Here is a 60260-nt window from a genome sequence, read left to right on the forward strand (position 1 = left end):
AGCCTTAGTGTCCTATCTGTACAGTATCACAGGATGTATATATATAGTATAGTGCAGCCTTAGTGTCCTATCTGTACAGTATCACAGGATGTATATATATAGTATAGTGCAGCCTTAGTGTCCTATCTGTACAGTATCACAGGATGTATATATATAGTATAGTGCAGCCTTAGTGTCCTATCTGTACAGTATCACAGGATGTATATATATAGTATAGTGCAGCCTTAGTGTCCTATCTGTACAGTATCACAGGATGTATATATATAGTATAGTGCAGCCTTAGTGTCCTATCTGTACAGTATCACAGGATGTATATATATAGTATAGTGCAGCCTTAGTGTCCTATCTGTACAGTATCACAGGATGTATATATATAGTATAGTGCAGCCTTAGTGTCCTATCTGTACAGTATCACAGGATGTATATATAGTATAGTGCAGCCTTAGTGTCCTATCTGTACAGTATCACAGGATGTATATATATATAGTATAGTGCAGCCTTAGTGTCCTATCTGTACAGTATCACAGGATGTATATATATAGTATAGTGCAGCCTTAGTGTCCTATCTGTACAGTATCACAGGATGTATATATATAGTATAGTGCAGCCTTAGTGTCCTATCTGTACAGTATCACAGGATGTATATATATAGTATAGTGCAGCCTTAGTGTCCTATCTGTACAGTATCACAGGATGTATATATATAGTATAGTGCAGCCTTAGTGTCCTATCTGTACAGTATCACAGGATGTATATATATAGTATAGTGCAGCCTTAGTGTCCTATCTGTACAGTATCACAGGATGTATATATATAGTATAGTGCAGCCTTAGTGTCCTATCTGTACAGTATCACAGGATGTATATATATAGTATAGTGCAGCCTTAGTGTCCTATCTGTACAGTATCACAGGATGTATATATATAGTATAGTGCAGCCTTAGTGTCCTATCTGTACAGTAACAGGATGTATATATATAGTATAGTGCAGCCTTAGTGTCCTATCTGTACAGTATCACAGGATGTATATATATAGTATAGTGCAGCCTTAGTGTCCTATCTGTACAGTATCACAGGATGTATATATATAGTATAGTGCAGCCTTAGTGTCCTATCTGTACAGTATCACAGGATGTATATATATAGTATAGTGCAGCCTTAGTGTCCTATCTGTACAGTATCACAGGATGTATATATAGTATAGTGCAGCCTTAGTGTCCTATCTGTACAGTATCACAGGATGTATATATATAGTATAGTGCAGCCTTAGTGTCCTATCTGTACAGTATCACAGGATGTATATATATATAGTATAGTGCAGCCTTAGTGTCCTATCTGTACAGTATCACAGGATGTATATATATAGTATAGTGCAGCCTTAGTGTCCTATCTGTACAGTATCACAGGATGTATATATAGTATAGTGCAGCCTTAGTGTCCTATCTGTACAGTATCACAGGATGTATATATAGTATAGTGCAGCCTTAGTGTCCTATCTGTACAGTATCACAGGATGTATATATATAGTATAGTGCAGCCTTAGTGTCCTATCTGTACAGTATCACAGGATGTATATATAGTATAGTGCAGCCTTAGTGTCCTATCTGTACAGTATCACAGGATGTATATATATAGTATAGTGCAGCCTTAGTGTCCTATCTGTACAGTATCACAGGATGTATATATAGTATAGTGCAGCCTTAGTGTCCTATCTGTACAGTATCACAGGATGTATATATATAGTATAGTGCAGCCTTAGTGTCCTATCTGTACAGTATCACAGGATATATATATATATAGTATAGTGCAGCCTTAGTGTCCTATCTGTACAGTATCACAGGATGTATATATATAGTATAGTGCAGCCTTAGTGTCCTATCTGTACAGTATCACAGGATGTATATATATAGTATAGTGCAGCCTTAGTGTCCTATCTGTACAGTATCACAGGATGTATATATATAGTATAGTGCAGCCTTAGTGTCCTATCTGTACAGTATCACAGGATGTATATATATAGTATAGTGCAGCCTTAGTGTCCTATCTGTACAGTATCACAGGATGTATATATATAGTATAGTGCAGCCTTAGTGTCCTATCTGTACAGTATCACAGGATGTATATATATAGTATAGTGCAGCCTTAGTGTCCTATCTGTACAGTATCACAGGATGTATATATATAGTATAGTGCAGCCTTAGTGTCCTATCTGTACAGTATCACAGGATATATATATATATAGTATAGTGCAGCCTTAGTGTCCTATCTGTACAGTATCACAGGATGTATATATATAGTATAGTGCAGCCTTAGTGTCCTATCTGTACAGTATCACAGGATGTATATATATAGTATAGTGCAGCCTTAGTGTCCTATCTGTACAGTATCACAGGATATATATATAGTATAGTGCAGCCTTAGTGTCCTATCTGTACAGTATCACAGGATGTATATATAGTATAGTGCAGCCTTAGTGTCCTATCTGTACAGTATCACAGGATGTATATATATATAGTATAGTGCAGCCTTAGTGTCCTATCTGTACAGTATCACAGGATGTATATATATAGTATAGTGCAGCCTTAGTGTCCTATCTGTACAGTATCACAGGATGTATATATATAGTATAGTGCAGCCTTAGTGTCCTATCTGTACAGTATCACAGGATGTATATATATAGTATAGTGCAGCCTTAGTGTCCTATCTGTACAGTATCACAGGATGTATATATAGTATAGTGCAGCCTTAGTGTCCTATCTGTACAGTATCACAGGATGTATATATATAGTATAGTGCAGCCTTAGTGTCCTATCTGTACAGTATCACAGGATGTATATATATAGTATAGTGCAGCCTTAGTGTCCTATCTGTACAGTATCACAGGATGTATATATATAGTATAGTGCAGCCTTAGTGTCCTATCTGTACAGTATCACAGGATGTATATATATAGTATAGTGCAGCCTTAGTGTCCTATCTGTACAGTATCACAGGATGTATATATATAGTATAGTGCAGCCTTAGTGTCCTATCTGTACAGTATCACAGGATGTATATATATAGTATAGTGCAGCCTTAGTGTCCTATCTGTACAGTATCACAGGATGTATATATATAGTATAGTGCAGCCTTAGTGTCCTATCTGTACAGTATCACAGGATGTATATATAGTATAGTGCAGCCTTAGTGTCCTATCTGTACAGTATCACAGGATGTATATATATAGTATAGTGCAGCCTTAGTGTCCTATCTGTACAGTATCACAGGATGTATATATATAGTATAGTGCAGCCTTAGTGTCCTATCTGTACAGTGTCACAGGATGTATATATATAGTATAGTGCAGCCTTAGTGTCCTATCTGTACAGTATCACAGGATGTATATATATAGTATAGTGCAGCCTTAGTGTCCTATCTGTACAGTATCACAGGATGGATATATAGTATAGTGCAGCCTTAGTGTCCTATCTGTACAGTATCACAGGATGTATATATAGTATAGTGCAGCCTTAGTGTCCTATCTGTACAGTATCACAGGATGTATATATAGTATAGTGCAGCCTTAGTGTCCTATCTGTACAGTATCACAGGATGTATATATATAGTATAGTGCAGCCTTAGTGTCCTATCTGTACAGTATCACAGGATGTATATATATAGTATAGTGCAGCCTTAGTGTCCTATCTGTACAGTATCACAGGATGTATATATATAGTATAGTGCAGCCTTAGTGTCCTATCTGTACAGTATCACAGGATGTATATATATATAGTATAGTGCAGCCTTAGTGTCCTATCTGTACAGTATCACAGGATGTATATATATATATAGTATAGTGCAGCCTTAGTGTCCTATCTGTACAGTATCACAGGATGTATATATATAGTATAGTGCAGCCTTAGTGTCCTATCTGTACAGTATCACAGGATGTATATATAGTATAGTGCAGCCTTAGTGTCCTATCTGTACAGTATCACAGGATGTATATATAGTATAGTGCAGCCTTAGTGTCCTATCTGTACAGTATCACAGGATGTATATATATATAGTATAGTGCAGCCTTAGTGTCCTATCTGTACAGTATCACAGGATGTATATATATAGTATAGTGCAGCCTTAGTGTCCTATCTGTACAGTATCACAGGATGTATATATAGTATAGTGCAGCCTTAGTGTCCTATCTGTACAGTATCACAGGATGTATATATATAGTATAGTGCAGCCTTAGTGTCCTATCTGTACAGTATCACAGGATGTATATATATAGTATAGTGCAGCCTTAGTGTCCTATCTGTACAGTATCACAGGACGTATATATATAGTATAGTGCAGCCTTAGTGTCCTATCTGTACAGTATCACAGGATGTATATATATAGTATAGTGCAGCCTTAGTGTCCTATCTGTACAGTATCACAGGATGTATATATATATAGTATAGTGCAGCCTTAGTGTCCTATCTGTACAGTATCACAGGATGTATATATATATAGTATAGTGCAGCCTTAGTGTCCTATCTGTACAGTATCACAGGATGTATATATAGTATAGTGCAGCCTTAGTGTCCTATCTGTACAGTATCACAGGATGTATATATATAGTATAGTGCAGCCTTAGTGTCCTATCTGTACAGTATCACAGGATGTATATACACACACATATATACTTACAGTCCATCCTGACGCTCATGGACACATAGGAGGAGGTGACGGTTTCCTGACTGTTCCAGCCGCCCTTGCCGCTCCGCACCCAGGGGGTCACCACGCAATAATGGCTGCCGGCATCTTCCTCCTCGCAGCTATAAATGCGCATCCTGTACTCCATGTCGCTGACTCGCTCCAGGGCCACGTCGCTGCTGCTGTTCCTCTGATTGTGCCGGACCTGGGCAGAGCGATCCGCTGCCACCAGGAACACAGAGGAGCCTCCCGGCCTCTGCACGTACCAGGAGACCTCAAAGGCCACGTCTTCTGCGGAGAGGGGGAGGGGGACAGGTGAGCACACATCAGTTAGTCCCATTACCTATTACATTACAGTCCTGGCATCTGGGAGATGGGCGATCGGAATAATGGACAGGACACAAAGGCGATTACTAGTTTATGTAGAAATCAGGTAAATGGTTCAGAACAGGACAATAACCAGCCTCTATAAGGTAGGGATCGTCTATATCTTATGTACATTATGTGAGACATCGGCCATAGGGAGCAGTGTATGTAGAACAGGACAATAACCAGCCTCTATAAGGTAGGGATCGTCTATATCTTATGCACATTATGTGACACATCGGCCATAGGGAGCAGTGTATGTAGAACAGGACAATAACCAGCCTCTATAAGGTAGGGATCGTCTATATCTTATGCACATTATGTGACACATCGGCCATAGGGAGCAGTGTATGTAGAACAGGACAATAACCAGCCTCTATAAGGTAGGGATCGTCTATATCTTATGTACATTATGTGACACATTGTGTATAGGGAGCAGTGTATGTAGAACAGGACAATAACCAGCCTCTGTAAGGTAGGGATCGTCTATATCTTATGTACACTATGTGCAAGTGCAGCGGGCGACTTACCAGGATCCACGGCCGGACCATCAATGGTAATGATGCACCAGAATTCTGACCTCTCGCCACGGTAAACGCTGGCACTGTCCGATCGCGCAGTGACATTAAACACTGGTCCTGATTGGAGAGAAGCGGATAAAGGGTTATGTCCTAACGTTCACCTCCTATCCCCCCCAGATAGGCTGAAGGACAGGTTACACTGTACCATAAATCTGGTGCGAGTTAATGGTATGAAAGTTTGGGGTCACCCGTAACCCTGCTAGTGAGAGATCGCCACACCCCACTGTCCCTGCACTATATTCCATGGCGCCATAGCGGCGGGTGATAAAGTAGCGCTGGACGCAGCTATAACCTTACAGCAGGTTACAGGTGGGTGACGGGGACAGAGGAAAAGCATGGCAGGGAGGTGGCTGCATCCCCTGTGGCACGGAGAGGGTGCCACTCGCTGCTGTCAGTGCTAGGAGACTGCGGGCAACATGGGGGAACCTGGTTAGTGAGTTTGGCGGGACCACCGATCATTACGGCACTTCCGTTACTTCCCTGCAGCTGCGCAGCTTACAGATAGAGAGCGAGCCGCGGGGCAGGATTTATAGTAATATGTGGGGATAAAAGCCATCATTATTATTAATATAAGTATTTACAGTAACCACCGGCAAATACTGATGTGCTGGGCTGTGGGACCAGTGTTTTCTGCACGTGCCGCCTATTTGCCCAAAGGATGATGGGAACGCTGGCATGGATATTACAGAGCCAGGCTCTGTGCCGCACGTTCTATTCCTGCCGGGCAGCGATTATCCCCCGTCCCCAGTATGGATAGGAGCAGCATGTAGCTACCGTAACTTAGGTATAATAATAATAGAGTTACGGTAGTGTGTAATAGGGGAAATTTATATGGCGCGCAGCTGTTGACGATGAACAATAATGAAATAATACAGACAGAGACCGACAACATGAAGATATAATAATGAGGATATCGTTGTATTATATAACAATGCAGGGACAGTATAAGTAACGTATGTATGTATATTAGAAAAGAGGAGAATTCAGAGTAATGGAAACTCGATATATATTGTGCCAATATATAAACATATAGCGAGCGATGTGTATGTAAGCGTATACCGTATTTGTGTATAACTGGGTCCTTGTGTATATGACTATAAGCCCCACGCCTGCCGCAGTAATGATCAGGGACACCAACGCTGGGTAAGACGCTTCCGAGCAGCTAATGGCATTACTTATTATATAGTCATAGTATTTCCCTTGTTATTAGTCCGTCTTTTACATGAACATTCGGTTTATATGACTGATCATATATAAATGCCCCCCCTCCCCCCCGCTATAGTGAGAAGCTCCCCCACCTGACGTCTGGAACTCCAGCTGCACCGCATTAGACGTCCGATTCTGCGCCATTCTCCAAGCCCCGCCTCCTCCTTGTGTCCAGGCCGAGACCGTACATTGGTACGTCCCTACATCCTGGTTCTGTGCTTGGTACAGCCTGAAGAGATAAGCTCCTTCCTTGCCCTTCTCCAGCACGGCGTTGCTGGCACTGGTCGGCTTGCGGCGAGTGACTCCGTCGCGGCCCAGCGTGAGGACAGTGGTGGGGCCGGCGGTGTGCTGTGGGGGTCGCTGTGTCACCTGCACTGAGTAATGCGGGGCCGGGATGTTCTGAGCCTGCACCGTGCACATCATCTCGAAGGTCCCGCCTGCCACGGACACCATCCTTATCAGCCTGGCGTTAACGACGAGGGCGGGAGCTGCACAAAGAGGACGACACGAAGATACCGACATTCACACCAGCCACAGAGCTTACAGAAAGCGTTTTATAATACAGTATGGCGGAAAGCGCAGCGCTCTAGCTTACACACATTACGGAGCACTGACAGGGTGGTCACTGGCTGGTTTGTCCTCTGCAGCGTTACATAGAATGCAGACATGAGCAACTGTAATAAGCACACTCCACTTTCCTCTACAGACAATACATCGCATTATAAAAGTAATTATTAGGATGTATCTAACCAATGAATGAACCACCCCACCCGTCCCACTCCACGGCTATCGCTGGGGGCATCCAACACCAATTGCAACGCATACCTGGGGGCGATTCTCTTACAGAAATGCCGCATAGTATCTAAAACGTGTTAAAAACATTTTTATGTGCACCTAAAATGGTTAAGCGTTAAGGCAGCGTTGGGCAAGATGCAAATTAGACGGCAGAAGTCTATGTAGACCCCCAAACACCAATTCACCATCATGGTGTTTAGGCATGGCTTCACCATGCTGTGGACATAGAAAAGAATATAAATGACCCCATATCTTGGAGCATAATGTTTTACACAAAACAAGTTCTTCTCACCAACCTTCCATCAGCCAGAAGACATTGATAGGTTTGGAGCTTATTTCGGCGGCCGGTACCCAGCTGTCATTGCGCTGACGTTTCCACGCTGTAACCACGCAGTGATACTTTCCCCTGTCCTCCTCGGACGTCCACTGGATTCGCAGAACAAAGGTTTTGGGACCCCGGCGGGAGAGGAATAGCTCCCCCCTCTCCAGTTGCTGCTGGTGGTGCTCGCCCACAAGTAGGCTCCAATCATGGCTGAGGGAGCCCAGAAACAGAGAAGTGGTGTCCGGTGCCTGCGATGGACTGAAGTACCAGGAGACAGAGAAGCGGGAGTTTCCGGACATGCTGACATCACACAGTAGCTCAGTGGGCTCCTCGGACATCTGGGGCGTAACAGACGCGGTCAGAGACACAGAAAGGTCCGGTACTGTGAATTAAGCAAATCTGGCATTAGGGTGGTAGACAGGGAGAAAGCAGTTACAAAGTAGGCAGATACTGTACCAAAATCTGGGAAATAGGAGAAGAGAGGAACCTATCAGGGAGCAGAGATACAGGAATAGAACGGAGCTACTGACCATGGAAGAAGAGAGGAACCTATCAGAGAGCAGAGATACAGGAACAGAGAGGAGCAGCTGACATTGGGAGAAGAGAGGAACCTATCAGGGAGCAGAGATACAGGAACAGAGAGCAGCTACTGACCCTGGAAGAAGAGAGGAACCTATCACAGAGCAGAGATACAGAACAGAGAGGAGCTACTGACCCTGGGAGAAGAGAGGAACCTATCAGGGAGCAGAGATACAGAACAGAGAGCAGCTACTGACATTGGGAGAAGAGAGGAACCTATCAGGGAGCAGAGATACAGAACAGAGAGCAGCTACTGACATTGGGAGAAGAGAGGAACCTATCAGGGAGCAGAGATACAGAACAGAGAGGAGCTACTGACATTGGGAGAAGAGAGGAACCTATCAGGGAGCAGAGATACAGAACAGAGAGGAGCTACTGACATTGGGAGAAGAGAGGAACCTATCAGGGAGCAGAGATACAGAACAGAGAGGAGCTACTGACATTGGGAGAAGAGAGGAACCTATCAGGGAGCAGAGATACAGAACAGAGAGGAGCTACTGACATTGGGAGAAGAGAGGAACCTATCAGGGAGCAGAGATACGAGAACAGAGAGGAGCTACTGACCCTGGGAGAAGAGAGGAACTGACCAGAAAGGTGGATCCATACTATGGGAGAGGGGTGGAGCCCATGGGGGAGCAAAAGAAAAATATAAATTCAGGCAGGACATGGAAAAGTTGGAGACACTATTTCTTGATAGAGAACATTTAGTGAAGATAAAGCAGGTGTCACAGTACTCAAGGCACCCTAACAGTCCAGGTTTTAAGGATACCCAGTTTAAGCACCGGTAACTTAATTAGTACCTCAGTCAGTTTGATTATATGATATCCCTAACACCTGGACTGTTAGGGAAATTTGGGAAACCCTGTATTAATCCATTCTGTAATAACAGAATACACATGTATTAGACCATAGAAACTTCCAAACCTGTAATATCCAAAAACACCTGGAATTTTATTTTTCATTTAAAATGTGACAAGTTTTCTGGTGATCAGGATATTCATGTATCTAGTTACCCCAGACGTGACAAGAGTTTATAGAGAATCAGATTTTATAGAGAAGCAGAGGTCTGTGGCGGTCTGTGAGGGGTTCAGGCACTTATGGAGGTTAGTTATCTAGTAGATTGGTGTCAGTATGATCGTATACAGGTGTTTTTCTGGTGGTCACTCACACTTATAGCTCATCCTCACACTGGTCGGGTTGGACATCTTCTCTGCCACAGGATGCCAGGTCTTATTTGGGAGCAGGGCCCAGGCAGTGGCTTGGCATGTATAGTCACCAGTGTCCCATGCCTGTGGCACTTGTAGTTGACGTGTTATAACATTCTCCTCTGTAGGGTCAGGGTCTGGTCCACTGGGTAACTCTTCTGCATTGGAGCTGAACCAGCGCACGTGGGTTATCAGTGGCACATCAGAGTCTAGCGAGACCAGACAAGTCAGATTAAAGGGGCTTCCCTCCTGGACGTCTATTACAGGCTCTGTGATGGTGACACTCAGATCTTTGGGGAAGAAGAAAAACAATGAGGGTTCCAGTAATGAACAATGCACTAGTCCCCGAGGCCAAACCAGCTCATCCAGTCCTCTGACTCGCTAAGCGCGCCATACAGCTGGCACTCTGGTCTTCTCTGTTAGATCTCTTCCAAATGCCCAACCACCTGAACGTTATACGCTGGTCTCACCACTGACCACCTGGCACCTGAGCCTCGGTTACAACGCTGGGTAAGTGTTCATCAAATCTCATGTGCAGTGAGTGTTACACAGGCTACTATCCATCTATTCCCACCAATCACTGTCCACCCAGTAACCCTATCTCACCAGGTTATAGCCCATCCAGTACCATTACAGCCATCTCACAATGTCCATGCCCATCCAGTCCCGTTACAGCCATCTCACAACGTCCATGCCCATCCAGTCCCGTTACAGCCATCTCACCAGGATATAGCCCATCCAGTCCCGTTACAGCCATCTCACCAGGTTATAGCCCATCCAGTCCCGTTACAGCCATCTCACCAGGACATAGCCCATCCAGTCCCGTTACAGCCATCTCACAATGTCCATGCCCATCCAGTCCCGTTACAGCCATCTCACCAGGTTATAGCCCATCCAGTCCCGTTACAGCCATCTCACCAGGTTATAGCCCAACCAGGCCCGTTACAGCCATCTCACCAGGATATAGCCCATCCAGTCACGTTACAGCCATCTCACAATGTCCATGCCCATCCAGTCCCGTTACAGCCATCTCACCAGGTTATAGCCCATCCAGTCCCGTTACAGCCATCTCACCAGGTTATAGCCCATCCAGTCCCGTTACAGCCATCTCACCAGGTTATAGCCCAACCAGGCCCATTACAGCCATCTCACCAGGTTATAGCCCGTCCAGTCCCATTACAGCCATCTCACAATGTCCATACCCATCCAGTCCCGTTACAGCCATCTCACAATGTCCATGCCCATCCAGTCCCGTTACAGCCATCTCACCAGGTTATAGCCCATCCAGGACCGTTACAGCCATCTCACAATGTCCATGCCCATCCAGTCCCGTTACAGCCATCTCACCAGGTTATAGCCCATCCAGTCCCGTTACAGCCATCTCACCAGGTTATAGCCCAACCAGGCCCATTACAGCCATCTCACCAGGTTATAGCCCGTCCAGTCCCATTACAGTCATCTCACAATGTCCATGCCCATCTAGTCCCGTTACAGCCATCTCACCAGGTTATAGCCCATCCAGTCCCGTTACAGTCATCTCACCAGGATATAGCCCATCCAGTCCCGTTACAGCCATCTCACCAGGTTATAGCCCATCCAGTCCTGTTACAGCCATCTCACCAGGATATAGCCCATCCAGTCCTGTTACAGCCATCTCATCAGGATATAGCCCATCCAGTCCTGTTACAGCCATCTCACCAGGATATAGCCCATCCAGTCCTGTTACAGCCATCTCACCAGGATATAGCCCATCCAGTCCCGTTACAGCCATCTCACCAGGATATAGCCCATCCAGTCCTGTTACAGCCATCTCACCCATCACTGTCCACCTAGTTACTGCCCATCCAGTTCACATCACTGCTCTTCCAGTCTCCTGGAGATCATCATATGGTTTTGGTATCATCTGTACAGTCTAATTGGCACAGTCTGGTCATCCCACGCTGCCTAGCCACATCCCCACGCTGCCTAGCCACATCCCTATGCACAGTTTGCAAATTATTCTGTTTTGCAAAGCCATTAAATTCATCATTTACTTACCAACTGGCCGGACCTCCATATGGGCGACAGCCACCCTTTTCTCCTGGATTATTTCCCAGCCGTCAGGCCCCTGCACCCAGGTACGGGCCACACAGCTGTATTCCCCTGCATCCGATGTCTGAGCGCCATCTACCGTTAGCTGGTACGCATCGGCTCCCATCGTGTCCAGATGTACCTCCCCATTGCTGTAACGGACTGCGTACTCAGGACCGGGCTGGAGACGCCCCAGGTGTGTAAGTGTCAGGACCTCAATAGCAGAGCCCCCATCTTTGCGTTCCCAGGTGAGCGAGAGGTGGGTGTGAGCTGCAGAATCGGCAAATGCTGCCTGACACTGGAGCTGGAATGAGCCGCCATCGGTCACGTTGCGGACATTTGAAAGACGACCCTTCGCGATCCCAAGTCTTAGCGAGTCGGGGATCACTAAATAAGAGAAGAAAAAGGCGTTCGATGAAAGTGCGCAATAGGAGGGGAGCGATAATAAAACAAATTAGAATTCAAACATACATATAGCTGCCTCTATATATAATGCCGATATATGACATAAAAGTCGTCTTATATTAGAGCTGCTCATAACAAAATCACAGACAGGTTAGTACATGGGTCAGTAGCTCGACGGCACTGAAGATAAAGCCCTGACTGGAGTACGGTTTTTACCCACGCAGAGCACACTTCCTGGAAGTAATCCCAATGTAGGACCCCGCAGCCAGTCTCACACGGGTCACATCACGTCTGTCACACGCGGGATCCCCCTATATACCTGTCTGCAGACAATGAGTACAGTGTATGGGGGACAGAGGGACCCCGCAGTCAGTATCACACGGGTCACATCACATCTGTCACACGCGGGATCCCCCTATATACCTGTCTGCAGACAATGAACACTGTGTATGGGGGACAGAGGGACCCCGCAGCCAGTATCACACGGGTCACATCACGTCTGTCACACGCGGGAGGATGCAGGATCCCCCTATATACCTGTCTGCAGACAATGAGCACTGTGTATGGGGGACAGAGGGACCCCGCAGCCAGTATCATACGGATCACATCACGTCTGTCACACGCAGGATCCCCCTATGTACCTGTCTGCTGACAATGAGCACTGTGTATGGGGGACAGAGGGACCCCGAAGCCAGTCTCACACGGGTCACATCACGTCTGTCACACGCGGGAGGATGCAGGATCCCCCTATGTACCGGTCTGCAGACAATGAGCACTGTGTATGGGGGACAGAGGGATCCCGCAGCCAGTATCACACGGGTCAGATCACGTCTGCCACACGCAGGATCCCACTACGTACCGGTCTGCAGACAATGAGCACTGTGTATGGGGGACAGAGAGACCCCGCAGCCAGTATCACACGGGTCACATCACGTCTGTCACACGCGGGAGGATGCAGGATCCCCCTATATACCGGTCTGCAGACAATGAGCACTGTGTATGGGGGACAGAGGGATCCCGCAGCCAGTATCACACGGGTCAGATCACGTCTGCCACACGCGGGAGGAATGCAGGATCCCCCTATATACCTGTCTGCAGACAATGAGCACTGTGTATGGGGGACAGAGGGACCCCGAAGCCAGTCTCACACGGGTCACATCACGTCTGCCACACGCGGGAGGATGCAGGATCCCCCTATATACCTGTCTGCAGACAATGAGCACTGTGTATGGGGGACAGAGGGATCCCGCAGCCAGTATCACACGGGTCACATCATGTCTGTCACACGCGGGAGGATGCAGGATCCCCCTATATACCTGTCTGCAGACAATGAGCACTGTGTATGGGGGACAGAGGGATCCCGCAGCCAGTATCACACGGGTCACATCATGTCTGTCACACGCGGGAGGATGCAGGATCCCCCTATATACCTGTCTGCAGACAATGAGCACTGTGTATGGGGGACAGAGGGATCCCGCAGCCAGTCTCACACGGGTCAGATCACGTTTGCCACACGCGGGAGGATGCAGGATCCCCCTATATACCTGTCTGCAAACAATGAGCACTGTGTATGGGGGACAGAGGGATCCCGCAGCCAGTCTCACACGGGTCACATCACGTCTGTCACACGCGGGATCCCCCTATATACCTGTCTGCAGACAATGAGCACTGTGTATGGGGGACAGAGGGACCCCGCAGCCAGTCTCACACGGGTCACATCACGTCTGTCACACGCAGGATCCCCCTATGTACCTGTCTGCTGACAATGAGCACTGTGTATGGGGGACAGAGGGATCCCGCAGCCAGTATCACACGGGTCACATCATGTCTGTCACACGCGGGAGGATGCAGGATCCCCCTATATACCAGTCTGCAGACAATGAGCACTGTGTATGGGGGACAGAGGGATCCCGCAGCCAGTCTCACACGGGTCACATCACGTCTGTCACACGCGGGAGGATGCAGGATCCCCCTATATACCAGTCTGCAGACAATGAGCACTGTGTATGGGGGACAGAGGGATCCCGCAGCCAGTCTCACACGGGTCACATCACGTCTGTCACACGCAGGATCCCCCTATGTACCTGTCTGCTGACAATGAGCACTGTGTATGGGGGGGACAGAGGGACCCCGCAGCCAGTATCACACGGGTCACATCACGTCTGCCACACGCGGGATCCCCCTATATACCTGTCTGCAGACAATGAGCACTGTGTATGGGGGGACAGAGGGACCCGGCAGCCAGTATCACACGGGTCACATAGGGGGATCCCCTACAGCAGAGACGTACAGCAGAGGGATGGCAGAGACTACACAGACGTACAGCAGAGGGATGGCAGAGACTACACAGACGTATAGCAGAGGGATGGCAGAGACTACACAGACATATAGCAGAGGGAGCAGAGACTACACAGACGTACAGCAGAGGGATGGCAGAGACTACACAGACGTATAGCAGAGGGAGCAGAGACTACACAGACGTATAGCAGAGGGAGCAGAGACTACACAGACGTATAGCAGAGGGAGCAGAGACTACACAGACGTATAGCAGAGGGAGCAGAGACTACACAGACGTACAGCAGAGGGAGCAGAGACTACACAGACGTACAGCAGAGGGAGCAGAGACTACACAGACGTACAGCAGAGGGATGGCAGAGACTACACAGACGTATAGCAGAGGGATGGCAGAGACTACACAGACGTACAGCAGAGGGAGCAGAGACTACACAGACGTACAGCAGAGGGATGGCAGACTACACAGACATATAGCAGAGGGATGGCAGAGACTACACAGATGTAAAGCAGAGGGATGGCAAAGACTACACAGACGTACAGCAGAGGGAGCAGAGACTACACAGACGTACAGCAGAGACTACACAGACGTACAGCAGAGGGAGCAGAGACTACACAGACGTACAGCAGAGGGAGCAGAGACTACACAGACGTACAGCAGAGGGAGCAGAGACTACACAGACGTACAGCAGAGGGAGCAGAGACTACACAGACGTACAGCAGAGGGAGCAGAGACTACACAGACGTACAGCAGAGGGAGCAGAGACTACACAGACGTACAGCAGAGGGAGCAGAGACTACACAGACTTATAGCAGAGGGAGCAGAGACTACACAGATGTACAGCAGAGGGAGCAGAGACTACACAGACGTACAGCAGAGGGAGCAGAGACTACACAAACGTATAGCAGAGGGAGCAGAGACTACACAGACGTACAGCAGAGGGAGCAGAGACTACACAGACGTACAGCAGAGGGAGCAGAGACTACACAGACTGCGGTGCTACAGGAAAGTTGCTCCCCGCTGAGGTCTGCGGTGCTGCAGTAGACGGGCAGCACTGAGAACAGTCAGCATCCTATGTGGCCTGTAGAGGGTACAATCCACGCTTAGCTGCCAGCCAGCAACACAGGTGCCAAGAGCAGAAGTGACACACAACAAGCAAAGTGTCACGGGTACAAAACCACATCTGCCGCCGCCACCCATCGCGTAATGTGGGTCTGCTGCAGAGACTGGTGGTGGGAGAGGACAGAGGGGGAGAGGAGCTGGGGATGGGGGGGGGAGAGAGGACAGAGGGGGAGAGGAGCTGGGGATGGGGGGGGGAGAGAGGACAGAGGGGGAGAGGAGCTGGGGATGGGGGGGGGAGAGAGGACAGAGGGGGAGAGGAGCTGGGGATGGGGGGGGGAGAGAGGACAGAGGGGGAGAGGAGCTGGGGATGGGGGGGGGAGAGAGGACAGAGGGGGAGAGGAGCTGGGGATGGGGGGGGGAGAGAGGACAGAGGGGGAGAGGAGCTGGGGATGGGGGGGGGAGAGAGGACAGAGGGGGAGAGGAGCTGGGGATGGGGGGGGGGAGAGAGGACAGAGGGGGAGAGGAGCTGGGGATGGGGGGGGAGAGAGGACAGAGGGGGAGAGGAGCTGGGGATGGGGGGGGAGAGAGGACAGAGGGGGAGAGGAGCTGGGGATGGGGGGGGAGAGAGGACAGAGGGGGAGAGGAGCTGGGGATGGGGGGGAGAGAGGACAGAGGGGGAGAGGAGCTGGGGATGGGGGGGGAGAGAGGACAGAGGGGGAGAGGAGCTGGGGATGGGGGGGGAGAGAGGACAGAGGGGGAGAGGACAGAGGGGGAGAGGACAGAGGGGGAGAGGACAGAGGGGGAGAGGACAGAGGGGGAGAGGAGCTGGGGACAGAGGGGGAGAGGAGCTGGGGACAGAGGGGGAGAGGAGCTGGGGACAGAGGGGGAGAGGACAGAGGGGGAGAGGACAGAGGGGGAGAGGACAGAGGGGGAGAGGACAGAGGGGGAGAGGACAGAGGGGGAGAGGACAGAGGGGGAGAGGACAGAGGGGGAGAGGACAGAGGGGGAGAGGACAGAGGGGGAGAGGACAGAGGGGGAGAGGACAGAGGGGGAGAGGACAGAGGGGGAGAGGACAGAGGGGGAGAGGACAGAGGGGGAGAGGACAGAGGGGGAGAGGACAGAGGGGGAGAGGACAGAGGGGGAGAGGACAGAGGGGGAGAGGACAGAGGGGGAGAGGACAGAGGGGGAGAGGACAGAGGGGGAGAGGAGCTGGGGACGGGGGGGAGAGAGGACAGAGGGTGAGAGGAGCTGGGGACGGGGGAGAGGACAGAGGGTGAGAGGAGCTGGGGACGGGGGAGAGGACAGAGGGTGAGAGGAGCTGGGGATGGGGGGAGAGGACAGAGGGTGAGAGGAGCTGGGGATGGGGGAGAGGACAGAGTGTGGGAGGTCAGGGCAGCAGAGAGAGTACAGCCTAGTGTTATCAGCATACAGGTGGTATTGGAGGCCAAACGAGCTGAGGAGGACTCCTGAGAGCAGAGCTATATATAGGGAGAAGAAAAAGTGACCAAGGACTGATCCTTGGGGAACACCGAAAGGAAGGGGGGAGAGGAGGTGAGATGGAGGCAGACGAAGAGACAGAGAAAGAGCCACTCAAAAAGCAATATAAAGTCCTATTATATCAACAGCAACAAAAGCATGAAAATGAAATAGAAGATTGGGGTTCCCCTGATGGTCAAGTGATCCATACTATGTATTGGGAACTGGTCTCACTGGGGGCTCCAGCTTAAAGATAATGAAAAGAACTGGACTGCAGTACCCAGCTGTGCCACAAGGAGGGGCAAGAGTACCTTGCACAGACCGGACTGAGGATGCAGAAGAGTGAACAGGACACAGAGAGAAGAGTAACCGGCTTCTAATGCAAACACCCTATAGAGGCCCAAGAGCTCTCTACCCCCGACAGTCAGGGCTGCAGGATCCGCATGGGCATCGCCGCACTCGTGGCGCTCAGTGACAGTGTAGGTGTCAGCTGTGCGCTATATCGGGTATATAACAACCCCACAGTACCTGTGCTATTACAGAACATTACAGGATCAATCCCATTACACAAGTCACCTTACCAGACACACGGTGCTAACACCTATATACAGTATATCTCTCTCTCTCACTAGTCGTGATCTATAAGTGTATCAGATGTACAGAGAGACACCGCCAGGTGAACCCCATAAATACCTTTCAGCTTTAGGTGGGCATCATAGTTCCCGCTGAAGGTGGCGTCGGTGCTGGGCGTGGAGCAGGTATAGTTGCCCTCATCGGTGGTCTTCAGCTGGGTGATGTGCAGGAGAACGGCGTTGTTGCTCACTCTATGCAGCTTGATGCCCCCAGATCTCACCCTCCCAGAGAACGAGGTATGCGTGAAAGCGTCGTCCCAGGTACTGAGTACCCCTACGGCGGGCCCGGACCCCGAGGAAAATGTCCAATCAAAGTTCTGTTCTGTGGGGCCCTCATAGTCGGTGACGTTGCAGGAGAGGGAGACATCTGTCCCTTCCACTCGCAGAAGAGGACTGGAGGGGACACTGACTGTCCGACACCACACGGCATCTGTAGGAAGACAGCAGAAAAGGTTACAGAACGATGGAACATGCAGGAGTAACCGCAAACACTATTATCATACAGCAGGAGCACTCTTATGGGGGAGGGGGGGGTTGGGGCTCCTGTTGCTCGGAAGACCCTTCCTTAAAATTAGTGTATACCTTCCCTGCCATACAGGAACTGCTGGGATTGCACTGGGCTGTTAGCAGATCCGCACATGTAAGAGGGCGAGAACTGTCAGTGTGTCTGTCCTGTCTCCATGTCCTCCAGTCCTGTCAGTGTGTTGCCCCAAGTACTGCCCCAACTACTATATACCATTCCCCCTCCCTAGCACCAGTACTGCCCCCAGTTCTACCTGCAACTAAACCCTTCCTTGCCCTCAGTACTACCTCAACTGCTATCTACCCTTACCCGTCCCTAGCCCCAGCACTGCCGTAACAGCCGCCTACCCCCAGCACTGCCACAAATGCCGCCTGCCCTTAGCCCATCCATTGCCTGCCTCAACCCCCAGCTGTACCCCCAAATGCTGCCTGCCTCAAGCAAATTCCAATCTGCCACCTGCCCCCGGCACTGCCCTAACTGCTGCCTGCTCTCACCCCCCTGCCTGCCCTAACTGCCTGCTCTCACCCCCCTCCCTGCCCTAACTGCCTGCTCTCACCCCCCTCCCTGCCCTAACTGCTGCCTGCTCTCCCCCCTCCCTGCCCTAACTGCCTGCTCTCACCCCCCTCCCTGCCCTAACTGCTGCCTGCTCTCACCCCCCTCCCTGCCCTAACTGCTGCCTGCTCTCCCCCATCCCTGCCCTAACTGCTGCCTGCTCTCACCCCCCTCCCTGCCCTAACTGCTGCCTGCTCTCACCCCCCTCCCTGCCCTAACTGCTGCCTGCTCTCCCCCATCCCTGCCCTAACTGCTGCCTGCTCTCCCCCATCCCTGCCCTAACTGCTGCCTGCTCTCACCCCCTCCCTGCCCTACCTGCTCTCGCCCCATTCCCTGCCCTAACTGCTGCCTGCCCCAACTGCTTCCCTAACTACTGCCTGCTCTCAGCCCCTCCCTGCCCTAACTGCTGCCCGCTCTCGCCCCCCTCCCTGCTTTAACTGCTGCCTGCTCTCACCCCCCTGCCTGCCCTAACTGCTGCCTGCTCTCACACCCCTGCCTGCCCCCGGCACTGCCCTAACTGCTGCGCTCTCACCCCACTGCCTGCCCCCAGCACTGCCCTAACTGCTGCGCTCTCACCCCCCTGCCTGCCCTAACTGCTGCCTGCTCTCACTCCCTGCCTGCCCCCAGCACTGCCCTAACTGCTGCCTGCCCTAACTGCTGCCTGCTCTCACCCCCTGCCTGTCCTAACTGCTGCACTCTCACCCCCCTGCCTGCCCCCAGCACTGCCTAAATGCTGCGCTCTCACCCCCCTGCCTGCCCCCAGCACTGCCCTAACTACTGCCTGCTCTCACCCCCCTGCCTGCCCTAACTGCTGCCTGCTCTCACCCCCCTGCCTGCCCCCAGCACTGCCCTAACTGCTGCGCTCTCACCCCCCTGCCTGCCCTAACTGCTCTCATCCCGCCTGCCCCCGACACTGTCCTAACTGCTGCCTGCTCTCACCCCCCTGCCTGCCCTAACTGCTGCCTGCTCTCACCCCCCTGCCTGCCCCCAGCACTGCCCTAACTGCTGTGCTCTCACCCCCCTGCCTGCCCCCAGCACTGCCCTAACTGCTGCCTGCTCTCACCCCCCTGCCTGCCCTAACTGCTGCCTGCTCTCACCCCCCTGCCTGCCCTAACTGCTGCCTGCTCTCACCCCCCTGCCTGCCCTAACTGCTGCCTGCTCTCACCCCCCTGCCTGCCCTAACTGCTGCCTGCTCTCACCCCCCTGCCTGCCCTAACTGCTGCCTGCTCTCACCCCCCTGCCTGCCCTAACTTCTGCCTGCTCTCACCCCCCTGCCTGCACCCAGCACTGCCCTAACTGCTGCCTGCTTTCAGCCCCCTGCCTGCCCCAAGAACTGCCCTAACTGCTGCCTGCTCTCACCCCCCTCCCTGCCCTAACTGCTGCCTGCTCTCAGCCCCCTGCCTGCCCCAAGAACTGCCCTAACTGCTGCCTGCTCTCACCCCCTCCCTGCCCTCTCTCTCTCTCTGTACTACACCGGCACAGCGTCCCCCTCTGTACTACACCGGCACAGCGTCCCCCTCTGTACTACACCGGCACAGCGTCCCCCTCTGTACTACACCGGCACAGCGTCCCCCTCTGTACTACACCGGCACAGCGTCCCCCTCTGTACTACACCGGCACAGCGTCCCCCTCTGTACTACACCGGCACAGCGTCCCCCTCTGTACTACACCGGCACAGCGTCCCCCTCTGTACTACACCGGCACAGCGTCCCCCTCTGTACTACACCGGCACAGCGTCCCCCTCTGTACTACACCGGCACAGCGTCCCCCTCTGTACTACACCGGCACAGCGTCCCCCTCTGTACTACACCGGCACAGCGTCCCCCTCTGTACTACACCGGCACAGCGTCCCCCTCTGTACTACACCGGCACAGCGTCCCCCTCTGTACTACACCGGCACAGCGTCCCCCTCTGTACTACACCGGCACAGCGTCCCCCTCTGTACTACACCGGCACAGCGTCCCCCTCTGTACTACACCGGCACAGCGTCCCCCTCTGTACTACACCGGCACAGCGTCCCCCTCTGTACTACACCGGCACAGCGTCCCCCTCTGTACTACACCGGCACAGCGTCCCCCTCTGTACTACACCGGCACAGCGTCCCCCTCTGTACTACACCGGCACAGCGTCCCGCCTCGCTCTCCCTCTGTACTACACCGGCACAGCGTCAGCGCCTCGCTCTCCCTCTGTACTACACCGGCACAGCGTCAGCGCCTCGCTCTCCCTCTGTACTACACCGGCACAGCGTCAGCGCCTCGCTCTCCCTCTGTACTACACCGGCACAGCGTCAGCGCCTCGCTCTCCCTCTGTACTACACCGGCACAGCGTCAGCGCCTCGCTCTCCCTCTGTACTACACCGGCACAGCGTCAGCGCCTCGCTCTCCCTCTGTACTACACCGGCACAGCGTCAGCGCCTCGCTCTCCCTCTGTACTACACCGGCACAGCGTCAGCGCCTCGCTCTCCCTCTGTACTACACCGGCACAGCGTCAGCGCCTCGCTCTCCCTCTGTAATACACCGGCACAGCGTCAGCGCCTCGCTCTCCCTCTGTAATACACCGGCACAGCGTCAGCGCCTCGCTCTCCCTCTGTAATACACCGGCACAGCGTCAGCGCCTCGCTCTCCCTCTGTAATACACCGGCACAGCGTCAGCGCCTCGCTCTCCCTCTGTAATACACCGGCACAGCGTCAGCGCCTCGCTCTCCCTCTGTAATACACCGGCACAGCGTCAGCGCCTCGCTCTCCCTCTGTAATACACCGGCACAGCGTCAGCGCCTCGCTCTCCCTCTGTAATACACCGGCACAGCGTCAGCGCCTCGCTCTCCCTCTGTAATACACCGGCACAGCGTCAGCGCCTCGCTCTCCCTCTGTAATACACCGGCACAGCGTCAGCGCCTCGCTCTCCCTCTGTAATACACCGGCACAGCGTCAGCGCCTCGCTCTCCCTCTGTAATACACCGGCACAGCGTCAGCGCCTCGCTCTCCCTCTGTAATACACCGGCACAGCGTCAGCGCCTCGCTCTCCCTCTGTAATACACCGGCACAGCGTCAGCGCCTCGCTCTCCCTCTGTAATACACCGGCACAGCGTCAGCGCCTCGCTCTCCCTCTGTAATACACCGGCACAGCGTCAGCGCCTCGCTCTCCCTCTGTAATACACCGGCACAGCGTCAGCGCCTCGCTCTCCCTCTGTAATACACCGGCACAGCGTCAGCGCCTCGCTCTCCCTCTGTAATACACCGGCACAGCGTCAGCGCCTCGCTCTCCCTCTGTAATACACCGGCACAGCGTCAGCGCCTCGCTCTCCCTCTGTAATACACCGGCACAGCGTCAGCGCCTCGCTCTCCCTCTGTAATACACCGGCACAGCGTCAGCGCCTCGCTCTCCCTCTGTAATACACCGGCACAGCGTCAGCGCCTCGCTCTCCCTCTGTAATACACCGGCACAGCGTCAGCGCCTCGCTCTCCCTCTGTAATACACCGGCACAGCGTCAGCGCCTCGCTCTCCCTCTGTAATACACCGGCACAGCGTCAGCGCCTCGCTCTCCCTCTGTAATACACCGGCACAGCGTCAGCGCCTCGCTCTCCCTCTGTAATACACCGGCACAGCGTCAGCGCCTCGCTCTCCCTCTGTAATACACCGGCACAGCGTCAGCGCCTCGCTCTCCCTCTGTAATACACCGGCACAGCGTCAGCGCCTCGCTCTCCCTCTGTAATACACCGGCACAGCGTCAGCGCCTCGCTCTCCCTCTGTAATACACCGGCACAGCGTCAGCGCCTCGCTCTCCCTCTGTAATACACCGGCACAGCGTCAGCGCCTCGCTCTCCCTCTGTAATACACCGGCACAGCGTCAGCGCCTCGCTCTCCCTCTGTAATACACCGGCACAGCGTCAGCGCCTCGCTCTCCCTCTGTAATACACCGGCACAGCGTCAGCGCCTCGCTCTCCCTCTGTAATACACCGGCACAGCGTCAGCGCCTCGCTCTCCCTCTGTAATACACCGGCACAGCGTCAGCGCCTCGCTCTCCCTCTGTAATACACCGGCACAGCGTCAGCGCCTCGCTCTCCCTCTGTAATACACCGGCACAGCGTCAGCGCCTCGCTCTCCCTCTGTAATACACCGGCACAGCGTCAGCGCCTCGCTCTCCCTCTGTAATACACCGGCACAGCGTCAGCGCCTCGCTCTCCCTCTGTAATACACCGGCACAGCGTCAGCGCCTCGCTCTCCCTCTGTAATACACCGGCACAGCGTCAGCGCCTCGCTCTCCCTCTGTAATACACCGGCACAGCGTCAGCGCCTCGCTCTCCCTCTGTAATACACCGGCACAGCGTCAGCGCCTCGCTCTCCCTCTGTAATACACCGGCACAGCGTCAGCGCCTCGCTCTCCCTCTGTAATACACCGGCACAGCGTCAGCGCCTCGCTCTCCCTCTGTAATACACCGGCACAGCGTCAGCGCCTCGCTCTCCCTCTGTAATACACCGGCACAGCGTCAGCGCCTCGCTCTCCCTCTGTAATACACCGGCACAGCGTCAGCGCCTCGCTCTCCCTCTGTAATACACCGGCACAGCGTCAGCGCCTCGCTCTCCCTCTGTAATACACCGGCACAGCGTCAGCGCCTCGCTCTCCCTCTGTAATACACCGGCACAGCGTCAGCGCCTCGCTCTCCCTCTGTAATACACCGGCACAGCGTCAGCGCCTCGCTCTCCCTCTGTAATACACCGGCACAGCGTCAGCGCCTCGCTCTCCCTCTGTAATACACCGGCACAGCGTCAGCGCCTCGCTCTCCCTCTGTAATACACCGGCACAGCGTCAGCGCCTCGCTCTCCCTCTGTAATACACCGGCACAGCGTCAGCGCCTCGCTCTCCCTCTGTAATACACCGGCACAGCGTCAGCGCCTCGCTCTCCCTCTGTAATACACCGGCACAGCGTCAGCGCCTCGCTCTCCCTCTGTAATACACCGGCACAGCGTCAGCGCCTCGCTCTCCCTCTGTAATACACCGGCACAGCGTCAGCGCCTCGCTCTCCCTCTGTAATACACCGGCACAGCGTCCCCCTCTGTAATACACCGGCACAGCGTCCCCCTCTGTAATACACCGGCACAGCGTCCCCCTCTGTAATACACCGGCACAGCGTCCCCCTCTGTAATACACCGGCACAGCGTCCCCCTCTGTAATACACCGGCACAGCGTCCCCCTCTGTAATACACCGGCACAGCGTCCCCCTCTGTAATACACCGGCACAGCGTCCCCCTCTGTAATACACCGGCACAGCGTCCCCCTCTGTAATACACCGGCACAGCGTCCCCCTCTGTAATACACCGGCACAGCGTCCCCCTCTGTAATACACCGGCACAGCGTCCCCCTCTGTAATACACCGGCACAGCGTCCCCCTCTGTAATACACCGGCACAGCGTCCCCCTCTGTAATACACCGGCACAGCGTCCCCCTCTGTAATACACCGGCACAGCGTCCCCCTCTGTAATACACCGGCACAGCGTCCCCCTCTGTAATACACCGGCACAGCGTCCCCCTCTGTAATACACCGGCACAGCGTCCCCCTCTGTAATACACCGGCACAGCGTCCCCCTCTGTAATACACCGGCACAGCGTCCCCCTCTGTAATACACCGGCACAGCGTCCCCCTCTGTAATACACCGGCACAGCGTCCCCCTCTGTAATACACCGGCACAGCGTCCCCCTCTGTAATACACCGGCACAGCGTCCCCCTCTGTAATACACCGGCACAGCGTCCCCCTCTGTAATACACCGGCACAGCGTCCCCCTCTGTAATACACCGGCACAGCGTCCCCCTCTGTAATACACCGGCACAGCGTCCCCCTCTGTAATACACCGGCACAGCGTCCCCCTCTGTAATACACCGGCACAGCGTCCCCCTCTGTAATACACCGGCACAGCGTCCCCCTCTGTAATACACCGGCACAGCGTCCCCCTCTGTAATACACCGGCACAGCGTCCCCCTCTGTAATACACCGGCACAGCGTCCCCCTCTGTAATACACCGGCACAGCGTCCCCCTCTGTAATACACCGGCACAGCGTCCCCCTCTGTAATACACCGGCACAGCGTCCCCCTCTGTAATACACCGGCACAGCGTCCCCCTCTGTAATACACCGGCACAGCGTCCCCCTCTGTAATACACCGGCACAGCGTCCCCCTCTGTAATACACCGGCACAGCGTCCCCCTCTGTAATACACCGGCACAGCGTCCCCCTCTGTAATACACCGGCACAGCGTCCCCCTCTGTAATACACCGGCACAGCGTCCCCCTCTGTAATACACCGGCACAGCGTCCCCCTCTGTAATACACCGGCACAGCGTCCCCCTCTGTAATACACCGGCACAGCGTCCCCCTCTGTAATACACCGGCACAGCGTCCCCCTCTGTAATACACCGGCACAGCGTCCCCCTCTGTAATACACCGGCACAGCGTCCCCCTCTGTAATACACCGGCACAGCGTCCCCCTCTGTAATACACCGGCACAGCGTCCCCCTCTGTAATACACCGGCACAGCGTCCCCCTCTGTAATACACCGGCACAGCGTCCCCCTCTGTAATACACCGGCACAGCGTCCCCCTCTGTAATACACCGGCACAGCGTCCCCCTCTGTAATACACCGGCACAGCGTCCCCCTCTGTAATACACCGGCACAGCGTCCCCCTCTGTAATACACCGGCACAGCGTCCCCCTCTGTAATACACCGGCACAGCGTCCCCCTCTGTAATACACCGGCACAGCGTCCCCCTCTGTAATACACCGGCACAGCGTCCCCCTCTGTAATACACCGGCACAGCGTCCCCCTCTGTAATACACCGGCACAGCGTCCCCCTCTGTAATACACCGGCACAGCGTCCCCCTCTGTAATACACCGGCACAGCGTCCCCCTCTGTAATACACCGGCACAGCGTCCCCCTCTGTAATACACCGGCACAGCGTCCCCCTCTGTAATACACCGGCACAGCGTCCCCCTCTGTAATACACCGGCACAGCGTCCCCCTCTGTAATACACCGGCACAGCGTCCCCCTCTGTAATACACCGGCACAGCGTCCCCCTCTGTAATACACCGGCACAGCGTCCCCCTCTGTAATACACCGGCACAGCGTCCCCCTCTGTAATACACCGGCACAGCGTCCCCCTCTGTAATACACCGGCACAGCGTCCCCCTCTGTAATACACCGGCACAGCGTCCCCCTCTGTAATACACCGGCACAGCGTCCCCCTCTGTAATACACCGGCACAGCGTCCCCCTCTGTAATACACCGGCACAGCGTCCCCCTCTGTAATACACCGGCACAGCGTCCCCCTCTGTAATACACCGGCACAGCGTCCCCCTCTGTAATACACCGGCACAGCGTCCCCCTCTGTAATACACCGGCACAGCGTCCCCCTCTGTAATACACCGGCACAGCGTCCCCCTCTGTAATACACCGGCACAGCGTCCCCCTCTGTAATACACCGGCACAGCGTCCCCCTCTGTAATACACCGGCACAGCGTCCCCCTCTGTAATACACCGGCACAGCGTCCCCCTCTGTACTACACCGGCACAGCGTCCCCCTCTGTACTACACCGGCACAGCGTCCCCCTCTGTACTACACCGGCACAGCGTCCCCCTCTGTACTACACCGGCACAGCGTCCCCCTCTGTACTACACCGGCACAGCGTCCCTCTCTGTAATACACCGGCACAGCGTCCCCCTCTGTACTACACCGGCACAGCGTCCCCCTCTGTACTACAGCGTCAGCGCCTCGCTCTCTGTAATACATCGGCACAGCGTCAGCGCCTCTCTCTCTGTAATACACCGGCACAGCGTCAGCGCCTCTCTCTCTGTAATACGCGGCACAGCGTCAGCGCCTCTCTCTCTCTGTAATACACCGGCACAGCGTCAGCGCCTCTCTCTCTCTGTAATACACCGGCACAGCGTCAGCGCCTCTCTCTCTGTAATACATCGGCACAGCGTCAGCGCCTCTCTCTCTGTAATACACCGGCACAGCGTCAGCGCCTCTCTCTCTGTAATACGCGGCACAGCGTCAGCGCCTCTCTCTCTCTGTAATACACCGGCACAGCGTCAGCGCCTCTCTCTCTCTGTAATACACCGGCACAGCGTCAGCGCCTCTCTCTCTCTGTAATACACCGGCACAGCGTCAGCGCCTCTCTCTCTCTGTAATACACCGGCACAGCGTCAGCGCCTCTCTCTCTCTGTAATACACCGGCACAGCGTCAGCGCCTCTCTCTCTCTGTAATACACCGGCACAGCGTCAGCGCCTCTCTCTCTCTGTAATACACCGGCACAGCGTCAGCGCCTCTCTCTCTCTGTAATACATCGGCACAGCGTCAGCGCCTCTCTCTCTCTGTAATACATCGGCACAGCGTCAGCGCCTCTCTCTCTCTGTAATACATCGGCACAGCGTCAGCGCCTCGCTCTCTGTAATACACCGGCACAGCGTCAGCGCCTCGCTCTCTGTAATACACCGGCACAGCGTCCCTCTCTGTAACACATCGGCACAGCGTCAGCGCCTCGCTCTCTCTGTAACACATCGGCACAGCGTCAGCGCCTCGCTCTCTCTGTAACACATCGGCACAGCGTCAGCGCCTCGCTCTCTGTAATACACCGGCACAGCGTCAGCGCCTCTCTCTCTCTGTAATACACCGGCACAGCGTCAGCGCCTCTCTCTCTCTGTAATACACCGGCACAGCGTCAGCGCCTCTCTCTCTCTGTAATACACCGGCACAGCGTCAGCGCCTCTCTCTCTCTGTAATACACCGGCACAGCGTCAGCGCCTCTCTCTCTCTGTAATACATCGGCACAGCGTCAGCGCCTCTCTCTCTCTGTAATACATCGGCACAGCATCAGCGCCTCTCTCTCTCTGTAATACATCGGCACAGCATCAGCGCCTCGCTCTCTGTAATACACCGGCACAGCGTCCCTCTCTGTAATACATCGGCACAGCGTCAGCGCCTCGCTCTCTCTGTAATACACCGGCACAGCGTCAGCGCCTCGCTCTCTCTGTAATACATCGGCACAGCGTCAGCGCCTCGCTCTCTCTGTAATACATCGGCACAGCGTCAGCGCCTCTCTCTCTCTGTAATACATCGGCACAGCGTCAGCGCCTCTCTCTCTGTAATACACCGGCAGAGCGTCTCTCCCTCTGTAATACACCAGCCCTGTCCTTATACACAGGCAGCTCTGGTAGTGCAGATCTCCATATTAATTCCTGACTGCTGGCAGGTCAGGTATCTGCGGAGGGTGACTGACAGGCGGTAAAATTAGATGAGGGAAGGATGGTGCAGCGCAGGTTAATCTTATAAAAGACTGCAGAACATCACGCCTTGTCTCTTACAGCACTGTGCAGCCTAATCACACACTGCAGAGCATCACGCCCTGTCTCTTACAGCTCTGTGCAGGCTAATCCCACACTGCAGAGTATCACTCCGTCTTACTGTACTGTGCAACTTAATCCCACACACTGCAGAGCATCGCTCCCTTCTTTGCAATCTCTAACAGGAGCACTGAGATCTCCCTGACCTACAAACCAGAGCGCGTTCTCTGCAGTAACTTGGGAGGAGGAGGAGGGGGGGGGGCGCAGAGCTGTGTGAGGACAATTACACATCACTTAGGATATGGCAGCGAGTTAGTGATGATCCGCAGCGCAGCCTGGGCAGGATTACCCCAATTACTGACTCGCAGAGCCCGCTGGCCTGAATGCCAGGACAAGATGCCACAGTAACCGGAGGCAGTACAGTGTACACCCTGCCCCGCGGGCACAAATGCCCCATGCGCCCAGCCTGACCATAGTCTCCGTCATCCATATAAGTTGTCACATGATGGAACAGTGTGTTAGGGGGTCACAATGTGATCATGTACATTAATGCTGGGCGTCCCTCCGTCTGTCCGTTATGTTACAGTGTTATTTTATGACTGTTCCGGATTGGGAAGCTTAATGGTAATAACCACCACGCACTGACAATGGGGGAAACCACAGCGGTCCTGGTCCCACGTAATGAGACCCACATCAGTCCTGCAGCCCCTTCCCAACACCCCACAGAGACCGCGCTGAGCCAGGTGGTGAATGATGGGATCACTGCTAGGTGTAACGGTCCTTTAGATTGTAAGCTCTTACGAGCAGGGTCCTCCCCCTCGTGCTTTTCCTTCCCTCACTTTCATCTCCTCACAGCCCCAGACCTGTGTGTTCTGCCGGCGTGCTGCTTATTGTGGTCTCATGGCGGCTGCTGCAGCGATGGTTATACCGCGTCCTGCCGTGTTCTGTACGGTCACTTCTGCTGTTCATAGGCCCCTATTTATTAATGATTGCCAGTACCGCCCATGATCGCATTGCAAGATACAATCACAGCGCTGGGATGTATTATCCGGCACATGCAGGGAGTGGGGGAGGAGCCAGACCCTGCGACGTGCCGGAGAGCTGACGTACATATGCAGTCCTGCTTACTGCGCGTATAGCGACCAATGCCGGGGGAGGGTTCAGGGAGGAACCCTCCGCAGGCCAATTATGCGGTGTGTAGCCATAGGCTACAGCGGTTAGCGCCATCTTCAGATGGCGTTAGCTGCGGGGGCCAATATCCGGAATGCATCGCACTCGCGATATTGGTAAATCTGGCGGCATCGCATCCCCTATAGAAAGCTATGTCAGCGGGAATGGAAGGGTCACAGCAGGTATCGGAGATCGGAGATACGTGCTGAGGTCCCTCCTTAACGCATCCGGGGCATAGTAAATATTTGCTTTAACCCCCGAACGGGTGTTTTCGGGGATATAGTCGCAAATATAGAATGATACATGGGCTCCATAGTGTTCCTGTACTCTGAGGCGCTGCAGACCCCTTGGGGCGCCATATAAAGGATAATAATGATTTATTGTCCTGCATGTGACACTGTGACAGAGCTCTCCTCATACAGACCATCCCTATAGCTGACGGACACTGGCACTCATTCAGACCCGGTCGCAAGCGCTGAACGCTCGAAACCGGGTCGATGTTTAGAAATTCTCGCGCACCGAAACACACTGCAAAAGTGCCAGATGTCGAAGTTGATAGACAGCTCGGCCCGTTTTGTAGGCGGGGCGGGGGGGGTGATTTCACAAACGGAGGCGTTCCTTAAGGAACACATGCCGTTTTGTGGGCGGCCGCACTGACAGCAGAGATGTCAGTGGGGAGCTTCCTGCTCGACAAGAGCAGGAAGCTCCCTGGGGCTTGTGGTTGCTGAGACCCAACCTTAGGGTCTCGCCGCATGCCCCGATGGTCTTGACCATCGCGACCATCAACCTGGTCGGTCGCTAAAGCTGTGGGTGGTAACCCACAGCGTAGCTAGCGACCAGGAGGCCGCACTTAAAAATACCAGCGGCCGCCCTCATTCAGAACGAGCGCTCGCTTCTTGCGACCGCCTCTGAATGAGGGCCACTGTCCTTTCCTGGTTCCCATCCTCCTTATCTAATCTCTTCCTCTCTGTATCCATCCCTCCTCCTCCTCCTCTACCAGAGTATCACAGGGTTCAGCCCTAGGCCCCCTTCTCCTGCGCTCTCTCCTGCCCTCCGTCCCCCTGTGTGGCTGCATCATATCCCCAATACAGGTTGCGCTTCCCATATCCAAATATTCCAAAATACAGAATAATTTTGGAATGACAGATAATGAAACCTTTGATTTTTGATGGTTCAACACAAACTTTGTCTAAGGCACAAATTATTAAAAATAATGTATAAAATGACCTGCAGGCTGTGTGTATAAGGTGTATATAACACATAAATGCATTCTGTGTTTAGATTTGGGTCCCATTCCCAAGATATTTCATTATGATATGCAAATATTCCAAAATACGGAATATTCCGTTATCCAAAATACCCCTGGTCCCAAGCATTTTGGATATGGGAGACTCAACCTGTACGCACTTTTCCCATTGTAACCTGGCTGGAGCAATATGCAACAGGCAGATCGGTGGCACAATGGTCAGCATGCTGCCTCACAGCACTGAGGCCTTGGGTTTTATTCCCACCAAGACCCTATCTGTGTGGAGCTTGTACCTTCTCCCAGTGTTTACATGGGCTTCCTTCTGGTGCTGCAGTTTCTACCCACCCCCCAAAAACACAGGGACTGATGTGAATAAGCCCTCCTGTATCACTCTATACCATGTAAGCAGTGCCCGCTAATGCCCAGCCCTGTATTACTACTGCGTTTCCGTCCTATTGCACCGCGCAGTGTACGGGGCTGTTATAGAAAGAACGCTGGAAATGTTCTATTATACGGATCACTCGCAGAATACATTCACGGTATCACTGAGATGTCATTGGGGGCTCGGGCACCGGGGGACGCTGTTCGGAGGTTATTCCCCCATATACAGATGGACAATACAACCAGTGCCCGCCTGGGCCCCATGGGAGTAGTAGTGTATTCCCCTGAACCCTCCCCCCGCCAGTCACTCAGAGGTGTATACACGGAGAGGCACGAGGTGTTACATTAATGGCTGACATTCCCGTAGCCACGATAACTATTACACTAGGAGGTCACAACTGATGTTATAACACGAGACCGATGACCTCACCAGTGCATGTGATGTCACCAGCAGCCAATCGCTTGTGTTCCTCAGATAACAGACGTTCTATTCATAGAATGGGCCCCATCCGGCCTGAGGCAGAGAATCCTGGAATACTTGGAATAAATCGGTTAACCCTTCGGAGCCACATTACCAGACGACCATTGGCAGTAAACGCCGTTGACACCAGAATGCCAACATGGACAGAGCAATGAACATGTCAACATCGATTTTTGACGATTTTAGGGTCAGGGCTAGGCTGCGGTTAGGTGTTGTGTTATGCCGACATTCTGAGCATCATAGCGCACCCGCAAGAGCGACAATAGATATTTCATGGACTCTCTCATTTATCGCCATAGCCAGGCGCAGTGGGAACGGCATTATAAGGAAACCAAGGGCTGGATTATGTATCACACGCAATGCCGGTGACCACGGGGGTGAGCGATATTCTGCTACTGCGAGTTTATCCCTAAAACCCTGTACCAGTGTATACGACTGAGACGCACAGTATCACCCAGTAACACATAATACAGAGCAGGGGGTCTGTCACCCATCACCCCTGACCATCTGCCGGCCCCCATATACCTGCCCACATCACCTGTACCTGTAACACTGATACCAGTATCACCCAGTAACACATAATACAGAGCAGCACATAATATTACTGCAGGGGGTCTGTCACCCATCACCCCTGACCATCTGCCGGCTCCCATATGCCTGCCCCCATCACCTGTACCTGTAACACTGATACCAGTATCACCCAGTAACACAATACAGAGCAGCACATAATATTACTGCAGGGGGTCTGTCACCTATCACCCCTGACCATCTGCCGGCTCCCATATACCTGCCCCCATCACCTGTACCTGTAACACTGATACCAGTATCACCCAGTAACACAATACAGAGCAGCACATAATATTACTGCTGGGGGGTCTGTCACCTATCACCCCTGACCATCTGCCGGCTCCCATATACCTGCCCCCATCACCTGTACCTGTAACACTGATACCAGTATCACCCAGTAACACATAATACAGAGCAGCACATAATATTACTGCTGGGGGGTCTGTCACCCATCACCCCTGACCATCTGCCGGCTCCTATATACCTGCCCACATCACCTGTACCTGTAACACTGATACCAGTATCACCCAGTAACACATAATACAGAGCAGCACATAATATTACTGCAGGGGGTCTGTCACCTATCACCCCTGACCATCTGCCGGCTCCCATATACCTGCCCCCATCACCTGTACCTGTAACACTGATACCAGTATCACCCAGTAACACAATACAGAGCAGCACATAATATTACTGCTGGGGGGTCTGTCACCTATCACCCCTGACCATCTGCCGGCTCCCATATACCTGCCCCCATCACCTGTACCTGTAACACTGATACCAGTATCACCCAGTAACACATAATACAGAGCAGCACATAATATTACTGCTGGGGGGTCTGTCACCCATCACCCCTGACCATCTGCCGGCTCCTATATACCTGCCCACATCACCTGTACCTGTAACACTGATACCAGTATCACCCAGTAACACATAATACAGAGCAGCACATAATATTACTGCTGGGGGGTCTGTCACCCATCACCCCTGACCATCTGCCGGCTCCTATATACCTGCCCACATCACCTGTACCTGTAACACTGATACCAGTATCACCCAGTAACACATAATACAGAGCAGCACATAATATTACTGCTGGGGGGTCTGTCACCTATCACCCCTGACCATCTGCCGGCTCCCATATACCTGCCCCCATCACCTGTACCTGTAACACTGATACCAGTATCACCCAGTAACACATAATACAGAGCAGCACATAATATTACTGCTGGGGGGTCTGTCACCCATCACCCCTGACCATCTGCCGGCTCCTATATACCTGCCCACATCACCTGTACCTGTAACACTGATACCAGTATCACCCAGTAACACATAATACAGAGCAGCACATAATATTACTGCAGGGGGTCTGTCACCCATCACCCCTGACCATCTGCCGGCTCCCATATACCTGCCCCCATCACCTGTACCTGTAACACTGATACCAGTATCACCCAGTAACACATAATACAGAGCAGCACATAATATTACTGCTGGGGGGTCTGTCACCCATCACCCCTGACCATCTGCCGGCTCCCATATACCTGCCCCCATCACCTGTACCTGTAACACTGATACCAGTATCACCCAGTAACACATAATACAGAGCAGCACATAATATTACTGCAGGGGGTCTGTCACCCATCACCCCTGACCATCTGCCGGCTCCCATATACCTGCCCCCATCACCTGTACCTGTAACACTGATACCAGTATCACCCAGTAACACAATACAGAGCAGCACATAATATTACTGCAGGGGGTCTGTCACCTATCACCCCTGACCATCTGCCGGCCCCCATATCACCTGTAGAACCTGAGCTTCCTCATTGATGTAACAAATGGGATTATAGCAGCTCACTTACACTGAGACCCCAGTAACATATAATTACTTCATTATCAGAGGTTCTTCTATGGTCTATAAATGACGTATCTCACCGCGGGGACCTGCGCGGGAGCAAATCCCATCTGTACCCATGAACCGCAGGTGGTGTAAGAATTTATAGGCTCCGCCCTGGCGGAAATAAGCGTCTGGTGCCTGCGCAGAAGTTGCCTAACACTCCGGCACGGTTATACACCTCCGCAGTCACCGGCGGCATATTCCTCACAGGCTGTGCGGCCTATTATCATCCCTGAGCAGAGCCAGAATTATGGCGCCGGATCTCACTGCTCTGGGGGCAGGATGCGGGGCTTAGGGCCCCCTCGTCCCAGGGGCACCTACTATAATCACCCACAGCCAAATGCTTACACAGGGCACCCTCACTATAGGACTGGGTGCAGGCTGGGCTATAAACTGGGACAGCGGCTGGAATGGGCTTATTCTCTCCATTTTGTTACATCATAGGATGAAATTGGATTTATTCAGGAATTTTACCAGTCATCGACCAAACCTTCCCCATCCATCCTGATTGGAGGAATAACAGAAAGGAGGAGGGGACAAGGCTGCAGGGGCCGGATGTACGAAGGCGGCAGACTCCGCTGTGACTACAGATAAGAGGGGCGTGTGCTTCAAGGTGATCAACCATTGGCTGCTTATTTAGGATTAAGCTTTGTTTGCTTTTGACATTATGTTGCTCCAATCAGCTGTGAGAATTACAAAAAACCCCTTAAATAAAAAAAAAAAAAAAAAAGGCAGGTGACTACTTGTTCTGCACTGTATAGAGCCTGTATACAGCATAAGGGGCATCGCTCAGTCTGCCCCCTGCTGGTTAGTGCTTGTACTGCAACTTTATCTCACAGAGGACGTGTAATTGCCTCGTTTAGGCCTCATCATCCTGCTCTAATGTTCTTTGCTCATGTCCCAGACGCTATGTGAGGTGCGAGGTGGCTGCTCCGATGAGAGATCACAGATGGAGGCATGGAGAGAACGGACATGGTCAGACCCACACATCACCATCCCGTAACCCCAAACTGAGGGCCTGCACCCACGAGGCCGCACCGAGCGTCTGATCACACAGGTTCTCTCTCCGGGAATTGTCCCAGCCTGTAATGAGAGGATCCTTTCCCAGGACGGTGACCCCCAGGGTACAGACGGGGAGGCAGAATAAGATCATCCCCTGGTGACAGAAGGTGGAGATCATTAGAAGACTACTCCCATCATCCTCCTCCCGGGAACCTGACTGTTTTATTGGGATGTAACCTCCTCGGCATAGCGATAAGGACGGAACAGGCTGCGGAACGCCAGTAATGCTCTATAAGGGCTGGAGGACTCCGGGAAGGCTGGAAATCGGCGAGCAGATACGAGGTTGCTCCGTGCCTCCTTCCATAGAGGAGCACTACCCTGCACCTCTACTACACCCCTGCTGTCAGAGGCCTGTGTTCTCACACCCATCATCTGCTGTACCATGCAGCTGCCCGCGTCACATGGCCGGGATTACACGGCGAGCCTCGGAGGTTTCCATTACACGGTGCCAGCTTTCCCAGCTCATTGTGTCCTCAGACATGTTTCTGCAGCTCCCAACATGGGAGAAGCTGTCACCCAGCCAGACAGTCACCTCACCCTGCCGAGACATCTGAGAACCTGCCATGCAGGCCACAGCCCTATGGCAATAAATCTTATTTACACAACACAGTTCAAGTGTCTGATCCACAGCTGACAAAGGCTCAGACAATGGGGAAAAGTTATTCTCCACTTTACCAGGTAAAATAACCAAGTTTCAAAGGAAACGATTACACAACAGGAACACACAGCAGCAATTACACAGAGACCGGCACCTACCTGCTCGGGACAGAAAATCCACTTCTGCACCTGCCCAGATAGATTGCAAGCTCTGCAGGGCAGGGATTCATCTGTGTCCAAAGCTTATACTAAAGGTGCCTATCCACTAGATGACAGGCAAAAGACTGCACGATTAGGACATTGTAATGGTGCAGTCGTTTGTCAGTCTGATGTGCCTACGAGCAGTCTTTCAGTGTAGGCACAATCAATCAATCTGCAAACATGCTGATCCTGATTTTATTGTCCGGTTGACCAGCATGTTTGCACGATGATAGATGTCTAAAAATGAGAGATAAGGTAAGAACTTACCCTTGTTATCTCTCTTTCTTCGAAGTCCACAGGGTTGACCTTAGGTATAGATTGGGAACCAAATCCGGGCACTGTGCAGTTAAAGCTTTCAGCTCCCAGGATGCACTGGCTCCACTCTCCGTATAACCCCGTCCCCAAGCCAGAGGCACCTCAGTTTGTAAGTAGCCAAAGGCCAGAGGAGGAAAGAAAGAGAAGACCGGAACACTCAATAACCATACTCAGAGAAGGAGACGGGAAACCGGTGACCAGTAACAGCCCATATGAAGCCAGGTGTGTCAGGGCGGGCGCCCTGTGGACTCTATGGACTTCGAAGAAAGAGAGATAACAAGGGTAAGTTCTTACCATATCGCTCATTATCTTCTTCAGGGTCCATAGGGGGTGAACAGGGTTGACCTTGGGGATGTCCCAAAGCAGTCCTTATAAGGGTGGGGATGCTCCTGTGCTGAGAGGAGAATCCGTCGCCCAAAGGAAACCAATGCATAGATCCTTAGAAAAGGTCTGGACAGAAGATCACGTGGCCACCTAGCAAGACAGAATAGCACCATAGCGATCCGCCCACGAGGGGCCAACAGCTCGAGTAGAATAAGCATCAACAGAAACAGAAAGGCCTATCCTATGGGTAGGCCCCTGAGATAGACATACGAAGCCATCTAGCCAATGTCTGTTTATTGGCCGGCCATCCTTTCCTGTGAAATCCATAGACCACAAATAAGGAGTCCGATTTCCTGAAGGAACTTGAACGAGCCACGTAAATAATGAAAGGCCGGACCACAGTCAATGAGGCCACCCCAGTCGAGAGGACTGGTGACTGAAAGGTCGGTACAATAAGTTCCTGAATAATATGGAACTTAAAAACCACTTTAGGAAGAAACACAGGGCAAGTGCGACTCACAGCCCTGTCCTGGATATTTCACCAAAAGAGGGAGCCCCATGAGAACGTTCCCAATCCCGACACTCTCCTGGCAGATGCAAACGCCATAAGAGTCTAAGCCATAAACCACGTAAGGGCTATCAAAACTAGTGGGTCAAATGGAGGCCCCAGGAGGGCACGAAAAACCACTGCCAAATCCCAAGAAGCCCCTAGGGGGGATAAAGGGAGGCAGAATCCAGAAAACTCCGTGAAGGAGGGTCTGGATACCCAGGAGTGGAGCAATTCCATATCCTAACCATACTGACAGTGTACAGACCCGCACTATCAGGGAGGCCAGGCGGAGGGCGAGACCCCAGCCAGCTGGAAGGAATGTCAGAACCTCTGGAAATCCTAAACACCTGAGGATCGTAGCTAGGGTACGATACCATAAGGATTATGTATGCCACAGTCTGTGGTAGATCCCAGTAAAAGCTGATCTATGTGCTCTACACATCCCGATGATGACAGAGCCAGAGACGCCTGAGGACCACAGCAGGGACGCAGACAAATACAAACCATCCAGGTCCAGGGAAAGGCAAGGACCCTGAGACCACAGGTCCGGAGATATCCCTGTATACAGGTGTGACACCATTATACACGGTACTGTATCACTATATGTGACACCATTATACTCTGTACTGTACCACTATATGTGACACCATTATACACTGTACTATACCGCTATATGCAGCAGTAACACCATTATACACACTACTGTACCACTATATGTGACACCATTATACACGGTACTATACCACTATATGCAGCAGTAACACCATTATACAATGTACTGTACCACTATATACAGGTGTGACACCATTATACACTGTACTGTACCACTATATACAGGTGTGACACCATTATACACTGTACTGTATCACTATATACAGGTGTGACACCATTATATACTGTACTGTATCACTATATGTGACACCATTATACACTGTACTGTACCCACTATATGCAGCAGTAACACCATTATACACTGTACTGTACCACTATATGCAGCAATGACACCATTATACAATGTAACGTACCACTATATGCAGCTGTGACCCCATTATACACTGTACTGTACCACTATATACAGGTGTGAAACCATTATACACTGTACTGTACATCACTATATGCAGCAGTAACACCATTATACACTGTACTGTACCACTATATGTGACACCATTATACACTGTACTAGACCACTATATACAGCTGTGACACCATTATACACTGTAGTGTAGCACTATATACAGGTGTGACACCATTATACACTATACTGTACCCACTATATGTGACACCATTATACACTGTACTGTACCCACTATATGCAGCAGTAACACCATTATACACTGTACTGTACCACTATATGTGACACCATTATACACTGTACTAGACCACTATATACAGCTGTGACACCATTATACACTGTAGTGTAGCACTATATACAGGTGTGACACCATTATACACTATACTGTACCCACTATATGTGACACCATTATACACTGTACTGTACCCACTATATGCAGCAGTAACACCATTATACTCTGTACTGTACCACTATATGTGACACCATTATACTCTGTACTGTACCACTATATACAGCTGTGACACTATTATACAATGTACTGTACCCACTATATGTGACACCATTATACACTGTACTGTATCCCTATATGCAGCAGTGACCCCATAATACCTTGTACTGTACCACTATATGCAGCTGTGACCCCATTATACACTGTAGTGTAGCACTATATACAGGTGTGACACCATTATACACTATACTGTACCCACTATATGCAGCAGTAACATCATTATACACTGTACTGTACCACTATATACAGCTGTGACACCATTATACTCTGTACTGTACCACTATATGCAGCAGTGACACCATTATACTCTGTACTGTACCACTATATGCAGCAGTGACACAGTTATACTCTGTACTGTACCACTATATACAGCGGTGACCCCATTATACACTGTACTGTACCCAGCCCTGATACCCTGTCTCTGCTATGAGAAGTGAAGGTTCTGTGAATGGATAGGAAGCTGCCTATATACAGATTGTGTACATCTATGTTCTGGAAAGAGTTACACAAGGTGCTCCGAACCCTCCCCTACCTGACCCCTCTCCCGTCTCACAGATCAGCATAGCACCGGCAGTGAAAGGGTTAACATTCCAGGCAGATTGTCTAATGAGTCCTAATTTCCTTGTAGGGTTCTTATTGCGAGAATCCCCCCCCCTCCCCCTCATAGAGGAGGATCTGCCAAACCTGCCTGCAGCCACCATGACATACACAGCGCAGGGGCACCCAGATCAGCAGGGGGTAATCACAGTATGATGCTTAGTACATATGGCTGCATCACACTGCAGGGGGATCCTCACTACAGGACTGGGTGTAATACCGGGGGATACGGCACCCTCGCCCACTACATACTGTATGGTTGGGTCACACTGCAGGGGGTTCTCACTATAGGACTGGGTGTAATACTGGGGGGGGGGGGGGGATACGGCATCACTGCCCACTACATATGGCTGTGTCACACTGCAGGGGGATCCTCACTATAGGACTGGGTGTAATACTGGGGGGGGGGGATACGGCATCACTGCCCACTACATATGGCTGCGTCACACTGCAGGGGGATCCTCACTATAGGACTGGGTGTAATACTGGGGGGGGGGGATACGGCATCACTGCCCACTACATATGGCTGCGTCACACCGCAGGGGGGTCCTCACTATAGGACTGGGTGTAATACTGAGGGGGGGATACGGCATCACTGCCCACTACATATGGCTGCGTCACACTGCAGGGGGATCCTCACTATAGGACTGGGTGTAATACTGGGGGGGGGGGAGATACGGCATCACTGCCCACTACATATGGCTGCGTCACACTGCAGGGGGGGTCCTCATTATAGGACTGGGTGTAACACTGGGAGGGGGGGGGGTACAGCATCACCGCCCACTACATATGGCTGTGTCACACTGCAGGGGGGTCCTCACTATAGGACTGGGGGTAATACTGGGAGGGGGGATACGGCATCACTGCCCACTACATATGGCTGCGTCACACTGCAGGGGGGTCCTCACTATAGGACTGGGTGTAACACTGGGGGGGGGGGATACGGCATCACTACCCACTACATATGGCTGCGTCACACTGCAGGGGGGTCCTTACTATAGGACTGGGTGTAACACTGGGAGGGGGGGGTACAGCATCACCGCCCACTACATATGGCTGTGTCACACTGCAGGGGGGTCCTCACTATAGGACTGGGTGTAACACTGGGAGGGGGGGGTACAGCATCACCGCCCACTACATATGGCTGTGTCACACTGCAGGGGGATCCTCACTATAGGACTGGGTGTAATACTGGGGGGGGGAATACGGCATCACTGCCCACTACATATGGCTGCGTCACACTGCAGGGGGATCCTCACTATAGGACTGGGTGTAATACTGGGGGGGGGGATACGGCATCACTGCCCACTACATATGGCTGCGTCACACCGCAGGGGGGTCCTCACTATAGGACTGGGTGTAATACTGGGGGGGGGATACGGCATCACTGCCCACTACATATGGCTGCGTCACACTGCAGGGGGATCCTCACTATAGGACTGGGTGTAATACTGGGGGGGGGGATACGGCATCACTGCCCACTACATATGGCTGCGTCACACTGCAGGGGGGGTCCTCATTATAGGACTGGGTGTAATACTAGGGGGGGGGATACGGCATCACTACCCACTACATATGGCTGCGTCACACTGCAGGGGGATCCTCACTATAAGACTGGGTGTAATACTGGGGGGGAGGGGATACGGCATCACTGCCCACTACATATGGCTGTGTCACACTGCAGGGGGGTCCTCACTATAGGACTGGGTGTAACACTGGGAGGGGGCGGTACAGCATCACCGCCCACTACATATGGCTGTGTCACACTGCAGGGGGGTCCTCACTATAGGACTGGGGGTAATACTGGGAGGGGGGATACGGCATCACTGCCCACTACATATGGCTGCGTCACACTGCAGGGGGGTCCTCACTATAGGACTGGGTGTAACACTGGGGGGGGGGGATACGGCATCACTACCCACTACATATGGCTGCGTCACACTGCAGGGGGGTCCTTACTATAGGACTGGGTGTAACACTGGGGGGGGGGGGACACGGTATCACTGCCCACTACATATGGCTGCGTCACACTGCAGGGGGGTCCTCACTATAGGACTGGTTGTAATACTGGGGGGGGGGATACGGCATCACTGCCCACTATATATGGCTGCCTCACACTGCAGGGGGGTCCTCATTATAGGACTGGGTGTAATACTGGGGGGGGGGGGGGATACGGCATCACTGCCCACTACATATGGCTGCGTCACACTGCAGGGGGGTCCTCACTATAGGACTGGATGTAATACTGGGGGGGGGGGGGATACGGCATCACTGCCCACTACATATGGCTGCCTCACACTGCAGGGGGGTCCTCACTATAGGACTGGGTGTAACACTGCGCTGGGTACAGCATCACCGCCCACTACATATGGCTGCGTCACACTGCAGGGGGGTCCTCACTACAGGACTGGGTGTAACACTGGGGGGGGATACGGCATCACTGCCCACTACATATGGCTGCCTCACACTGCAGGGGGATCCTCACTATAGGACTGGGTGTAACACTGCGCTGGGTACAGCATCACCGCCCACTACATATGGCTGCCTCACACTGCAGGGGGATCCTCATTATAGGACTGGGTGTAATACCGGGGGATACAGCACCCTCGCCCACTACATACTGTATGGTTGTGTCACACTGCAGGGGGTTCTCACTACAGGACTGGGTGTAATACCGGGGGATACGGCACCACCGCACACTACATACTGTATGGTTGTGTCACACTGCAGGGGGTTCTCACTACAGGACTGGGTGTAACACTGGGGGGGAATACGGCATCACTGCCCACTACATATGGCTGCGTCACACTGCAGGGGGATCCTCACTATAGGACTGGGTGTAATAACGGGGGATACGGCACCCTCGCCCACTACATACTGTATGGCTGTGTCACACTGCAGGGGGTTCTCACTACAGGACTGGGTGTAACACTGGGAGATACGGCACTACCGCCCACTACTTGCTTAGTACATATGGCTGCGTCATGGTGCTCGGGGATCCTCACTATAGGACTGGGTGTGATACCGGGGGATACGGCCCCCACTACATACTGTATGGATGTGTCACGCTGCAGTGGGTTCTCACTACAGGACTGGGTGTAACACTGGGTGATACCGCTCCACGGCCCACTACATATGGCTGCATCACAGTGCTGGGGGACCCTCACTACAGGTCTGGGTGTAATAGCAGGGGAGGAAGGTATGGCACCATCACCCACTACATGCTTAGTACATATTGCTGTGTCACAGTGCTGGGGGCTCCTCACTGTAGGACTGGGTGTAACACGGGGGGATACAGCACCCTCGCCAACACTACATGTTTAGTACATACACTGAACTGCAAAAATGGTAGGTGGCGTAACGGTACTGTGATGTCTTGGAAATGCCCAGACTTGTATCCGTTGTAATCTGGCATCTAGTGAGTCAGGTTGAACACCGGCTAGGCTGCTCATGGCACGGCAACGTGAATTGTCAGAGTTCAAACGTGGCATGATAGAGGGCGCCCGACAGGTGGGATATTCCATTTCCGAAGTTGTGCGGACATTCAACATTTCTTGATCTATGGTGTCACGTGTGTACCGGGAATACCATGGAAGGCATTACCCACCTACTGCGGACAACGTAGTGGCCGACCACGGGTGCTTAATGATCCTGACCAGCAGCGCCCGGCCAGAATTGTCCGTGGTAACAGACAAGCTACACCGGCTCAGATCACATCCACATTCACTGCAGGAGGTACCAGACGGGTATCCAGCATGTCAGGGCAGCGTTCTTAGGCTTCCGTGGGATATGGGAGCATAAGTCCCACCAGAGCGGTAACAGTGTTACGTTACATTGCTTCATGACCATTTGCAGCCCTTCATGTACCCCCACAACGACGGAATATTCCAGCCAGGGCCATAACTAGTGTAGTGCAACCTATGCCATGGCACCGCAGGGCAGGGGGCGCTGTTTGGGCCTGTTACTTTTCCTGTTTATCATCATTCTCACTTGTAGCTTCCACTTCTCTGATCCCCAGCATCTCCTGGCCTCCCCTATCTCTTCCCTGGCCCTTCCCCATGAGGCCATGGACCTCTCTCAGGTGCACTATATTATGTCCCTATTTATCCCCAGCATCTCTTGGCCTCTCCTATCTCTTCCCTGGCCCTTCCCCATGAGGACATGGCCCTCTCTCAGGTGCACTATATTATGTCCCTATTTATCCCCAGCATCTCCTGGCCTCCCCTATCTCTTCCCTGGCCCTTCCCCATGAGGCCATGGCCCTCTCTCAGGTGCACTATATTATGTCCCTATTTATCCCCAGCATCTCCTGGCCTCCTCTCTCTCTTCCCTGGCCCTTCCCCATGAGGCCATGGCCCTCTCTCAGGTGCACTATATTATGTCCCTATTTATCCCCAGCATCTCCTGGCCTCCCCTATCTCTTCCCTGGCCCTTCCCCATGAGGCCATGGCCCTCTCTCAGGTGCACTATATTATGTCCCTATTTATCCCCAGCATCTCCTGGCCTCCCCTATCTCTTCCCTGGCCCTTCCCCATGAGGCCATGGCCCTCTCTCAGGTGCACTATATTATGTCCCTATTTATCCCCAGCATCTCCTGGCCTCCCCTATCTCTTCCCTGACCCTTCCCCATGAGGCCATGGCCCTCTCTCAGGTGCACTATATTATGTCCCTATTTATCCCCAGCATCTCCTGGCCTCCCCTATCTCTTCCCTGGCCCTTCCCCATGAGGCCATGGCCCTCTCTCAGGTGCACTATATTATGTCCCTATTTATCCCCAGCATCTCCTGGCCTCTCATATCTCTTCCCTGGCCCTTCCCTATGAGGCCATGGCCCTCTCTCAGGTACACTATATTATGTCTCTATTTATCCCCAGCATCTCCTGGCCTCCCCTATCTCTTCCCTGGCCCTTCCCCATAAGACCATGGCCCTCTCTCAGGTGCGCTATATTATGTCCCTATTTATCCCGAGAATCTCCTGGCCTCCCCTATCTCTTCCCTGGCCCTTCTACTTGAGGCCATGGCCCTCTCTCAGGTGCACTATATTATGTCCCTATTTATCCCGAGAATCTCCTGGCCTCCCCCATCTCTTCCCAGGCCCTTCTCCATGAGGCCATGGCCCTCTCTCAGGTGCACTATATTATGTCCCTATTTATCCCGAGAATCTCCTGGGCTCCCCTATCTCTTCACTGGCCCTTCCCCATGAGGCCATGGCCCTCTCTCAGGTGCACTATATTATGTCCCTATTTATCCCCAGCATCTCCTGGCCTCCCCTATCTCTTCCCTGGCCCTTCCCCATGAGGCCATGGCCCTCTCTCAGGTGCACTATATTATGTCCCTATTTATCCCCAGCATCTCCTGGCCTCCCCTATCTCTTCCCTGGCCCTTCCCCATGAGGCCATGGCCCTCTCTCAGGTGCACTATATTATGTCCCTATTTATCCCCAGCATCTCCTGGCCTCTCCTATCTCTCCCCCGGCCCTTCCCCATGAGGCCATGGCCCTCCCTCAGGTGCGCTATATTATGTCCCTATTTATCCCCAGCATCTCCTGGCCTCCCCTATCTCTTCCCTGCCTTCCCCATGAGGCCATGGCCCTCTCTCAGGTGCGCTATATTATGTCCCTATTTATCCCCAGCATCTCCTGGCCTCCCCTATCTCTTCCCTGCCTTCCCCATGAGGCCATGGCCCTCTCTCAGGTGTACTATATTATGTCCCTATTTATCCCCAGCATCTCCTGGCCTCCCCTATCTCTTCCCTGACCCTTCCCCATGAGGCCATGGCCCTCTCTCAGGTGCACTATATTATGTCCCTATTTATCCCCAGCATCTCCTGGCCTCTCCTATCTCTCCCCCGGCCCTTCCCCATGAGGCCATGGCCCTCCCTCAGGTGCGCTATATTATGTCCCTATTTATCCCCAGCATCTCCTGGCCTCCCCTATCTCTTCCCTGCCTTCCCCATGAGGCCATGGCCCTCTCTCAGGTGCAATATATTATGTCCCTATATATCCCCAGCATCTCCTGGCCTCCCCTATCTCTTCCCTGGCCCTTCCCCATGAGGCCATGGCCCTCTCTCAGGTGCACTATATTATGTCCCTATATATCCCCAGCATCTCCTGGCCTCCCCTATCTCTTCCCTGGCCCTTCCCCATGAGGCCATGGCCCTCTCTCAGGTGCACTATATTATGTCCCTATTTATCCCCAGCATCTCCTGGCCTCCCCTATCTCTTCCCTGGCCCTTCCCCATGAGGCCATGGCCCTCTCTCAGGTGCACTATATTATGTCCCTATTTATCCCCAGCATCTCCTGGCCTCTCCTATCTCTCCCCCATGAGGCCATGGCCCTCTCTCAGGTGCACTATATTATTTCCCTATTTATCCCCAGCATCTCCTGGCCTCCCCTATCTCTTCCCTGGCCCTTCCCCATGAGGCCATGGCCCTCTCTCAGGTGCACTATATTATGTCCCTATTTATCCCCAGCATCTCCTGGCCTCCCCTATCTCTTCCCCAAGAGGCCATGGCCCTTTTTCAGGTGCTCTATCTTATGTTCTTATATAAAAAAAAGGAAGGGGGGGGGGGGGGGCACCAATGCTGTCTCTGGCACAGGGCACCAATAAGTATGTACTGTGTCATCGGTCCCAAGTGCTCCAGAATTGGTGTGAGGAGCGCTCTGGAGAGCTCTGATGAATGGTGCGGCCGACATGAGCATTTATGGGACGTGGTGGAGAGATACATTCGCACCCAGGATCCTGCACCTACAAATATCAGGGAGCTGTGGGGAGCTATACAGACGGCATGAGGCAGCATCTCTCCAGGGGTCTTCCATCCACTTGTGGAATCGCTGCACTATGCTGGGCTAGAGGGGGTCCTACACGATACTAGGCATCTATCCCATGACTTTTGGCTCTTCAGTGTATGTTAAAGAACACAAATCTTTTCTAGGCTCAGATGTGCACCCTCCTCACCAACATTAGCATCTGGGGTGAGCGCTACAAATAAAGTATCATATATATCCAGAAATCGTCAGACATGCTCAGACGTCTGCCAAAGATCCCCCCCAGCCGCCCCTCATACACTGCTGCACAGAGAGAGACAGCTGCTGCGCCCGGTAGAGAGGTTAGCACGCAGCTGTCCTGCCCCATCACTCAACGGGGGGCAACACATACTCTGTACAGGGCAACGTGCAGAAAGCCAGCTCAGTGCATCCGAATCACCCTGGCATGTGGACAATACCAGAACGATACACAAGATGTGCAGGCTGTGGAGGGCGAGGTCACATTATACCCATAAGACTGGCAGATAGCCTTTAGGGGCGATTCCTGTGGGGCCCCCTTTCTCTGAGATAGACCCCCCCAGGAGTGAGTAGAGAGAGATTACACAGGAGGGTCGCTGGCTGAGTGACAGTCACCTTCTATATAAGGAAGTGCAGATAGCGGGCATACAGCGGGCAGCCGACAGGACAATTATCCCAGCATGAAGCCAGATCTCTCTGCAGTATCGGAGCATGCTGGGTGATGTGTCAGTGATGCCAGCCAGATGGACTGACACTGGGCACATACAGCCATGCCAGCAAGTGGGTGACAATATCGGTCCACCCACACACTCTAATACAATGACACTGCTGCAAGACAGAACATGACTGACATGGCATCATGGTTTCCTCTTCACCCTGTTTAAGCCAACATTGCTATGACAAGTTCCAGAGTCTTGTTATCCAGCTGTAACGTCTGCAGCTGTCCCAATCTCTGCCACTTCCAAGCACCCACTGCACTTCTGGCGACACTCCGCATACTGACATTAGTCACTTTACTGCTGTACATAGCAGACGTAATCCCCTATAACTGACGTGGTCACATGGGATGCCAACGCAGCCAACTGTGATTCAGCTGGCAAAGTGCGACCACGCCGCCCCGCTGTGTCTTTGAAGAGGAAATCAGTTTCACACATGTGCAGACCGGATCTCTTCTAAGTCCCCGGTCTCTCCTGCGGACCCGGCAATTTCTGACCGGTTTCGCCAGAAAAAAAAAAAAAAGGTCAGTTAAGCGGTTAAAGGAGCCCTTTGCCATAAAGGTTTTATTTTCCATATGTAACATACATATAAATGGATACCTGTATAAAAAGTCCCGTTACAGGATGTTACCTCATTCTACAATTGTGCTAGTGAGGAAAAGCTCCCATGCAGTAGAGGTGCCATTGTTTTCATCCCAGTGAGAATCATGCTGAGGTGTGATAATACAGTATTGTGGGGAGGGGGGGGGCATCCTGGGACTTCCAGTTCCACAACAGCTGCCGCTTGCCTGTCTCACACACTCCCCCTGTTCTGCATCCTAACTAATGAGTGGGGGGAGAGACAGAGCCAGACGCTGGTCACAATCTGTGTGTATAAGTGACTAGGGCTGTACCAGAGCTATGCTGGGACTTGCAGTGTCCAACGCCTATAACATGGAGACATTTCCCTGCCCAACTGACCACTACACTGGAGCCTCTGACATAGATTGGGACGTTCCTACAAGACGACAGACCCCCCCTCAGTCATAGAAATAAAGTACACAAAAGGGATGTAGTCATTCACTCGCTGACCCCAATGGGCAGACATTACATTTAGGGGCAATAAGTCTGAGCCTCCCGGATTATCAGCTCTATTAGGGGATAATTAGCCGTCATGTCATTGGGACGACCATCAGGAGCGCCTCGCCAAGTACCTGACACACGTCTGTGAGCGCATACCACGCCTCGATGAAACGAGCGACCAGACGGCCTCAGAAGCAGAGGCCAAAGCTCATCAGACGGAGACAGGTTCAAAGTCATTCCGAAAGTCTTTGGCCTTCACCCACCCACCGTCAGGCAGATAACAGAGAGAACGCACCAGGACTGTTACTCTCCCCGGCGTGGTCGTCCAACAAGAGTCACTCCAAGAACAAAGCGGAGAATATTCCGGGAGGTCACAGTGAACCCCCGGGGACCTGCAGCCCGTCCTGCACTGACTAATGTCAGTGATCCTGAGCCCACCGCCAGGCAACCGCTGAGCAATAACAGCGTGCACGGTATAACAGCGTGCACGGTAAGACAGCAATGAGCCATCCTCAAGAAGAACATTTGACGACAGCTTACATTTGCTAAAGCGACCACCTGGATGAGCCGGGAGACTATCGGCAGAACGTACTGCGCCCGAATTAGCGTAAAACAGAACTAAGTGCGTAAGTGAGAAATGTTGTGTTTGGAGAAAAGCCAAAGGCAGTGTCTAGCATAAGATCCTCGTCCCAACCGTGACACACGGGGCTGGCGGCATCATGGTCATCGGTTGGGGCTGTTCTCCTGCCATCACTGGTGGAGCGATGGGTTCTGGGTTATACTACAGGAGACTGTCAGGGTATCTATCCCATAAACTGAGGCAGGACAGACGGTGGGTACCGGAGCAAGGCAACAACCTGAAGTACCCAAATCTGTCTACAAAACAATGTCTGCAATAGAGGAACGTTCATGTTTTTGGAAAGGGCGAGTCCAGACCAGACGTGTTGGGCAGGGCGTGGTGCCCGGTGCTCCTGCAGGAAAGCCACTAATGTCCATGAGATGAAGCCGGTCTGTGAGGAGGAATGGGCCACGTCTCCTCCAAGCCGATGTGCGAGACTGAGCGGCAATCGCTGCGAGCGTCTGACGGAAGCCATTGCTGCTCCGGAGGTCACAGCCGGCATTGGTCCTACAGGTTCCCATCATGTAATGTTGGATCATTCGGACCAATAAATGAATAAAACAGTCCATCCACTTGTGCGTTACTGCAGTTACTGGGTTCTTTATCTATTATAATGACTTAGATGAGAATCTGACACATTTATGTAGCACATTAGAACGCAGCGCTGTATATACCTACGTACTTCTAACAATGGTGCAACTTCATCAAACGCTGCGCGTCACTGCTTTCCCACGCTGCATCTACTGACAGACACCGTACTCTCCCGTGTCCGGACACGCTCCTAATGTGACCAGACAGCTGCACAACACAGCGACACTTGCACAATGAGCCCTCCACCCTCAGATTCCACAACGCAAAACAAAGAATTAAAGGAAACAGTATGCAGAGACCACAGAATCCCCATATTCAGTAACCACAGACACAAAGCTTAGAAAAGAAAATTTCCTTTTACTCATTAACATTTACCTGGACAGGACTGCAATCCTACAGACAACGGCGCCGGACACGACCCGGGTGCGAGCAGACGCCGGACACGACCCAGCTGCGAGCAGACGCCGCCCACATCCCCCAGCTGCGAGCAGACGCCGCCCACATCCCCCAGCTGCGAGCAGACGCCGCCCACACCCCCCAGCTGCGAGCAGAAGCCGCCCACACTCCCCAGCTGCGAGCAGAAGCCGCCCACACTCCCCAGCTGCGAGCAGAAGCCGCCCACACCCCCCAGCTGCGAGCAGACGCCGCCCACATCCCCCAGCTGCGAGCAGACGCCGCCCACATCCCCCAGCTGCGAGCAGACGCCGCCCACATCCCCCAGCTGCGAGCAGACGCCGCCCACACCCCCCAGCTGCGAGCAGAAGCCGCCCACACTCCCCAGCTGCGAGCAGACACTGCCCACACCCCCCAGCTGCGAGCAGACATCACATAGTCATAGATAGGAGGTATAAGTCACATATGGAATTCATACAGACATCACAGAGAGAACAGCGGGCACCTATAATGAATACATGCAGACATTACATAGACAGATGTAAAGAGGCGAGGTGAGACTGCGTACGCTGAGAAGGACTAATCCCAGATACTACTGGGAAACTGGAGGTAACAATTTTACATCTGGTATTTCCAGTTCTGTGCTGCTAATCAGAGGACCTGGGGGAATGGCTGCCAGGAGCTCTCAGGGCAGCGCTGGGGAAAAGTGCGGGCATCTGGCATCCCAACCAAGTTTCAGGCCCAAATTCATCTCTGGTTTCAGGTGCGAAAAAGTATCGCGCACGTCCCCGCGTATCCCCGTATTCAATTCCAAATCGGCGAAAACGGGACCCGGCGAAACACAAACAGGCGAAAAGTGCTGTCATTTTTTGTGAAATTAGCCTGACACCAGCCCCCAATAAATGCTGACATGGGGGTTCGCTAGGGGTACCACCGATTAGCCCTGCTGAAGGTATTTGGGGTCTTTGAATGGTCTCAATAGGCGCTATTTAGCGTCTTAGGTGACAGGGGTGAAGAATAGCATTTAGCCACTTTTTTGGGGGAAAATAAGTATTCCCATGAAATTTGGGGTACATGAAAATGGGTGCATGCATATTTTAAGAGTGCTAAAGTCAAGCATTAAAAAGTGTCAAAAACTCACTTTCAGTAAAGGTTATTTCGCTAGTTTTCTATTTTGTACCCCCACTTTGATTTTTTTTTCGCCCATTTTTTCAAAGTGCTTTTTTGGGGTGTCCTTTGTGGAGTTTTTTGCGTTTGACGCAGTTAGCCTCAAGGGGGGTGTCCAAAGGGTTTAGGGGGGTTGCCGCAAGTTTGCACCCCAAAACCCCAATTCTGCACTTTTTTCCGCCGGGTATTCATAGGCGAAACTTTTCCGCTGGTTACAAGGACAAACTATTTGCGTCGGCAAAAAGTCGGAATAATTGAATACGGGGATAAGTTGAAACCGGCGAAAATGACGCCATCGGCGAAAAAGTATCGCGGAAAGTGACTTTTTGCTTCTTATTGAATTCGGCCCTCAGACTCACAATTTGGAAGTGGAGTCTAAATATAGCTGTCACGTAACCTCCATAACTGCGTGCGCGCCTCTTATTTCTGCACCTATCAGTGTACTCCCTAGGGTGATTATTGCAGGCGCACCGCCCGGCAAGAAACCGCCTACCGCCTGGCACTTCTCTCTGCCCCAATGCGCCAAGTCTCTGTAGAACTTATAGTAACCTCTACTATAATACACAACAGCCTGGGAGCATCCAGGCCCCACCACGTCCTTACTAACCCCATCCCCAGCTCAGGCACAGGAGCCCGTATCTGCCAGGGCAGAGTGTAGGCTACCCAGTCAGCGAGGGTTAAAGTGCATGCAGCTTAGGCACCGTGGCCCAGCGGTTTCATCACTGGCGGCATTAGAAGAAAGTGCGAGCGCCAGGTGAGTGAGTCACCGTCACCTCAGAGGCTGATTCATGCCCTGGATCAGCTGCTTTCATGGGAAGAAAATCAGTGTAACAAAGGAAGAGGAGGAAAGTCCCAATTATCACATCACACACAGACAGAGTATGGCCCCAGGTCACAGCAGCCTGAAGTGTAATAGCACACAGCGGCCTCTGGGCGGTGCTGTACAGAGGGCAGTGCTAGGAGGAACAATGTACCACACCTGTTAGTAAGGGGTGAGGGGGGGGGGTCAATGTGACATCACAAAGGTTAGCGCAGCGATAAATCCTATTTCTCTGAAGTGGTCAGTGAACGAGATTAACCAACTACTTACTCACAGTAACCCTGACACGGTGTGACACTGCGGAGCGCTCCGCACGCTCTATAGACAGGAAGCCGATTGCAGTATGGCACTTAAGCTAGATGTACTGCCATCAGCCCCCTAAGTGCCATACTGCAGAGCGCTCCGCACGCTTTATAGACAGGGGGTGGATTGCAGTACATCTAGGCCCAATGACTTAATACTGTGGAGTGCTGCGCACGCTCTCTAGACGGGGGCAATTGCAGCACATCGAGGCTAATGGTGTCACACTGCGGAGTGCTCCGCGCAGTCTACAGACAGGGGCCGGCTGCAGTATTTCTAGACTAATGCGGGTGGACAGCAGAATACGCCTCTATAGGAAACGACCAATCATTGCTCATCACACTAACACAGAGGTTCCCAAACGCGCTCCTCAGGGCTCCCCAACAGCCCAGGTGTTAAAGAGATCCATGGCTGAGCACAGGTGGTTACATCAAATTGACTGAGGTACTAATTAAGTCACCGGTGCTCAACCATGGATATCCCTAACACCTGGACTGTTGGGGAGCGTTTGGGGACCTCTGATCTAAGCTAAAGCGCAAACTCCTATATATTTATATCGATCCCATCTCTCAGTGACCAGGATGGACACTGGCACAACACGCTGGGCACTGCCGGCATGTGGGCACTGGCACAACACGCTGGGCACTGCCGGCATGTGGGCACTGGCACAACACGCTGGGCACTGCCGGCATGTGGGCACTGGCACAACACGCTGGGCACTGCCGGCATGTGGGCACTGGCACAACACGCTGGGCACTGCCGGCATGTGGGCACTGGCACAACACGCTGGGCACTGCCGGCATGTGGGCACTGGCACAACACGCTGGGCACTGCCGGCATGTGGGCACTGGCACAACACGCTGGGCACTGCCGGCATGTGGGCACTGGCACAACACGCTGGGCACTGCCGGCATGTGGGCACTGGCACAACACGCTGGGCACTGCCGGCATGTGGGCACTGGCACAACACGCTGGGCACTGCCGGCATGTGGGCACTGGCACAACACGCTGGGCACTGGCACAACACGCTGGGCACTGCCAGCATGTGGGCACTGCTGGCACGTGGAGAATGGGTCTCCTGGTACTCCATGTGGGGGGGTTGAGGAATGAAGGGGTGTCAGCGTGATCAGTACAGGGGAAATAAATGGTTAATAATGTGTCAGACACAATGTAATGTGGCCTCATCGCAGCTCTGTGCCCGGGAATACTCAGTCTGGTCTTATTACGGTATCTGCTCCTAATTGCACAGAGCTTGGGGATGTCCTGGCACTGTGTGTACCATAATATCACTGATAGACCATGTATAGGACCCAGTAACTCCTGAAGTGCCTTCTCAGTTCCGGCAGCGCCTGGTAAAGTGGATTTGGTTCCCTATGCGGAAATTCCCAGCAATTATACAGTAGTTTGGGGAAGCCGAGAGGGGGGGAGGGGTAGACAAGGGGTAAGGAAGGGGGGTGGGGGGGACCTTTGTGTCTGGAGCAGGCTAAGGAAATTTGAGAACCCTCCTCCCCCTCAGTCTGAAGCCCCCTGAACAGAGGGAATGTGTGACCCGATCAGCATTGGGAATAGGAGACCCTCTAACTCCCGTTATCCCAGTCACTCCTCACACTGCAGCCTGGCTGAGAGGAGGGGCCGGTACCTACTACTCCCTACAGTCACCGCTGAGAGGAGGGGGCCGTTATCTACTATTCCCTACAGTCACCTCTGAGAGGAGGGGGCCGGTACCTACCACTCCCTACAGTCACCGCTGAGAGGAGGGGGCCATTATCTACCACTCCCTACAGTCACCGCTGAGAGGAGGGGGCCGGTATCTACCACTCCCTACAGTCACCGCTGAGAGGAGGGGGCCGGTATCTACCACTCCCTACAGTCACCGCTGAGAGGAGGGGGCCGGTATCTACCACTCCCTACAGTCACCGCTGAGAGGAGGGGGCCGGTATCTACCACTCCCTACAGTCACCGCTGAGAGGAGGGGGCCGGTATCTACTACTCCCTACAGTCACCGCTGAGAGGAGGGGGCCGGTATCTACTACTCCCTACAGTCACCGCTGAGAGGAGGGGGCCGGTATCTACCACTCCCTACAGTCACCGCTGAGAGGAAGGGGCCGGTATCTACTACTCCCTACAGTCACCTCTGAGAGGAGGGGGCCGGTATCTACTACTCAGTACAGTCACCACTGAGAGGAGGGGGCCGTTATCTACTACTCCCTACAGTCACCGCTGAGAGGAGGGGGCCGGCATCTACTACTCCCTACAGTCACCACTGAGAGGAGGGGGCCGGTATCTACTACTCTCTACAGTCACCGCTGAAAGGAGGGGGCCGGTACCTACTACTCCCTACAGTCACCGGCCACAGAAACCCCCAGTACTGATCTCTGCCACCTTACCGCGGAGGACATTTATAGCCCCAGCACATGTGACGGATCTGGCGCACATTGGACGCCGCTATGGCGTGCCACCATGAGACCTTGTATTCCACACTGCACAGAGCAATACGCCTCTAGATTGTAAGCTCTTGTATCTCAGTGTGATTTCAGACTGTAAGCTCCTTGGGAGAGGGGTCTGTATTGTGTATTAGTCACTGAGGACATGCAGGGGTTAGGGAGACGGTGTATGGATGTATATAGGTGGAACATCCTGGGACACAGACATACCTATGACATCCACTATACAACGTTACAGGACCACCAGACACGCGTGACTTCACTGTTCCCCGTGTAACACTCGTGTCTGCACATGTTCCCGCAAAGTATAGAACTAAAACAAACTTCCTCGTCCTCAGCAACTGGTCCCTAATCCCCAGTGTATCTCCCCATCCCCAGCATGCCCAGGAGTAATGCCCGGGGCCCTGCACACCTGGTGGGGCAGGTACACAGCTCTGTACACATGGGGCAAGTCACATGGGGCAGGTACACAGCACTATACACATGGGGGCAAGTCACATGGGGCAGGTACACAGCACTATACACATGGGGCAAGTCACATGGGGCAGGTACACAGCACTATACACATGGGGGCAAGTCACATGGGGCAGGTACACAGCACTATACACATGGGGCAAGTCACATGGGGCAGGTACACAGCACTATACACATGGGGGCAAGTCACATGGGGCAGGTACACAGCACTATACACATGGGGGCAAGTCACATGGGGCAGGTACACAGCACTATACACATGGGGGCAAGTCACATGGGGCAGGTACACAGCACTATACACATGGGGGCAAGTCACATGGGGCAGGTACACAGCACTATACACCTAGGGGTAAATCACCTGGGGCAGGTACACACCTGAAGTTAAGCCACAAGGAAAATTACTTGACTGGTCTGTGTCACATAATTACATTTGTATTATTCTCCTCCTCAGTGATTTTCTGGAGATCCGCACCCCTCCCCCTGACACTCACTCTGAGAAGGGGCCGCAGCAATAGTGCTAGAGAACATCTACAGTGCGTCCAATATACCGGACCGACAGCTCAGTCATAGACACCAGTAACTCTGTATATGCAGCTTAGGCGTATTTACACTGCTACACACCCCAGAGTGCAAGCTTAGTACATAGCACTGCTACACACCCCAGACCGCTGCCTGCAAGCTTAGTGCATAACACTGCTACACACCCCAGACCACTGCCTGCAAGCTTAGTACATAACACTGCTACACACCCCAGACCGCTGCCTGAAAGCTTAGTACATAGCACTGCTACACACCCCAGACCACTGCCTGCAAGCTTAGTACATAGCACTGCTACACACCCCAGACCACTGCCTGCAAGCTTAGTGCATAGCACTGCAGGAAGCCAATCATTAGGGTCTCATTGAGACATACTGTATAACAGGGCAAAAATCCCAAATATCCCACACCGGAGCACAGCTCAGATAGCCAGGGAGTGCATGGGAATTAGGGCACAGAAACCAATATGGCAGCTTCCAAGGATAATGGCATGTGTAAGGAGCAATTCATCCTCAGGAGCCTCTGTTCTCAGCAGTGCCCCTCTGTCTGCAGATGCAGAATTACCCTGGGCAGGATCAATTATGGCTGATGTTCGGCTACGCACATATTTATACGATAAGGACATGACTAGTTTACCTGCGCACCTCTATGCCGAAATGGCACATCAATGCCGCGCCGCTAATAGGTCTGTCACCTCTGAGTATCCCTAGTGAGTAAGAATGTATCACTGGTAATCCAATAAAATGGCAGATGCCCTCACCTACAGTGCAGGGGGGCACACGGGGCCAGCGCCAGACCTCACTTACAGGGAAGGGAGGGAACATAGGGCCATCCCTCAGCCACAGGGCAGTCAGTGAGCATACGGAGACCATGGTCAGTACTATCTCACTATGGTCCAGGAAATATATAGGGGATATGTACTGTACAGACCTATAGCTTACAGGAGGTATATAACATAGGGGACATGACACAGGGGCAGGATATAGGGGATAAGTACTGTACAGACCTATAGCTTACAGGAGATATATAATATAGGGGACAAGACACAGAAGCAGGATATAGGGGATCTGTACTGACCAATAGCTTACAGGAGGTATATAGGGGATATGTACTGTACTGACCTATAGCTTACAGGAGGTATATAATATAGGGGACATGACAGGGGCCGGATATAGGGGATCTGTACTGACCTATAGCTTACAGGAGATATATAATATAGGTGACATGACACAGGGGTAGGATATAGGGGATATGTACTGTACTGACCTATAGCTTACAGGAGGTATATAATATAGGGGACAAGACACAGGGGCAGGATATAGGGGATCTGTACTGTACTGACCTATAGCTTACAGGAGGTATATAATATAGGGGACATGACAGGGGCAGGATATAGGGGATCTGTACTGTACTGACCTATAGCTTACAGGAGATATATAATATAGGGGACATGACACAGGGGCAGGATATAGGGGATCTGTACTGTACTGACCTATAGCTTACAGGAGGTATATAATATAGGGGACATGACACAGGGGCAGGATATAGGGGATATGTACTATACTGACCTATAGCTTACAGGGGGTATATAATATAGGGGACATGACACAGGGGCAGGATATAGGGGATATGTACTGTACTGACCTATAGCTCACAGGAGGTATATAATATAGGGGACATGACACAGGGGCAGGATATAGGGGATCTGTACTGTACTGACCTATAGCTTACAGGAGGTATATAATATAGGGGACATGACACAGGGGCAGGATATAGGGGATATGTACTATACTGACCTATAGCTTACAGGGGGTATATAATATAGGGGACATGACACAGGGGCAGGATATAGGGGATATGTACTGTACTGACCTATAGCTCACAGGAGGTATATAATATAGGGGACATGACACAGGGGCAGGATATAGGGGATCTGTACTGTACTGACCTATAGCTTACAGGAGGTATATAATATAGAGGACAAGACACAGGGGCAGGATATAGGGGATATGTACTGTACTGACCTATAGCTTAAAGGAGGTACATAATATAGGAGACATGACACAGGGGCAGGATATAGGGGATATGTACTATACTGACCTATAGCTCACAGGAGGTATATAATATAGGAGACATGACACAGGGGCAGGATATAGGGGATATGTACTATACTGACCTATAGCTTACAGGAGGTATATAATATAGGAGACATGACACAGGGGCAGGATATAGGGGATATGTACTGTACTGACCTATAGCTTACAGGAGGTATATAGGGGATATGTACTGTACTGACCTATAGCTTACAGGAGGTATATAATATAGGGGACATGACGGGCAGGATATAGGGGATATGTACTGTACTGTCCTATAGCTTACAGGAGGTATATAATATAGGGGACATGACACAGGGGCAGGATATAGGGGATATGTACTATACTGACCTATAGCTCACAGGGGGTATATAATATAGGGGACATGACACAGGGGCAGGATATAGGGGATCTGTACTGTACTGACCTATAGCTTACAGGAGGTATATAATATAGGGGACATGACACAGGGGCAGGATATAGGGGATATGTACTATACTGACCTATAGCTCACAGGGGGTATATAATATAGGGGACATGACACAGGGGCAGGATATAGGGGATCTGTACTGTACTGACCTATAGCTTACAGGGGGTATATAATATAGGGGACATGACACAGGGGCAGGATATAGGGGATCTGTACAGTACTGACCTATAGCTTACAGGAGATATATAATATAGGGGACATGACACAGGGGCAGGATATAGGGGATCTGTACTGTACTGACCTATAGCTTACAGGAGGTATATAATATAGGGGACATGACACAGGGGCAGGATATAGGGGATATGTACTATACTGACCTATAGCTTACAGGAGGTATATAATATAGGGGACATGACACAGGGGCAGGATATAGGGGATCTGTACTGTACTGACCTATAGCTCACAGGGGGTATATAATATAGGGGACATGACACAGGGGCAGGATATAGGGGATCTGTACTGTACTGACCTATAGCTTACAGGGGGTATATAATATAGGGGACATGACACAGGGGCAGGATATAGGGGATCTGTACTGTACTGACCTATAGCTCACAGGAGGTATATAATATAGGGGACATGACACAGGGGCAGGATATAGGGGATATGTACTGTACTGACCTATAGCTTACAGGGGGTATATAATATAGGGGACATGACACAGGGGCAGGATATAGGGGATCTGTACAGTACTGACCTATAGCTTACAGGGGGTATATAATATAGGGGACATGACACAGGGGCAGGATATAGGGGATCTGTACTGTACTGACCTATAGCTTACAGGGGGTATATAATATAGGGGACATGACACAGGGGCAGGATATAGGGGATCTGTACAGTACTGACCTATAGCTTACAGGGATATATAATATAGGGGACATGACACAGGGGCAGGATATAGGGGATCTGTACAGTACTGACCTATAGCTTACAGGGGGTATATAATATAGGGGACATGACACAGGGGCAGGATATAGGGGATCTGTACTGTACTGACCTATAGCTTACAGGAGGTATATAATATAGGGGACATGACACAGGGGCAGGATATAGGGGATATGTACTGTACTGACCTATAGCTCACAGGAGGTATATAATATAGGGGACATGACACAGGGGCAGGATATAGGGGATATGTACTATACTGACCTATAGCTTACAGGGGGTATATAATATAGGGGACATGACACAGGGGCAGGATATAGGGGATATGTACTGTACTGACCTATAGCTCACAGGAGGTATATAATATAGGGGACATGACACAGGGGCAGGATATAGGGGATCTGTACTGTACTGACCTATAGCTTACAGGAGGTATATAATATAGGGGACATGACACAGGGGCAGGATATAGGGGATATGTACTATACTGACCTATAGCTTACAGGAGGTATATAATATAGGGGACATGACACAGGGGCAGGATATAGGGGATATGTACTGTACTGACCTATAGCTCACAGGAGGTATATAATATAGGGGACATGACACAGGGGCAGGATATAGGGGATCTGTACTGTACTGACCTATAGCTTACAGGAGGTATATAATATAGGGGACATGACACAGGGGCAGGATATAGGGGATATGTACTATACTGACCTATAGCTTACAGGGGGTATATAATATAGGGGACATGACACAGGGGCAGGATATAGGGGATATGTACTGTACTGACCTATAGCTCACAGGAGGTATATAATATAGGGGACATGACACAGGGGCAGGATATAGGGGATCTGTACTGTACTGACCTATAGCTTACAGGAGGTATATAATATAGGGGACATGACACAGGGGCAGGATATAGGGGATATGTACTATACTGACCTATAGCTTACAGGAGGTATATAATATAGGGGACATGACACAGGGGCAGGATATAGGGGATATGTACTGTACTGACCTATAGCTCACAGGAGGTATATAATATAGGGGACATGACACAGGGGCAGGATATAGGGGATCTGTACTGTACTGACCTATAGCTCACAGGAGGTATATAATATAGGGGACATGACACAGGGGCAGGATATAGGGGATATGTACTGTACTGACCTATAGCTCACAGGAGGTATATAATATAGGGGACATGACACAGGGGCAGGATATAGGGGATCTGTACTGTACTGACCTATAGCTTACAGGAGGTATATAATATAGGGGACATGACACAGGGGCAGGATATAGGGGATATGTACTGTACTGACCTATAGCTCACAGGAGGTATATAATATAGGGGACATGACACAGGGGCAGGATATAAGTACATGGACAATACATACAGATAATTACACACAAAGTCACTAATTACACAGAAAAGTGACCTCACAGCCCTGAGATGGGGGAGCGATGACAGGGTACTCACCGGCGAGCAGCAGCAGCAGCAGCAGCCAGGACGGGGGGCTCATGGTTACCGGGCAGAGCAGCTCCTCCGGCTCCGGGAGAATGCAGCAGCAGCAGCACTGAGCACACACAGCCAGGGGGAGGGGCCTGGGAATGAGCCCCGCCCCTCAGTATGCCCCGCCCCCTCCCTCCCAGTGCCCTGTAGAATGAGGCAGCACAGACGTCACATACACAAACACACCGCTAGGGGAGGGGCCTATGTGCTCCGCCCCCTCTCCATTCCCCACCCGCTCCCACTCTGTGCCCAGTACAAGGCAGCAGTTATCGCTCTGACGAAAAGCCTAGGGGAGGGGCCTAAGAGTCTCCGCCCCT

At 52.3% G+C, this 60260-nt stretch overlaps 1 protein-coding gene across 1 annotated transcript; it reads right to left on the bottom strand.

Annotated features, from left to right (window-relative positions):
- Window positions 1-4667: 4667 nt before the first annotated feature.
- PTGFRN (prostaglandin F2 receptor inhibitor) lies at window positions 4668-60039 on the bottom strand (the record flags this gene model as incomplete). Its single annotated transcript, XM_088466211.1, has 8 exons — window positions 59911-60039; window positions 17727-18095; window positions 11765-12184; window positions 9691-10017; window positions 7918-8325; window positions 6919-7314; window positions 5570-5677; window positions 4668-4964 (listed from the first exon to the last, which is right to left on the bottom strand). Coding segments are annotated over exons 1-8 (2368 nt in total), but the record flags the coding sequence as incomplete, so codon positions are not given.
- Window positions 60040-60260: the final 221 nt, after the last annotated feature.

The sequence above is a fragment of the Taudactylus pleione genome, unplaced genomic scaffold (assembly GCF_031769625.1).
Source record: "Taudactylus pleione unplaced genomic scaffold, aTauple2 ptg002653l, whole genome shotgun sequence".
Classification (NCBI taxonomy): domain Eukaryota; kingdom Metazoa; phylum Chordata; class Amphibia; order Anura; family Myobatrachidae; genus Taudactylus; species Taudactylus pleione.